Source organism: Copadichromis virginalis, linkage group LG9, assembly GCF_057382275.1.
Source record: "Copadichromis virginalis isolate Kocher_CV1m ecotype Utaka linkage group LG9, C_Virginalis_male_GT1.1, whole genome shotgun sequence".
NCBI classification, from domain to species: domain Eukaryota; kingdom Metazoa; phylum Chordata; class Actinopteri; order Cichliformes; family Cichlidae; genus Copadichromis; species Copadichromis virginalis.
Genome location: NC_140626.1, coordinates 307,501 through 376,817, shown reverse-complemented (window position 1 = coordinate 376,817; position 69,317 = coordinate 307,501). Strand labels below are relative to the sequence as shown.

Here is a 69,317-nt window from a genome sequence, read left to right as displayed (position 1 = left end):
CTCTCCCTGCACCTCCTTCTCTGAGGCGTCTCCTCCAGTCTGAGGGCTCTGCTCCTCACAGGTGCAGACGTGTCTTTAATCCATGGAGCTTCAACAGGGGGTATCAGAGTGTGTGTGACATACAAGGGAAAACCATCTTCAAGGGAACGGTCACGTCACCTCTCGACTTAAACGAAGCTATACCAAGAAACCTGTGAAGAAGCCTGTAGCTGGGCTGAAACAGAAGGTTAGCAGGCAGAAGGGATTTAACGAGGCTGTGATCAGCCGACTCAGTGAAAGCTGTATCAGAGCTGTAGCAATGTTTCTGTGAATGAAAATCATGACGAGGGATGGGTGTGGTTTTCTCCAATACCAGTACCAAACCGGTACTTTTGAAACGGTGCTTAAAGAATCAAGAAGTCCGGATACATGTAGTGCTTCATGTCCACTTTAAATACTGAAGACAAAAAGGGTAATAAAGAGCAAATGAGCGGCACTGAACACAATGTTAAATGTACCGAATATTAAACTAGGGCTATTGAGTAATGAGAGTAGTTTCTGGGCTGATCCATCTCCCTCAGAGACAGAATAAACAGCTTGAGAGGATTGGTCCAGTAACTCACGTCAGGCTGTGAAGAGTCTGCACGTTTATATTCACTGAACAGATTGTTTTCAGTGGGGGTGGGTCCAGACTCCCCACATTGTTCCAGGACTGCCCAGGACTACATCCACCTTAAATTCCAGTCTAATAACATCATTAGTTGGAAAAATGTCCATTCAAAGTGTGCGTCCTTTACTGAAATATGTTATTGTCTCATATCAGGTCCAGTTGAAGGATGTAGTGCCTTTACCTGATCAGGAAATCAGGTTGCATACATTTTGTGTGGAGCAGTCGGAGGGCAGGAGAGGTCGTCACTAACCTCAGACTTCAGCGCTGACACTGTGGATGTGTTTACTGTTTGTGCGGTTGTGTGTTCACGTCACAGGAAAAGGACCTCGTCTTCAGTCTGGCATCGTTTAACCTTTCACCCTCACAGAAACACAATTTTCCAAAACAAATCTTTCACTTCGATTCCTGTTTTCGACGTTACTCCCTTAATAGAATGTGTTCTGTGACATCGTGCTGCTTTATTATTTTGGCTGTTACTGACCCTCCCGTGTGCTGTTAGCGCGCTGTAACCCGAGCCTAGCTAAACAGTCCCTTGTTGTGCGCATGTCAGAATGAATGGGCCTTGTTTTTTTTGTTTTTTTTAATACGTTTTATTGACAAAGCACAAAATACAGACATACAAATACAAAATAGCAAACACAATGTCAGGGGGTTCGTATAAAAAAGCAAAATAGACACAGTCTATTATAGAATCACATGATATTGAACAGGGAACATAGGTTTATGGTTTTGACAGCTTTTAGATTTTGAGAACGTTGTATGGTTTTAACATATTGTTTGGTTTCAGTTAAAAAGCACTGAAAGGATGGTTCTGCGTTAGAAAATTTTGACTTATGTATATGAAATTTAGCCAATAATATCAATAAATTAATCAAATAAAATTCGTTTGCCCTGTGCATGGTTAAAGAAACCAAACAATATTTTCTCGTAACAAAGAGAGAACTCAGAAAAGATAAAGGAAACAACAAAAACACAAAACTCTTGCAGAAAAGACTCGTGTATAAGCATGACCAAAGTAAATGAGAAATATCTTCCTTCACACAATTACAAAATGTACAGTTAACATCAATGTCCTTTTTATAACGTACAAGAAAAGACCCAGTTGGGTAAAAACGATGAATAACTTTAAAAGATATTTCCTTTACTTTGTTATTTAATAGAAATTTCGACGGTAAGGTCCAAATCTTCTCCCCTTCCAGGTCCTGGTATAAGTTATTCCAGTAGGCGACAGCCGCTGGGACACAAGTTCTGTCTTTTGGAAACAGAGTTCGTATTTCACGGTTGTTTTTCCTCCTTACAGACGGGAAACACACCTGACCGACATAAGTAACAGCAGGGTCCAGTGGTAAAGGGGTCAAATCACTAACAACAGGATTTCTAAACAACATTAAGACCCCAGCAGGGATAGCATCAAACACTACGGCACATTCCTTTGAACAGGAAGACCATATGTATTCAAAGATTCTGAGTAAGAGAGTAAACCTCCAGCTGGATTTAAGTTGTGCAGCACCATGAATCCCATTATCAAACCAGTTACTTACAAACACAGACTTATGTTTGTATGAAATGTCTCTAGATGAATGGGCCTTGTTCTCTCCGGCTTATCCACGTAATGACGACACACTTATCACCCACCCATCACTACACCCGGCTGCCCACTGTGGGTTGTCACGACGGAGTAATGTAATGGCATTTCAGGGTCTGCAGCCTCAACGTATGGAACGCCAGGACTGCCATAATGAATTAATTAAATACACCATTAAATAATTAATTAAATGTGGCAATAATTAATTAAAATTGGAATTAATTAATTAAATAAATAGTTATGATATATGTAATTAATTAATTATTGACACATTTAATTAATTATTTATGTATTTCACGTTTTAATTAATTATTGACACATTTAATTAATTAATTATTGACATATTTAATTAATTATTTATGTATTTCACATTTTAATTAATTATTGACACATTTAATTAATTAATTATTGACACATTTAATTAATTATTTATGTATTTCACATTTTAATTAATTATTGACACATTTAATTAATTATTGACACATTTAATTAATTATTTAATGATATATTTATTTATTTCATTTTGGCAGTCCTGACGCCTGGCTCTCATCATGAAATAATTTTATCTGTCAGCCTCACCCATCAAACTCAGGGGGCGGGGTTAACGCTGATCGAGTCAAAACCATTGCTTTGGCCTGGTGGCCATTGTTTCTAGCACACAACCGGCATGTGGAAGCTAACAGAACTGAGCTTTGAAAAACCCTGTTTGTGTGTTACCAAATACCGTTTTAATATTTTTTTAGCCGAGAATGTAGTGGTTTAATCTTCATGTGTCTGGTCGGTTTGTCAAGATACAGCCTCTTTGCAAAAGTGTTTCGATGATTTCGGAGATGTCTGCCCAGTCTCACGGCAAAGCGTGGGATAGACCCGCTCGCCTCACAAGCAATCCCACCGACAAAGCGCAGGCCCCGGTACACAGCTGTAGTAACCCCCGCTGACTTCTTTTACTGAGGTTATATTTATCGATGTTTTATTTCCTGATGTTCTTATGTGTCCTACGTGTTTCAGTTGCCAATTCTGAATTATAACTAACATTAAAAACATGTTTAAGGAGGAGAGAGAGCAAATAAATCTGTTTAACATCTGATCTTTGGGTTTTTGTTCAGTAATCAGCGTGACCTGTGTATAAACACATAAAAGAGATAACGTTGGTGTTTCCGTCATGTAGTAACTGCTGGCTTTAACTGTACAAAGGTTGTTCGACACTATGAAACACAAACAGACTTCATGATGTTCGGCTAATATTTTTATTGTGAATATTAATCATGCTGACCTCGCTCTGTACACCACGCAGCGAGGTCAGCATATCCACGATATCCTCAGCTCCATGAGTTAACACAAAGTTTCCCAGCTGACTAACTGCCAACTATTCCAGAGACGTGAAAATATACAGCATAAAGAAAAGTGTAAGAGACTCAGCAGCAGATTAGAATAACAGTTTGTGGCGTGAATAAGACACGGCGGGACCACGGAACAACGTTCAGAGTCATCTTTATTTACATCTCACCACACCACAACACCCCCAAACCCCTCAGTCCCCGTGTTTTTAACTAGGCGGGCGTGATTAAGGATGCCGTGCAGGTGCGTCCGCCCTCCCTGCACGGCACCGCAGACCACGCCCCACCACATACCCCCATCGCCCGATTGAGGCCGGGGAGCCATCCGGCCGAACCTACTCCCCCACCGCCAGTGGGAGAGGGAATCAGCCCGGACAGCTGGCACCCCCAGGCCCCGGCCAAGCGACGGGGAGGTGCGAGTTCAGGCGGCCGCCCACGAATCCAGCGGCGCAGGCAAAGCTGGTTCGGAAGTCGGACACGTGACAGGTGCACCCGGCGCGGCCGGCACAAGCGTGAGCCCCAGCTCACAGGTGGCTGGGCAGAGGTGTGGCGTGTACAGGCCTCTGGTGGTGGTGAGGCCGGTCTGGCGAGCACGGCGATCTCAAGCGTGGCGCCCGCCTCGCTCGCCAGTTCCACTCGAGCAAGCTCCCCTGGCACTGGGACCTCCAGCTCCTTGCGCGGCCCCTCCGTCACCGCTGTCGCTCCCTGCTGGAGCAGCCCATAGCGCGACTCCTCCGTCACTACTGCTCCCTCCGCCGCCACTCCCGGCTCGAGCAGCCCCTCGTGCAGCTCCTCTTTCTCCAACCGGCGCAGACCCTCGCGCACCTCGTCTGCCGCCTCCGGTTGGAGCGGCTCATCCACCACTCCCGGCAGGAGCAGCCCTTCACCTGGCTGTTCCCCCTCCTCCGGCAGGCGCAGATCCCCGCGCGCCTCGTCTGCCACCTCCGGCTGCTGAGGTGCCTCACGCGGCTCCTCCACCGCTTCACTGTCCTCGGGACACACCTGTGGGGGTGGCGCCCAGGCCCAGAGCAGCGCCGCCAGCTCCCCAATCCTTTCCAGGTGCCGCTCGGACTGGTCCTGCAGCTCTTCCTGCTGGCGACGCACCTCCGCCGCCTGCTCCCGCTGGGCGGCCGCCATTTCGGCCACCCTCTGGGCCAGCTCCTCCATTCCCTGGCTCCGATATGGACCCGCCGTGCTGCCTCCTGGGTTTCGGCACCAATGTGGCGTGAATAAGACACGGCGGGACCACGGAGCAACGTTCAGAGTCATCTTTATTTACATCTCACCACACCACAACACCCCCAAACCCCTCAGTCCCCGTGTTTTTAACTAGGCGGGCGTGATTAAGGATGCCGTGCAGGTGCGTCCGCCCTCCCTGCACGGCACCGCAGACCACGCCCCACCACACAGTTATACATTTAATAAATCACCAAATGAATCCAAGAAACGAGCAAACCTGTTCCGACAATTTGAATTTGTATTCCCTCAGCTGCAGACTCGCTGCTGTTTAAATGTTTGAAAAGGAAGATTAGATATAAACAAACGTCAAACATAGACTCAGTCTGCCTTCACATTTGATATGAGGCCAGCACGTATAGTGGCCTCAGCAGGCTATTACTGAAATACACGTGCTATATCATAAACTATGATATAAACAGGGAGGTCCTATTAACATGTTTAGTTTTAAAGGACACCTTCCTGCCTTTAGTCTCATTCATGAGCAGTATTCGTTTTCTTCTAACATCCAGAAGTCTGCACGATGTGTTTCATAGTTTGTAACAAGCCTTTGACAGGTAAACATAACATGACCGAAAAAGCAAAAAAAAAAAAAAAAGAGAGAGAGAGAGAGAGAGAGAGAGTGTTGAGATAAGAAGAGAAAATTCTCTCAATTATGGAGACAGACAAATGGTTCATTTATGTTTGATGTGTGTTTATTCCTCCCTAAATATCGTCGGTGAAGTTTGCCATGCATGTCAGATTTTCCTGCGCATTTTTATACCTCTGCCAACAGAGAGAGAGAAAAAAATCACATTCTAACAGACAGCTGGTGCTTAGAATACAGTTGAATAACTATTAAAAAACAGATGATATTTAGATGATAGTTCAGTCTAACACATGTGCCAGTGAACCATTAAACGTCTGTGAAACTATGCAGTTATGAAACGTAACTTTAACCTCAGCCAAACCGATTTGCTCAGTTGTAAATAAAACAGCGAAGTAAACGTGACCCGACAGACAGAACCTGAGTGAATGAAGTCCAGCGTTTAACCACTGAGAGCTAAAACTCAGCTGAGGTTTGAAAGCTGTGTGCTGGTGATTGGACATCAGCCGCTGATGAAGCTGTTCACCTATAAAGTGCTCTGTAAGGAAACAAGCTCCAGCAGCTCTGCGCTCGGGAAAAATACTATATTTCCTTATCTTGTGCAGTTAAACTGTGACTATCACCAGGTAACTAGGCGTGTTTCTTGAATTAGCAGCAGGTGTTAAACAGCTGACAGATGAGGAGGAGGATGCATGCAGGTAAACTGAGGGTCTGCTGAGCTGATCGCTGGTTTCGTGAGAAAAATGTCAGCTCGTTCTTTATGTTACAGAAGCACAGAGACACAAGACCAGGCGGAAAGAGACGATCGTTCGGTGAAAATGAGAATCTGCGAATGCAACATGTGGAACACGGAGAGTGGAATATGTAAACAAACCGGTTAACGTAACCCCCTCGGTGCACTCTGCATGCTAACTGTTAGCAGAGCTAGTGAAATCTCTGAAAACATCTGAGCACTTTTGCAAACATGTTCTATGTTGACAACCTGACCAGACATACGGCGCGACATTCGCGGCTAAAACACTGTTAAAAGTGTAGCTGGTGACAGAAAAACGGCCTGTGATTTGATCTGCATTCTGGGATAACTGGCTGCCCCAAGTCTACACAAGCAATCGATTATCTAGGATCTACCTGTTTTGACTTACTTTGCACGGCAACCAATCAAATGTTAGAGAAGCTGCATGGGCAGCGTTAACCCCGCCCCCTGAGTTTGATGGGTGAGGCTGACAGATAAAATTATTTCATGACGAGAGCCAGGCGTCAGGACTGCCAAAATGAAATAAATAAATATATCATTAAATAATTAATTAAATGTGTCAATAATTAATTAAATGTGTCAATAATTAATTAAAATGTGAAATACATAAATAATTAATTAAATGTGTCAATAATTAATTAATTAAATGTGTCAATAATTAATTAAAATGTGAAATACATAAATAATTAATTAAATGTGTCAATAATTAATTAATTACATGTGTCATAACTATTTATTTAATTAATTAATTCCAATTTTAATTAATTATTGCCACATTTAATTAATTATTTAATGGTGTATTTAATTAATTCATTATGGCAGTCCTGGCGTTCCATATCAACGGTCCTCAAGGGGCGTACTCAAAGACCGCCAAGGCCGGAAGTGCGAGGCTTGTGAAATGGGCGGTCGCGCTGCCCAGGTTGCCTAGCAACCATGATAGCTGCAAACGTGTGGTTGACAGAAACGAAGGAGAACATGTTTTGTTCGTGTGTTTCTACGTGAGCTTTGTGTGATTCAATAAGACTGCGTGGCGCCTCGTGGAGAGCGACACCAAACAAACTCCACGCTGCAGACAGGAACACGGAGTGTAATAAAAACGTCATTTTAAGAATCAATGTGGAGATTACAGCTTCCACAGCAACACTGCCCTGATTTCTCCTTGTGACCCAGCCACGAGGAACGTCGTGCCACAGCACTACGTCATCAAACCCACTTTGCCCCCGCAGCACGAAAGTCGCGCTTCCCGATAAACACGGTTTACAGGCCGGTCACGTGGTTTTTCCTAAAGCGGAACACGCACCGTTACGGGGTTTCGCTCTGTGCTCGATCCACGCACCCACGCGTCGGTACCGTGGGGCCGGGCTGTGTTGTGCTGCTGTGAAAACAAACGGCTGACGTGACTCACTGATGAAGGCGCGTGCAGTCTCCGTGCTTCTGATAATCCTCGAAGAAGAAACGTAATAATGTCAACAAACATTTCACAGTCACGTCTGGTCCACTTCATTCAAAGCTGCTCTGCTGCTGAGTTCACCCAGTAAGAACCACACACCGTCTGCACACGCCGTGGATAAGCACACTGTGATGCACACTCTTAACTAACACGCGCCTGAACGTGTTATCCACGAAAACAACGAAATGTTGGAAACAGTTTTATAGTTTTAAGATAAGATAACCTTTATTAGTCCCACACGTGGGAAATTTGTTTTGTCACAGCAGGAAGTGGACAGTGCAAAAGTTATGAGGCAAAAATTAGAATACAATAAGAATAAATACAGTACACAGCTGTACAGAATAGAATAAAATACTATATACAGTAGAATAAAATAAAATAAATATACAATAAGATAAAAAATAGAATACAAATACAAATACTATATACAACTGAGTAAAAATACAACGATGACAGAAAGGATTATTGCACTTAGTATTATTGCATATGTATGGATGTGTGTGTTTGTTCAGTTAAAGTCTTTATTATGGAGTCTGACAGCAGTGGGGAGGAAAGACCTGTGAAATCTCTCCGTCCCACACCGTGGGTGCCGCAGTCTCCCACTGAAGGAGCTGCTCAGTGCTGTCACAGTCTGCTGCATGGGGTGGGAGACGTTGTCCAACAGGGATGACAGCTTAGCCGCCGTTCTCCTGTCACTCACCACCTCCACTGGGTCCAGAGGGCATCCTAGAACAGAGCTGGCCCTTCGGATCACCCTGTTCAGTCTCTTCCTGTCCCCAGCAGAGATGCTGCCGCCCCAGCAGACCACGCCATAAAAGATAGCAGAAGCCACCACAGAGTCATAGAAGGTCTTCAGGAGTGGGCCCTCCACTCCAAACGACCTGAGTCTCCACAGCAGGTACAGCCTGCTCTGCCCTTTCCTGTAGAGGGCGTCTGAGTTATGAGTCCAGTCCAGTCTGTTGTTCAGATGAACACCAAGGTACCTGTAGCTGTCCACAGCCTCAATGTCCATACCCTGGATGTTCAGTGGTTGCAGTGGAGGATGTTTGTGCCTGTGGAGGTCTACCACCAGCTCCTTGGTTTTACTAGTGTTGATCTGGAGGTAGTTCAGCTGGCACCAGTCCACAAAGTCCTGAGTCAGTTCTCTGTATCCTTGTACAGAGAACTGACTTTTATAATGAACTTCACAGACAGGAAATTATGAATGTGTATGATATGATCCACAAGCATCAAGTATGATTTACAAATGTGTGCAGTGATTTGTGTGTAACCGCTGAGGACTCACAAATCACGTGTTTGACCACGTGTGTATTTATTTTACACACATCCAGACCTGAGTAAATGCTGATGCACACATCATTAGGTTCACCACTTACATCATTTTCACTTCCAACAATGTGTCAAACTACGTGAAACATCCACTCGCCTGATACATCCACAAATGTGAGCTGCCTTCATGTCACACTCGTTCTTTCACTGTGTTTTTAACACAATAGGAGTTTCTTCTTCTAAATAAACACAACTGCTTCACAGCTCTAATAAAACACAGGGTTAACAATTAAAGGCATTACAAAAACGCCTATGAAGGTTAATATATGCTTTAATGAACTGTTTCTGTATCGTGAGGTGCTCAGGAGGAGACATTAAGCTGGCATCAGTGTTAGCCTGCTTTCTCAGAGAACAGTGAGACTGATATCTCAGTGCTGTTCCAGATTACCTGGATTATAACTATATCCAAAATAAACAGAGATTAGTTTGCATATATTCACTCCTCTGCATGTTTCCCCTCTCTGCAGCTGCGCACTGACTGGCTATCCTAGCAGGATGTTCCTCGTAGATTAGCTGTTCTGTTTAAAAAACAACCCCCTGCAGGAATCCAGAGGACGACCAGATGTCCTGGTTTCATACAGGGACTTGCATGAATACAACTTACATTTGTGAGTCTGTGCAAAGCTGGCAACATGAACCAAAACCCCACCTGGATGTGCTCTGTGCATATCAGGCGACCGGTGCATTTAAGGTTTTGTGACTGAGCGAGAGAGATGTTTATGAAGGTCAAACCGTGAGTCACTGAACAGAAATAATCACCATTTATTCAGGTTGGATGGATGGCCACTTTGTGAGTATAAAGTCCTAAAAATGACACACATGTGTAAATCTTAGTTTATGCTCATGGATCATAACGTGTATGTTCTCTCCACAATGATCTATTCAGTAAAGCTCTGTTCAGTCTGCTGATGCAGAGGCATGAAGGTGGATTCACACACATTCATGCTCCCATGGAGGCATCACAGAGCTGCTTGGGGTTGTCTCGCCTGAGGACGCTGCATGCAGACTGGAGCAGCTGGGGATCAAACCTCTGGATGAGCTGCTGTATCTCCTGAGCTACAATCACCCCAAAGTGTAGATAAGACTGTGGCCCTTAAAGCAGGAGACGGCTGTTTGTTTAATGAACCAGCAGGCCCATATGGAAAAGAAATAGTAAAAACATACATGATTTACTCATGAAAGTGGCCACTTTCTCATTACTTTCATATATTTTTTTAGTAAGTATACAAAACATACAAGTTTCATTATATAATTTTTGAAGGGATCTTATATCTGTTTTCACTCTTGTATGCTTTTCATACAAGTTTCATACAAGACAGATAAAAACTTTATAAGATTTATATATATCTTTTCCATACGGGGTGGAACAGTCTATCTTTCCTTCTCTCTGGAGTATTGCTGTAAGGTCACTCCAGTCTGTTTCAAAGACCCAGCTCGAAGCTACGCGCTGTGTTGGCCCGAGCCTGAGAAAATATGCAGCCGTTGGCATTTTTATCCTGTTGTTTATGAAAACAAACATTTTATAGTCCCTAACTGCAAAACAGGGAGACATATTTAGTGAATTATAGTGAGTCATACTAATGTGAAAACACTTGTTAGGTTATTTTGTCACGTTCACACGTGTGAAACACATTTGATGAAAACTGCTTGTGAGAATCACATGAAGACTGAAATCACATCAGACGTCATTAAAGACGACTGCTGTGTCAGGATGATTCCACGGGCGAATCCACAGTTTCCACAGTCCCAACCTGTCAGTCAAACGATGTCCTCGCAGATACGGGCCAGGGCGTAATGTCCCACAAACATTACACTATTATTTAGGTGAGTGCGGGCACAGTCAGTGGACGTCTTCATCCTTAAGCGACTGCCTGCGTACTCTCACCACGTGAGGCTGAGAAATAATGGTCACGGTGAAGCGTGTTCCAGGCAGCTTTGCCACGTCGGTCACGCGTGTTCATGTGTCAGTTTGAGGTCTTTACAACATGAAGCGCCTCGAGGTGACTGTTCTTGTGATTTGGTGCTGCATAAATAACATTGACTTGAACTGTGAAAAACTCAGGTGGTGGATCTGCCAATTTTAGCATCGTATGCGCCCCACAGTGGACCCACTAGATCAGCGGTCTCCAACCTTTTTTGCGCCACGGGCCGGTTTATGCCCGACAATATTTTCACGGACCGGCCTTTAAGGTGTCGCGGATAAATGCAACAAAATAAAACTAGTACCGGTACCGAAAAAAAAGAAGATTTATTCATAACACACGTGAAAAGACCCAGGAAAACCGAGTAAACGATAAAAACGATAACAACATAACACTGAAAACCAATAAAAACCCTGAAAACCATTCACACCTGAGCCTCAACTCTCGCGGCCCGGTACCGGTCCGAGGCCCGGGGGTTGGGGACCGCTGCACTAGAGGACGTTGGGCTCTGAGGCCATCCTCTGTTTCTGTTTGCCTGCTGGAGGTCATCTTTAGGGCTGATGGATTCCGTACCTGTGCAGCCTCTGCAGTTCAGGTATCTCCGGGTGTCACGCTGGCCTGTTTGTCATGTAACGAACAAGATGACCTTTGACTGTTTTTGTTGTTTTCTACACATTTTATTACGTTACTTTTTGAACCATAGAATATTAACTATTATTGTTATTTTGTATAATTATGTAGTAATTCAGACATGTTTAATGCTACCATCTCAATGGTGGGACCATTTTCCAGTTACTCCATGGGAGTAGCTTTTTCCTGTGAATCTGCATGAACGCGTCGTGTGTTTGAAATAAGCGTCTTTAAAGGGATTTTCCAGCCTTATTGTTTGTAATGTGACTGACTCATCAGCGTCATCTATAAAACCATTTGGTGCAAAAGTGGAAATAACTATATTTACAACTTCTGCAGTAATTCAAAGAGAGCAAAAGAGGAACTAAATGACAGATTTGGTTCATGCGTTTAAGAAATGCATTAATGCAATAGCTCTGACAGATGATCACACACACGAAGAAAACAAATCAACCAATCCATACCGTGTGTTGTACGACATGAATGCTGGAGTAAAGGAGTGTCCGCTCTGGTGTTCAGCCCCGTGCTCCACATGACCATAAAAGGAGGCAGCAGCACAGACCAGTGGGTGCACTTCACTCCAGCTCTTAACTCTTAGCTCGGCACAAAATAAAGGCCATGACAAACCGAGCAGACCAGTGTGTTCACGGGACGTTTGAAGTGGGTCATGGGTCATAACAACAGAATAATAATTAAAACATGTAAAACATGTGATCCCTGTCTATTCTGCAGAAAGAGCTAGGTTCCCATGACAACATCTCAGCTCCAATCATTCCTACTTTAAAGCACCAAAAGCTTTTGTGAGATCTGTCCTTAGAGCTGCTCTGCTGCTGGCAGCTAACTGGTTTTGTTGCTCAGGTCCAGTCAGCAGGTCTTCGGAGAATGCAGCAGTGTTGTCACCAAGCCCAGATCACTGCTGTGACTACAGAGCTGCTTTGTAGTTCCCTCCACCTGGTGAAAGCAGAGGATGTGCTAGAAATGGGAACACTGTATGTGTGACCATCAAACTCAGCATCTGTAACTGTTAACAACAAACTTAAAGTCGCAAAAGACAACAATTTCTGAATGGTATACACCCCCACCCATCACGCTCCTGCCCGAGGGTTCTTCCTGCCAAAAGGGAGTTTTTCCTTCCCACTGTCTCTCGGGTCCCTCAGGTCATATGATTGTTGTGGTTTTCTCAGTTTTCTTTGAATGATTGCAGAGTCTGGACCTTACAATATAAAGTGCCTTGAGGTGAGTGTTGTTGAGATTTGGTGCCGTTACATTTCACACTAATGCAAAATGAGCCGTTTGCATTTCTGCAGAACAGACAGGGATCACTGTGATTTCCAACTCCCCTCTTTCACAAAGAGGACATGAGGCCAGATCAGTCCCTGCAGTCACCCTCTAGGTGCGCTTGAGGACATGCCTGTTTCACGTACTCCCCGGGGAAGTCCCTTTGGTTTGGCCTTGTCCTTCACGTTGTTTTGTTCCTGTCGACCAGGAAGTGCTTGGACTATAAAAGAAAGCCAGTAGGAAGTAACCTAGCAACCTCCTGAACAGACAAAACATTTCTGGTTTTGAGATGCAAATTGATCCGCATGTATCTGCAATGGTAAAGTGCTTAACTGTGTGGATTTAACTCAAAGTGTGACAATGGTAACATAAATGCTGGGTCGTTTTTGCATCTGCTTCCTCTCCAAACAATCAACAAACAAGCCTCAACAGTTCAGAAAAGGTTTAACCTGAGTCCAAACTCAGGCATGTCAAGCATGTGAAACAACAAACCCTGCTACGCCACACGGCAGGAAATGTTCCGGAGCCTGGCAGCGAGCTGCTGTGTAGCTAAGAGCATCCTGCTGACAGCTTCTACAGACTATTTGCAAATATTTAGTAAAGTTTATTGACTCTTTGGATGAGAGGCACTTCAGGCAGACAGCGGTCTGTCGTTGGCAGAGCCCTCGGCTGGATAGATGACCAAAATCACTAAATACATGTGCCTATGCATAGAAAGGGGAATGTGTAAAACTGAACAGATGTGGATCATGTGATCATTTTATAGCTTGTTTGTTTTAACAGACCAGATGACTTCTTCAGTTAAAACATATTGAGTGTTTTAATAGAGATTGGTCCCATATAATGTATGGGGTTGTATTAATGCTTGTTTATCTTTAAGCAGCAAATAAGTCATCGTTTCTTCTCAAACTTAACGTCCAATATCTCACCAGCCTTCACTTAACTCAAACACAACCTGTGTCGATGAAGACGAACAAGAAAGGCGTGTGTGTCTGTATGCTGTCAGGCTTCTTCACTCGATCAATGTTTGCACATCTGGAACCTGCTATAACAGGCTGAACAGTGTTTTCTGTACTTGCATGACCCTCACAGCTGGACTCAGACGGCTGCGTTCCAGGAGGAACCAGAGACAACAAACACATAGATTGATTTAAACTTGAGCAGCATTTTTGTAATCCCAGATGATCAGGCTGAGGCACAACGATGTGTGCGGCTGCTGCTTAAACCAGGATTGAGCAGTGCAGTTTGTTTTTAAATTTGCATGAAATTTGTATAAAAGCAACTCTGTGCTTCAAAGCTGGTGTTCTGCAGACTGCAGTGGGAACAAAGTGGCTCATCTTGATCTTATCATCGTATAAAACCTCCTTTAAACCTTATGAACGCTGAAATGTTCCTGTAGTGGTTTCTTATGCTTCTGTAGATATTTACAGGGGCTACGTTTTACTTCTGATGTATGAATAGTTCTATTTGATCATTTGTGTAAATCCATATTAGGTTGTTGTTAAAGTGTTTTTATTTTGGAGGAAGAGATCAAGTGGAAGAGGAAGCAGAGAGAGCGGGAACAAAGAGAGAAGGAAGAGCGGGAAGAGCGGCGCCACGAGTGACCGGAGTGAGATGGCAGAGCGTGTGGTTGGATGCAGCTGGCATCAACTAGGACACTTGTGAGGGACGGTGAGGATAACCCGTCCTGCATCCACAGCCAAGGAACGGAGTAAGGGAGCGCATGAGTGCAGCTCGGACTAGCTTTGTATCTCTGCCCAGAAAACCAGTTAGTGGCAGTTGAATGTGCTAATGGCGATAGCTCCAACTCTGCAAATTACAGCAACAACTGTACAGGCCGCCTTGTCGCCTGCTCTGAAGGCGGAGTCTCAAGTCTTTAGCAGGTCACGCACTTCTGCAGTCATCTGGTCGCAGCAGATAGCCCCGCCCCTCCCTGAGCCTGGTTCTGCCGGAGGTTTCTTCCTGTTAAAAGAGAGTTTTTCCTTCCCACTGTCGCCAAAGTGCTGCTCATAGGGGGTCACATGATTGTTGGGTTTTTCTCTGTATCTACTGTACAATATAAAGCACCTTGAGGCGACTGTTGTGATTTGGCGCTGTGTAAATCAAATTGAATTGAATGCACAGTTTCTGGTTGGAGCGTGTTATGACAGTCTTGGAGTCAGTGACATCATCGATGCACTTGCCTGTGTGCTGGTCACAGATGATGTGTTCTCCTCCAAGTTGGCGCGGTCGCCATTTTTTGCAGCGTCCCTGAACATGTCCCAGTCAGTGAGCTCAAAACAGTCCTGAAGAGCAGAGAGCTCCTGCAGGCCAACTTCTCACCTGTCTCAGAACCGCTTTGCACAGCAGTGAATTCCCGAGGTAGATAAAAAGGTCTGCCTCTAACAGTCATAAACGCTACCAGCGATGAGCAGTTTTAGAAACTAGCACAGTTCTTGTGCTGTGATGTAGACACACAAGCCACCACGTGAGTCTCACGGCACAGAGCTGCATTTCTGTTGGCATGAAATGAAGTGAGCCCGTGTAGCTGAACGGTGGTGTGCGTCACCGAGCCATGCTTCTGGGAAAACAAAGACGCAGCAATCCCTAAATTCCCGCTAATCTGCTGGAGTCGGACGTAGTCCAGTTTGTTGTCCAGTGAGCAAATGTTTGAGAGCAGCGTGGATAACACCTGACCACCGCCACCAGGCAGCGGACTGCAGGCCTGGTTTCTGTAGCAACCCAAGGATGCACAGCGCTCCCAGGAGTTCCTGGTCAGTTTTTATATGATGCTTGTAATTTAGAAGCGTTTGCCGTTGGTGAACGCGAGCACCTCTTGTTCTGGTGTCCATGTGGCTCAGAAATCACAAAAATACAAAAACTGCCCCATTTGAGTGGCCGCGGCGTGCTGCTAACACGGCGCCAGCTGAGGATCTCGTTGAATTATAATGTTTCCTTTTTCCAGAGTTCAGTACATAGTTCTCTGGTAAGTGTGGGAAAAGGTTGGATGCTGAAGTTACCTGTGAAGAGTTAAGGAACTTTCTGAAAACCAGGAGAACAGGAGCTGATAACAAACCGGTAAAATGAACTCAGGGCGCTGAAGCCAGGGTCGTTTCCCTCCCATCGTACATGTCTGCTGGCATAAAACAGCAACATATCAGTGACGCTATTTCAAGTTCACAGGAAAACACAGTAAATTAACAGGTGTCTGACCTGGTTATACTGTACATGGATATTCACATATACTCCAAACACAGGTGGAAGTATTTTTGCACTCTCTGAGGTTCAGTGAGTGTGTTCACATTTCTGCTTTCAGTTAGCGAACACTGACAACAGCAGCAAGACAAATACAACAACTAAGTTTATGGAAGTCCGTCTGCTCTGTGTCGTCTTTGCCATCAGTAAGAAGAATAAAGGTTTGACGTAAAGATTTCAGCGGTGCCACTTTGACAGGATTAGAGCAGAAAACCTTTAAGTCACCGTCTGAGTATGTGAAGGATCCCTGAAAGAGACCCTGCTCTGCACCAGTCTCACTTATATAACACACTTTCCATCTGTAGCTCCAGCGTGCACTTCAAGCACTTTTACAGATACATGGAGTTTTTCCATTGCTGCTGGTTTATGAACCGTCATTTGTGGCTCTATTGGCAGTGAACTGATGAACACAGTGTTTAAAATCTGCAGTCGTCATCATGATTAACACCACGAGAACAGAAAAATGATGAAATTCTGGGAAGGATGACGAGTGAGTTTAGTCACTGAGGCTGGGAAATAAAAGACATCTCATTGTGTGTAAATGATATTACACATGGAGCTAAAAGCTTTTTAAGGCAAAATGAGTCAGTTATCATTGTTTTACTTCCCACACACAAACCTTCGTCACACACTGGGAGCTGGCGTTTCACGGTGAAGCAAAGGTAAAGATTCAAAGAGTCGATAAACACACACGACACACCCACAGTAAAGGTTATAGCCACTGTCTGTGTCCACATGCTCAGCCACTCATCACATTTTATTGTGTCTTCGTTCATTTCCAGACTGTTGTGGGTACCTTCATATACAGTGTGTGTGCAGTCTGAACAAAGAGCTTTTTGTTCATATGCAGACGCCTTCACGCAGAAGCCGAAGCACTTCAGCCAGATCAAAGTCCAAACATCCAGTTAGAGTGCACAGTTCATTGATACAGGTTCAGGAGACAGTGCAGCCATGCACAGATATCCACGAGCGTTTGATTCTTCAACTCAAAGCCGTCCAGCTCCCGTTGCTCGACACATACATGTCAGCTCCTGCGTCCTGCTGCTGGGGAGGCTAACCCCCCACGCACACTTCTCCTGCTCTGCATCGACGGTGAAGAATACTTTAGTTGTTGACCACCAGGACATGAAAGGTTTGAGTGTAAGAGCCAGAGGCTTCACAGGTCCAAAACAGTACTTGACAGGAGACGTCAAAAATGCAGATACAAACTTTATTGTTCATTAAACAACCTGCACAAAAGTAAGTGGTTGTTGCACACACAGGGTTGGACCCAACCAAGAGAGAGAAATAGGAAAAGGGTCGAGTGGAGGAGGCACACACACCCCCACAGTGCACACAAAGCATTAATGAAGAGCAGTCTTCATCAGGGATGTAACACTGCTCCTGGTCAACACCGAACAGTCCTACTCAGCACAAAGAAGGAAGGTCAAAGTATCAATGAAACCTTGAGGATTCCTCCAGCTGTGCTCCTGTGTCTCATCCCCTCGTTATCCCTCAGTGTATTCAACCCCGTGTTTCTCTTTGTCATGATCTTCATACGTGTCTGTGTCCTGACTGCAAACTGTCCAGTTTACTTCTTTCTCGTGTCCAGCAGTAAAGCTGCCCTTTGAGTTTTGGGTCCTTTCCTGCCTCCCTGCACACACACCATGACAGAAAATGTGTCCCCCCCACTGGCCACAGCAGACGGCTGCTGCTTCCCAAGTCTGGTTGCTCTCACTTCTTCTTCTTCTTCTTCTTCTTTTAGACTTCTATGGAAAAATGTCTTTATCCTAATAATGTCTATTAATATGTTAAAAGGCAGATTTGTGTGTGTGCGCGATATTGTGATATGTGTCACTTGTTGCTTGTGTTGCTTATCTGTTGGTTTTGAAGACAACCCTTCTGAAGTTGTTTCCCACGCTCACAGCTCGAGGCTGCTGGGTAAAAAGACGCGCAGAGACGCTCACACTGTGATCCTGCATCAGCTGACATGCTGGGGTTGTGGTTGGTGGCTTGCTTGCGCTGCAGACAACTGAGAAGGAACAGTTTATTTGTTCTGTGTGTCTACATCACACACAAAACAAGCCCAGAGTGTGAAATGTGACCTGATCTACTACACATGTAAGTGCCACTACTGCACGTCATTACATGTCCTGTGCTCTCCTTCTTCTGTCCCCCAACATCCTGTTAAAGCAGGGTTCGTCCTCCCCGTGGTCTAAAGTTGTTATATTTGTGTGTGTGTGTGTGTGCAACATTCAGGACACGTTACAGTCTTGGATCTTTTGAATGTTTCAGCTCCCGTCAGTTTCTTCCTTTGTTCTGTTTTCTAATAAAACAGCTTCTTGCTTCTAGCTCACGTGACCTGAGCTCAGAGTCCAGACTGCGCCCTGGTCTCCTTAAAAGGCTCGTCTACATACAGGCTGCTTCGTCCCCAGTATTCCTCACAGGAAAAAGTCCTGACAAACATGTATATCTCTGTGTCTGATCTCTTTCCTGTTTTCATCATGAGCCGCAGACAGTCATGTTCCAACAGGTGAAAACCCACCTCTGTTCTCTAATCTCCCTGAAACCTGCACACCAACGCACCGAGCATTCACCCCTGCATTCCAATCCTTCTGCTGGGAGTGGAAACCGCTTTGCTGTGTTCCCTACTCTGAACATCATGTGCATGCTTCATACAGTTACTCCATGTGCAGTTTGAACACAACACCTGGAGAGATGCTGATGGTTGCCAGCAGAGCTCTGGTTCATAATCTCACTCTCTGTCACTGTGGCTGTTCCACCTTTGCAGAAACAGGCTGTTGTTTCCGATCGCCTCTAAAACCACACCCTGTTTGCTGGAAGCTGTTAAAGCCTGCTCGCCACTCTGTGTGCAGGTTGAGCAGGATAAAGCTACCAGGAACAGGTTTCCTTGGGCAGCCTGCCAGTCTCTCTAGATTTAGGTTTGCTGGTGCTTGATCCAGCTCGTGCTGCAAACACAACCAGAGTGATAGAAAATCAGAACACAGTTTGTGACATTTGTGCCAAATAAAAGTGGACGTGGACTCTTCTGTAAAAGCCCATCTTTGATTCAAACATGCCGAAGCTTTTAAGTGCTCATTGATGACCTAACATCTAAAGTTATCGGTGTAGCTGAGGACGTAGAACACACCACCCACCAAAGATGCATCCGCGTGGCTGTGAACGTGTGAAGGTGGGATAGAAAAGCGTGTTTGAACTGGTGAATGAGTCCAACTACTGACGTGAATCTGAATGTCTCTAAATGTGCTGCTGACGTGTTGGTGCGTGCTCAGTCCTGCAGGTGAGCAAATCCTCAAACGCTGACTCTTTTGAGTAACAGGCTCCTCAGAAACATACTGTAAGTCACTTCTGATCAGCATCAGTGAATCATTAACCCTCATTAGTTTTAATGCCAGAAACTGCATGGATTTCAAAAACAGACATAATAAGCAGAGCGTTGGGACAGTACTGTCTGCCTCGACTACTTGAGTCTGAAGATTAAGATCTAGAAAAGACGATTAAGACCCAGCTCCAACTTCAATGTCCTAACTTGCCAAGAAAACAGCCTAAAGTGTTTGTTACTGGTCACCAGTTCCTTGCTAAATGCAGTGAACAGTGCAGTGTTAGCGCTGGTTAGTCAGTGATACACTGCTGCTCCCTTCCTTCCTTTCAGGAATGAGCCTGAGAAAGTAATTAAGGCAGGAGGGAGGGCACGGGGCGACTCACCCTGTGTGCAGTGCGCCCCCACACCACGGTGTATTTCTCCTCTGAGAACAGTAGCTATGTTAGGAAATGCCTTGAGATATGGTGACAGAGATAACTGTTGGGGAAGAGGTAAATAAATGATCTGGACGTTGACCACGTGAAGCCTTTCCTCAGTAGAACTGGGGAAAGCAGAACATGCACACTTAGTAATTCATTATCAGTAATGATCAGTGCTCCAAACATCAGGTTCAATTTCAAACAGCTGAACTGCAAACGTTAAGACGAAGCAGGAAACAGCCATTAGAAGCTGCGCTCTCACTCTGCTTTCCTTCAGAGGAACTGTTGGACTCCAGCTTGTGTATTCAATCCTTCCTGTTTGAGACTTACTCGGTATTCAAAGCCACACTGTACCCTACGGCAGTCGGGCCTCTCATTATCTCTGCTCCGCCCTCTCAGGGGAAGGAGGACGAGGGGGCCAGGACTACCAAAGTCCAGGCAGATATTCCCGGTCCATTAAAAGGCTGAAACAGCCAGAATAACAGCCTGGGACAAACAAATCAGCTTCAGCTTTCTTTATATCATTAAAAGCATGCTAACTGTTATTGTGCTACATTGTTCAGGCTATATGCCCCTTTCATGTGTGCAAGTGTGCACTTTGAAATGACTGGACTAGAGGATTCCAGCATTTTGGAACAACCTCTCCACATGTGTCTGGAAATTTAGCACAAGTAATCAGATCTATAAATGGAGCCGCTCTGACTCAGTGAGTTACAGTGAGTTACAGTGAGCTGTAAGGTCCACGCTGCGGTCATTCACGTCATTCTAGTGATCTCTCTAGAAAGTCATGTAGTCAGCATGAGCACACACGGTCCTCTGTGAAACACGACCTGCACAGGTCTGCCTGCAGAAACACAACCGTGCATCTGTAGCAGAAACCAGGCACGAATGAAGGCGCTCTTGTGATTTCACATCAAACCTGTAATCTAGACAAACTGTTTCAATTGAAAACACTTTCAGGACTCACTGAAAATAAAGAAAGTAAAAGACAATCACGGCATGAAAACCATCATCCAGGTAAGCAAACCCCCAAAGCTGGTTCTGTCCGGACGAACAGAAGTTCTTATGATGTAATAATGATCGGCTGAGTCCGAAGAAGCCATTGAGCCGCTATATCCGCTCAATGATTAAGCGGGACAGGCACGCAGCGCATACCGCAGCGATGTGATGACGGGCGAGCCGGACGCTCCTTATTTGGTCATGTTGGACTGAGTTAAACTGCTACGAGCGGAGGTTTTTAGTCCTGAGCAGAAACGAAAAGTATCCCAGTGTGAAAGGAGGCTCCGGGACTGCACGCGGATAGCTGTCTGATCTGGACTACACTTCCTGAGGGTACCATGGCGACCACAAGAATAGAAGCAGGATTTTATTTTCTTTACTTTTCTTTTTTCCCCATGCTGCTGTCTGCCTCAGGTGAGTCCGGCGCATTCTCCTAGTGTGGATGCAGCGACAGAAACGCTTCTTCTTCTCGTGATTATTATTATTATTATTATTATTATTATTATTATTATTATTATTATTATCATTATTATTATTATTATCATTATTCTTAGAGGTACAGTCAGAACACGTCTGTTTTTTTATTTGGCCTCACATGGGAAATTCAATTCAATTCAATTCAATTTTATTTATATAGCGCCAAATCACAACATAAGTCGCCTCAAGGCGCTTCATAGATACAGAGAAAAACCCAACAATCATATGACCCCCTATGAGCAGCACTTTGGTGACAGTAGGAAGGAAAAACTCCCTTTTAACAGGAAGAAACCTCCGGCAGAACCAGGCTCAGGGAGGGGCGGGGCCATCTGCTGTGATTGGTTGGGGTGAGAGAAGGAAGACAGGATAAAGACATGCTGTGGAAGAGAGACAGAGGTTAATAACAGATATGATTCAATGCAGAGAGGTCTGTTAATACATAGTGAGTGAGAAAGGTGACTGGAAAGGAAAAACTCAATGCATCATGGGAATCCCCGGCAGCCTACGTCTATTGCAGCATAACTAAGGGAGGATTCAGGGTCACCTGGTCCAGCCCTAACTATATGCTTTAGCAAAAAGGAAAGTTTGAAGCCTAATCTTGAAAGTAGAGATAGTGTCTGTCTCCTGAATCTAAACTGGAAGCTGGTTCCACAGAAGAGGGGCCTGAAAACTGAAGGCTCTGCCTCCCATTCTACTTTTAAATACTCCAGGAACAACAAGTAGGCCTGCAGAGCGAGAGCGAAGTGCTCTAATAGGGTGATATGGTACTACAAGGTCATTAAGAGAAGATGGGGCCTGATTATTTAAGAGCTTGTATGTGAGGAGCAGGATTTTGAATTCAATTCTGGATTTAACAGGAAGCCAAAACAGGAGAAATCTGCTCTCTCTTTCTAGTCCCTGTCAGGACTCTTGCTGCAGCATTTTGGATCAGCTGAAGGCTTTTCAGGGAGTTTTTAGGACTTCCTGATAATAATGAATTACAGTAGTCCAGCCTGGAAGTAATAAATGCATGAACTAGTTTTTCAGCGTCACTCTGAGACAGGATATTTCTAATTTTAGAGATGTTGCACAAATGGAAGAAAGCAGTCTTACATATTTGTTTAATATGTGCGTTGAAGGACATGTCCTGGTCAAAAATGACTCCAAGGTTCCTCACAGTGTTACTGGAGGCCAAGGTAATGCCATCCAGAGTAAGAATCTGGTTACATACCATATTTCTAAGCTTTTCAGGGCCGAGTACAATAACCTCAGTTTGATCTGAATTGTGAAAAGAGTGAGACAGCTGCACTCTTTGCCCCCAGCTAAAGAGGAAGGAGGTACTTACACTCCCGAGGTCTGCAAACAAGCGACGATGTTTCAGACAGATTTGCGATCCTCGGTGTAAGAGGGGAGAAGCTGTGGTGTGCTCCGTGGGTGGCACACTTACTGTGGTCACAAAGCAAAGTGCAGCTGGAACAGTCCGTCCGTAAAACTACATGAGTGGGGCCTTTTTCTCCACTGATAAGAGCGCAGCTCTGGGATGTTCACCATGTGAACCTGATGAAATGATGAATCTGAGCACAGTTTGGGTCGTTTTGCTGCTAAAGGATGTGCAACACTGTGTTAAAGAGCTTCAGTCATTCAGCAGGATCAGTAATGTCTGATTTTCATCATGTGACTGATCCACTCCTTGTTTGCAGGCTCGTATCCACAAGCGCAGAACGTCACCTGGAAATCCACCAATTTTAAAACGGTTCTGGTCTGGGAGCCCAAACCATCCGCGGATTACTCTTACACAGTGGAACTGTCTCCGTAAGTACCATCCACACCTGGCCTCACAGCCCCATCAGTTCACCCACGGCAGCACGTTTTCATGTATGTGGGTGTTTCATGTAAACTATGTGTAACACGTCATATGTTGCAGGGTTGGTGGGAACGCACAGAGAATCACTAACTGTATCCGGTCGTCACAAACGATGTGCGATCTCTCCACCGCCATGACTGACCCCAAAGCCTGCTACGTAGCTGATGTCCTATCTCAGCCCCCACAGGGGGCGACCTCTGAACTCTCCGAGTTTCCCCACAAAACCTCGCCAAAATTCTGCCCATACGATGACAGTAAGACCCTTTGATATTATTTTTTATAAATCAGAATAACATAGAAATGAAAGCATGCCCGGGAGAGCGCATGAAGCCAGCGCAGGAACAGTTTAACATGGTAACACACCCGCTCTCATGGTCGCCCTCAGTGAGCATGATGCAAAGAAGTCTCACCGTCACACTCACAGGGTTGTTTCCATCATCGGTCCCTGGATCTGTAGACTTTCACAAAGTTGTTGCCCATCCAATAAAGAAATGCCCGTCACAGTTTCTCTGTCAGGTACAATGTCATCAGGCAGCGGTCTCAAAGCCGAGGTCACCCCTACCTCTGCGCTTGACTTAAACAGGAACACAATGACAGCAGCGCTGCTGCCTCGTGTCACACAGACAGGACCCCTGTGTTTATTTAGTCGTCCAGTGAACGGCTTCAGAGGAAATAAAGTTTAGTCTTGTTTTACAATATTTGAAAAGTAAACAAACAAACAAACACTCCTGTTTTCTTGTTTTGTACTACTTGAAGTGTCCTCCAATGAGACGACAGTGTCCGCAGTGGCCCACAGTGTGACACCCGGTCATCAGGGGTCGTTCTGTCTACAGGTCCAGAGAGCAATGTTAACATAAGCAGATTATTTATGTGATCATTCAGCAAACTCAAAGAAAAGCTGATCATTTTATGTCAACACATAAGCTGTTTGTTGAAGCTGTCATTCTCATTTAGTTCAGTGTAATATTGGAAGGTTAACAGAGACTTCAGTGATCACAGGACACACATGTGCATATCCAGCAGTTTCAAAAATACTTCTCCTCCACAGCTGAACTCGACAGGCCCAAGTTCACGCTGGAGGTCAGTGAAGGCAGCGCCACCCTGAACGTGACAGACTCACCCACTGCCATCGCCAACGGTACACTCCTGCAGACTTTGAGGGACATCTTCTCTGAGCGGCTCCACTACAGAGTCACCTACTGGAAGAATAAGAGCACTGGCAAAGTGAGGAGCACCCACCACAGACTGACATCACAACAGCAGTCTTTAACATACGTGAATGACATCACGGGCCTTTCCCTTCTGTTGTCCACAGAAAACATCCAACTACAACACAAGTATGATAAAGGTGACTGGCCTGGATCACGGGGAGAGCTACTGCTTCCAGGTCCAAGCCTACATCCCCAGCCGCACTTATGGCAAGCAGCTGGGAGACCTGAGTCCCCCGCAGTGCTCAAAAGACGAGAACCAGACCATCATAGAAGGTGAGCTCTTTATTTCAGCGCAGCACTGACCACGAGCTGCTGACCACAAGCTGCTGACACAGCAGCGTTACAGCAGGATGTGATTTATTTGACTAACAATCGTCTGCAGAAGCCTGTTGACTTGATGAGTAACTTATCATTTTGTGAGGTGAAAATGGAGTTTTCACAAACTCTGTGTGTTTATTTTTGATGCGGAGGAGAACACTAACTGTTAAGGTTGCAAAAGCTCTGTAAAGTGTTTGAACACTGGGCCAGGCTTTCTTCTCCGGTGTGTGTCTGTGTGGGTGTGAAGGAGCTGGGAAATAGAGGTGAGGCAGTAAATCGTGCCTGGATCTGATGGTGTTTATTACACGACTGTGACTCCAGTTCAGTCTACAGAATAAGAGGGCGGGGCCAAAATACCAGAGCTTACACACAATGCTGTGGTGCTGGGATGTCTGCCTTTGGGACAGGGGGCGCTCCAGGACCCCAGCACATCCACTTCCCACGGCCTCGTGCGGATGTGCGTCCAGAGCGTGTACATCCGTCCGTAAATATTTGGACTATAAATTCACAGCATGTTTATTTATTGTCTTAGTGAAACAGGTCAAGCACCTCCAGAGTTCTTCATGACTAAAACAACATTACATCTACTTTTAATCCAGTTTTATTTATACAACACGTGACCTCAGTGTGCTTTATATGTGAACAATAACACAAACGTGTTAAAGTGAGTGTTTGTAGTAACTCACACAAAAACATCAGGATGTTTCCCCTCAGACTGTGAAACCTGTGAAAAAAGCACTTCTGCATTCATTACTCTGAAGGTGTTTGTGATGAACTACAGCTGCAGTGTGCCGTGGGTGCACGGATTCTTAATAGAAATCCCACAGCGCCCCCTACAGGCAATAACCCCACACGGAGCCACGTCACTGTGGACTGTCTGTCTGCAGATGTTATTCTGAATTAGCAAACAGTGAAAGTAATCACATTACTCATCACTTTGTTTTGTTTTCAGAGTAATGCAGTATTAATTAGTAAAGTTAAACCAAGTGTGTGAATACGTCATTAATCCTCCGTGGTCACAGCGTCTCCACAGCAGCAAGAACAGTGACTAAATAAATAATACAATATTTTACAAAATATAACAAAACAGCTCTAATTACTGGAACATTGATAGGTATGTACAAATATCATTACCTATGAATGTCACTTATGGATAATAATAATGCATTGCATTTATAAAGCGCTTTATTCATCCACACACTGGTGGAGGCAGCTACAGCAGTAGCTACAGCAGTAGCCACATCGCGCCATCGGCCCCTCTGGCCAACACCAGTAGGTGAAGTGTCTCGCCCAAGGACACAACGACTGAGACTGTCCGAGCCGGGGCTCGAACCGGCAACCGTCTGATTCAAGATGAACTCCCAACTCTTGAGCCGCGATCGCCCCGTTTGTTGAGCGGTTTGTTGAGTCTGCTGGCGTCTGTGAGCCTCCACAGAGGACGGCGCCGACCACAGAGACTCACAGAACATGCTGAGCATTGTCCGACAGATGTTGAAGGACCTCAGAGACGACTGGCCCGTCCTCTAGAGGGCGGTGGTGCTTCTAACCCAGTCCAGGTGTTTTCTGTGTGTACTCTGAGGCATTTATGCTCCTCCACGACGTCCACATCCACCTCCTGGACTGAAACAGGTCACAGGTTTCTTGGTCCTCCCACAGTCCACAGTCTTTGGTCTTTGTCACGTTGAGCTGCAGATGATTCTGCTCACACAGCATGCGTGTGACTGTGTTACATGGTTCAAACACCACACAGAGTCTGCCTGTGAATTTGTGTGAAAAGCTTCAGTGTGGCTTGTACTGTAGTCTTAAGTACTCTGAGTACTTAAGACTACAGTACTGTATAAAAGCCAGCCCATCCGTACTCCCGTGTGGGTTACTGCTTAGATATGAGCAGTAAAGCTTTGCTGTGACAGACTGTGTTGTGTTTTCCACAGTGTATTCTCCTGCAGTGATCATTTCTGCCATCATCCTCATCCTACTGCTCACCGGGATCATCATCACCGTCACAGTGGTGTGCTGCAAGCGCAAGAAAAAAGCTGCAAACGGTGAAAAGAAGGGCGTAGTATAAAGTATGTGCTTCACTACACATCTCTCGCGGTACGTTGAACTGGACACACGGACATATGTCGCTCAGCATTCCTCAGCCAAACACTGGACTTTCATTTAGTTTCTGTGAAACAACCTTATTTTTGACACTGGGAAGATGGGAAAACTCTGCTGAAGCCCTGCTACAGTATGTACTGATACTGCAAATACTGTATCTCCTTTCCTGGTGCCTGTGACTACTATAGTAAAATATAACAGCTTATTTTATTTAATTTCACAGTCTGCTGTGTAAATGTAAATCATTCTTAGACTGTAGTGGGGATTTTACCTTGAAACACATTTTTATGGAATCAAAATGTAGGATGTATATTTTTGTATGTGGTGTATTTATTTTATTGTGTTTAACTGATATTAAAGACAATAAACATGTTACTCCTTACGTTTGTGCATTTTACTGGTAACAGCAGAGCATCGCTGGGCTTTGGTGGTCATCAGCAACACAACAACATTCAGGGGTCAGCGTTTTGCTGGACGCTGTCTGAGCTGATGCAGGATGAAACCCAGCGCTTGACTCAGACCATCAGTTTAATACATTTGCTGCAGCAGGCTGGATGTGTCACGTTGTTTATTTACAGATAATTTATAAACAAACACCTTCATTACGTGTTGATTTACTCAGTGCACGTGTTTGTTTTTGTTATTTTACATTTTCCTGGTTCATTCATTTCTTCACCAGGTTAAAACGGCCGTTTATTAATTAATTAATTAATGTTACAATCCATGTTAAAATGTAAAATAAGGATGGTTAAAGGATTTAGACAGATATGGAATTTCTTGGAATATGTTTAACGAGTTTTCAAAGAGCATTTAAAATGTATATGGTCCATTTTGACCAGCATCCTGTTTTATTGTGAAAAGCTCGTGATTGTAAGAGGAAGTGAATGTGATTGTGATCAGTTGCTGAGAAAAGCTGTGAGGAAAGTACGAGATGTTAGTCCAAGTGTGTAATTGTGTACGAGCTGGACTATCTGCTGTTTTTGTCAGTCGCTGCGAGCAGCTGCTCACTCTCGTTTGAGCATCAAGAGCCTGAAACATCCTGAACATGTCCACTGATGACTCCTTCACACGTAACTCTTATGATCTAGTCCCATTTCACAGGGCTCATGCTGCTCCATGTGACTGTCTCAGCCACAGATGACAGCTGCAGACATAAAGCTACAGAAAAATGACCTGGTAGCTCACAGACATCATGTCCTCCACCCTCTGGAGACATCAGAGCCTATAGAAGCCATGTCTAATATGAGTCCAAGTTTGACGTTTAAAAGACGTCCACAATGACCACACAGGGACTGTAAATAGCCGCACACGGAGGTGCTACGGACGTGAACACTAGACTAGAGATGGACCGATCCGATATTACGTATCGGTCCGATACTGACCTAAATTACTGGATCGGATATCGGAGAGAAATAAAAAATGTAATGATCCATTAAATATCAAACAAGCACCTCACAAAACTTGCAACATGGCGTAACTCGGCTCATAACCGAGCAGTGTGGTCATGTGGCTGTGTGTATTAGCCTCAAACCAGCATTTCATCTCCGAGGAAGTTACCCCAGAGAGAAGTAAAGCAAGTGTGCAAGTTCATCTCTGAATGTTTGTAAAGCTTAACAACCGATATATGGAGCGACTGCCTCTCTCTCTCTCTCTCTCTCTCTCCTGCTGCTACTTCAATCATGAAACTGATCAATGATCAGCTGATCGTCTCTCTTCTTTGTTTTTGGCCCACTTTGCATCAGAAAGAGGAAACCAGCGGCTGAACAACAGCAGCACGTTTAAGCTTGATCAGCTGTTGTTAGAATGTATTTAATATTACTTTCTACACCAGGATCTTTTCTACGTAGCTGACGGCTGTAACTGTGCAGGGGCGGATCTAGCAAAGTTTAGCCAGGGGGGCTGATAGGGCATGAACAGGGAAAAGGGGGCACAAAGACATACTTTTCTTTCTTATTCTCATTTAAAATGTCGAGCTTTTAATAAAAAATTATCTGACACCCAAAGTTTTAATTTGATGTAAAATGTATAGAAGTCCATTACTGTATATAGTAATTGTTAAGTCTAATATACCCTAGTAAGCTATAGTACTTTTTCCTTTGGGAACCATCTGTGCAGTCTGCAGTTCTGCTGAAGAAAGATGTTGAATCTATTTAATATTTCTTGAAAAATTATTGATTCTGTGCATTTTTTTCACACTGCATCAAATTAAGGTTGATTACGTCGATTAAGCATCATGAGGTGGAGCGTGAGGGGTGGTTCCCTATTTTTTTATTAGGTTATTAGGTTGCTTAATATTTCTGCTAAGTACTCTTTAAAATACCAGAGTAGGGAGGATGGTGCAGGTTTAAGTTCATTAGATTGATCAGTGTTGCTGAATTATGAAATATTTTGGGTGCAGTGTATTTTTTGCATACAGGTCTAACAGAATAGCCTTAGTGTTGTTGTTTATTTACACTAGAGTATGAACTCATACAAAAAGCAGCAAGATATTAAAAAACAGTTTTATTGATTAAAAACACTATATCGGATTCATCAGTGGGACTGGACTCCATATATTACAAAGACGTATTAGGGACACATTAAGAGAAAAATGTTGTCAATCGTTCTGAGAAAAAAGTTGAAAGTGTATTTCAAGAAAACAAGTACTTCTATTACTTTGTGCTAACATATTGATTCCAGAGGGAACGTTGCACATGTTCTAAAGAACAAAGCTTTGACGTCAGCCGCAATCAGGTAGCTTCATTATAGATGATTATCACCATCATCATCATCAATCACAGCATCTGATCGATAACTGATCAGGAGCCGATCAGTGCTTAATTATTTTTAAACCGTCTGTGACTATGAATGTGAAACTGAATTTACATTAAATTTGTTTAACAAAAGCAAAGAAAACAATGCTGATGGTTACAAAATAGTAACGAGGATGTTATTCTTCACACAGGCTGCTTTTCTGTAACCGAAGCAACAGTACTCAACAAAGTAACTGCAGTGTTATTGCAGCACCTTTAACTTACAATATAAAGTGCCTTGAAGCGGCTGCTGTTGTGATGTGGCATCATATATATTTCCCTACATATTCATATGCATGTATGTACACATACACGCTGATCTATTCATAAAGATTAGAAGTGAAAAGCATTGCATTTGAAAGTGTTATTGATTAAACAGCTGTTTAATTTCACAATAATTAAAAGTTGTAATTAAAATGAAGGTTTTATATTTACAGAGTGCCAGAGTACATGACACAAAGCTGGGCAGCACATGAACAAACATGGCTGCTCCTGATGGTTACCGATCTCTGCGGCCTCAGACTTTGCGTTTTGGCAGCTCAGCCTGGTAAACACATTTCCCATCTGTCTGCATGTAACTGACTGTCATCTGACGCTCAGTCACTTGGAAGAAAGCCAGGCCTCCTGCTGTGTGATTGACAGGACTGGAAAAGAGCTGCCAGGACGGAGGGACACTGCTGATGTGACGAGTGGAATGATCACTGACCATCCCACTCCCGCTGACAACATACGAGCTCCCATCATCCTCTCTGATGAACTGTTGGAGGAGAGAACAGAGAAACTGCGTCTTCTTTTGATGGGTTGGATTGTCACACTTTCTACACAAAGATCAGGAACTAGCATCTCTTTGTTTAACATTAATATGATATCCTCTGGTTTGGGGCACAGAAACTGATCAGCAGTCAGAAACACTTGGTCAACACGTCATAGCACAGGACTGGTTGTCCCAGCAGGTCAGTGCGATGGACTGAATATAATGGAGACACTTCACTCCCTTGTTTTAACTGGTGAAAGTGATGTTCTGTATGTGAACACACCTGCAGATCATGATCATGGCCACACAGGTAAACGGTGACTCCGTACTTCTTCAGCAGAGGCCGTAGTTTGTCGACTAGACAGGCTGTAGGTCCGTGATTGCCAATAGACCACACAGGATAATGACCAGCCACCACCACATAGTCAGACCTGCACAAGCCAGACAGCCTTTAAACTCCCACACAGAGGGACCAGCAACACCAGCAGAGCTAACTGGTTTAAACTGTTGGGTGTATGTTTCCCTCTCTTTGATGCTCTTCTTTATTTGGTTTTCTGTACACTGTATATTTATTTAAATCCTCATTCTGCGTAATATTTGTCACACAGTTGTATATCAAACCTTTAATAAATCACAAATGTATCTTTGTATTGAGTGACATCTGTGCAGATAACTGGTCAAACGAATCTGTGTTTGAATCACCTGCTGCTGGCCAGTTTAGCACTGATCCAGTTCCACTGGTTTGCTGCTGCCGTGGAGTCCTCTGGTCCCACAGGCTGGACCTGGTCATTGGTGTTTCCACAGAGCACCACCGTATCAATCATCAGGATGCTCACTGACACGTTTGTGTGTGGAACAGTAAACTGAAGATCGTAATAAAGAGCTGGGTAATTCCTACAGAGACAACACATCATAACGTCCAAGCAACACTGAGGTCTGGAACCTTGAATCATCTCAGTTATCACAGAAACGAGTGTACAAAACATCAGAGCACGTTTTAGCAACGTCTGAAACACGATTTTAATGCAAGTCACATGATAACTAGTTCAGGTCAAAGCTACAGGTGTAAGAAGACTGACCTTCTCACTCAAACCTTGTCTGTATTGCTTGATATTTACCATCGGTGGGATATGTTAGAGTAAGCCATTTGTGCTGAGATGTTGCCGATATGGTCGTGGTTTCCAGCAGTTAGGTACCACTGTATATCCAGTAGAGATGGCTGCGAGAAGACACCTTCAAACGTGTTCTGTGGAGGAGAAATACCTCACAGTTTATGTCTGTGTAGGCTCTCAGTCGTCCAGCTCATGGTAGTCTAAGAAGCTTTGAAAGTACTGGACTTCTTCTGTTTCACCTGTCATCAAAGAAGCTTCTGCAAGTCTAAAACCTGAGGTATTTAAACCCAAGAGAGTCACTGACCCACTATGGATTTATTCCACAAACATGAGCGTGCCATGGGCTCCCCAGTGTCACCCATTATAGCCAAGCTTTACATGGAGGAAGCGGAAAATAAAGCACTTAGCCACTGGCACAGATACGAGGATGACACCTGGGTCAAAATCAGAACCCAGGAAGTAGAAGCCTTCACTGCTCACATGAGCTCTGTGGATAGAAACACACCAGGGCAAAGGATAACTGTTCACTGTTTCTGGACTGTGCCGTGCGCACGGAGGTGAACGGAAACCTCAACACTGACGTTTACCAGTTTACCAGGACATCTGCATCTCAAGGACAAAGGTCTTTCGAGGATGTCAGTGTTCACATTGTGGGCAGAGAAGACAGATGGTTTGAAAGAGGAGTGAAAGAAGTTATCTATGTCCACTGTGAATAATCATCTTTAAATAAAGGCTGCCTTACATCACCAACTGTCTGCTGGCTACGATGCAGTTTCTCTTCCAGGTGCCTGACATTTACATCAGGTAACCTCAACAGGTCACATGACAGGGTAAGGCAAGGTCTCACAATGGTTCCACCTGAAACATACTTATCACGCCTCCGTTCTTGTATCACACCGTGACTCACGTGACGAGGCTCGTGATCAGTAGTGGGTCAACAACTCTTAGCCTGCAGTCTGTTAGACTGATGATAGCGTTAACAAGCTGCTAGCTGCAAATAATCATGTGCAGTTCTGAAAGCAGACTATGACCTCACCTCAACTAATGCCAGCTCGGTGGTGAGTAGCCTCAGTAACACTAATAAATCACACAGCAGCAGTACATTCACGTAGTTGTAAAAGCATGACAATAGTAATCCAAAGTATTCAGAATCCCTTACTCACATTGAGTAACTGAACAGAATATGTTACAAACTACATTTTGGGGCATGTATTCTGTAATCTGTAGTGGAATATGCTTTAAAAGTAACCTTCCCAACACTGGGTACCAGTACTGTCCCTCCAGTCTTCACTTTGCAGGGAATATGGTGATCGGGTGTTTCTTTGGAAACCTCAAGCCACATTTTGCAGCTTTCTGGAGTCCAGCAGAGCTAAACATGGACAAGCTTCCTGTTGCTATGGGTTTCTTTTGGTTCTCTTACCTATTGTGAAGTTCACAAAGAAACTGGCAGTGAATAAATTATCCCTGCTCATCTTCACTGTAAAAGAGTGTAGCAACACCAGTGAGAAGTGCTAACTACAAATCTAAAACTATGCGTTTGATTTGTAACATTTTAGTTTTTAGCCAAGGAAATGACATCACCCTGCAGAATCCTTTAGGGTAGACTAAACTCTGAAGAGATGCTATTCATCGCAAAGTCTGGGGCTACAAGAAGAGCTCAACAGAATATATCAACAGCTGTTAATGCATGGGTCCTGATATGATATACCTTGAAGCGTGGGTCTTCCACATCCTTGACGCCGCTAAAATAGAAGTGATCTCCAAGGCTGAGAACAAAGTCCACCCCCTCGGATTGGGCCAGTCTATCCATCTCTGCAGCAATAGCTTTCTCTTGAGCAGTGTAGTAAGGAGGAAAAGGCATCCCACCCCAGTCTGCAAGCACCACAAAGTTCAGCACACCTACAGACAATGAAGACACTTTTCTCAACACATGTGCACCATCCACAGGTTTTGTGGTTTAAAAACTATGTGTGAAATGCCTTAATGAAAACAAATGGTGAACATTCAAACAGACAGGCCCTGGCCAGATGGTGGATTCACACCCACAACCTTCTTGTTTATTACTTTGGCTGGGCAACAACAGCACTAAATATTGTGCCCCATGCTGCCCTCTAGTGGTGCCATATGACCTAAATCAGTGGTTCTCAACCGTTTCACAATGAGTACCACCTCAATAAATATATGGCTCTTAAAGTACCACCCTTATGACTGACATTAAAGTACAGTAGTATGGGCCTATTTAACACCACATATAGTTTACACAAGACAATTTTATTTCTTATATGAATGAATTTTATTTTAACTTTCATAAACAGGACGTGACAAGTGATAATAATAACAACTGTACTGCATTAAAACATTCACAGCAGGTGGGATAGCCAATCTTTAAGTGATGACCCGATGAAACCTGCGTCAGTCCAAACTACTCTGAGATTATTAAGGCTGTTGTGTTTTCAACATGTTTTAATGCTTTCGATCTTGTTCTGTTTAATCTGATCAAGCCCTGTTGGCCTCTCTCGGTTTTTATTACCACTGTTCATTTTAAAGCTCAGTTTTTAAACCCTTACGATGTAACTGCAGCCCATGCAGCAGTATATTAATGACTAACCTCGTATTGCAGTTGTTCTCCTGACTGAAGTTTGGTCCGTTTACAGCATCCTGTCATGCGACTGCCAGGGGCGTAATTTCCAGAGGGATTAGGCGGGTTATGACCCCCCCCCCCCCCCCCCCCCATTAATCAGACCCAACCAATATAACCCCCCCCCAATAAAATTATGAATTATCTTGCATAAATAGGCTGTTGATTTTCTTTACTCATTTCAGTTATTACCAGCAAAATAGTTGAATGTTTAATCATCTGGGAATTTACTCAGATTTATTTATTTATTTAGACAGAGATCTTGACCCCCCCAATGTTCAGCACAAAGTTACGCCGATGGCGACTGGATTTGTCCCTAACCATCGGGAACCCTCACGTTAACTTTTACAGAGTGGAAAAAAGTTAGCGTTCATCCTCCATCTTCACTGTTTGTGTTATGCTAACATAGCTGTGTAGTTAGCGGTCACGTAGCACATCATTATATACCAGCTAGCCCAACTTCAGTAACCCTACAAACGTCACTGCTGTTTAGTTTCCTGTCTTCATTTATGCTGGAAGTGATAGCAGAGCTGTACAGTTTAATTTGTGTTGTGGCGATTAAGCTGCCGGATTTTTGGCTTCACAACTCTTCGTGGTCCGTGGACATCGAACCTCAGTTTGCTCTTTGTGGCATTTCAGAAACAAAATAACACCATGTGGTGGCCTCGCTGGATCTGCTGCGATGACCCGCTGTGTGATGACCCTTCTCTGGGCTCCCCCCACCCGAGGGAAATTCACCGCTCTCAAGGCGCTGCTGCTGCGCCGCTACTCCCTCTCCGATGCAGAGCGGGCCAAGATACTCCTCTCTCTCTCAGGCCTGGGTGATGGTACCGCTCTTGAGCTCATGGAGCGCACGCTGTCCTTGCTAAGAATGGATGATGGCGGATTTCTCTTCACTCACGTCTTCCTCCGACAGTTGCCGGCACCAGTGCCAGCTGGCCTCGCCAACTCCCCGCTGCTGGCCTTGGAGGATTACCGCTCACTCGCAGAAGAACCAGATCGTATTCTCCTGGCTACTAGGAGCTTTGGCATCCAGGTGATAGTTCCGACGGCATCTCCTGCCCACCCACCGATTCTCCCGGGGGCCTCTGACTCATCGATGGTGGCTGGGATCGTGGCACGGCGGCGCCTTGGAAAACAGCTGTGTTTTTACCAACAGCATTTTGGCACCACAGCACGGCGCTGTCTGCCGCCTTTGCAGTTTCAAGGCCCAGGGAAACGAGCCTGCCAGCGCTCTGTAGCGGCTGCGACCGCTGGCGATAAGGAAAGGCTGCTCTTCATAGAGAACTCATGCTCAGGGAGACGTTTTTTGGTTGACTCGGGCTCCCAGAAGAGTCTCGTGAAGTCTCATGTCGTCTTTGCAAACCTCCACAATGGTATATTCTTTAATCCTAAAAACAATTGGAGATTTCCTGCATACCACTAGAGAGAGCCCAAGTACCACCAGGGGTACGCATACCACAGTTTGAGAATGACTGACCTAAATAACACTACAGCTAACCGCGCTAACGCGCTGACACCGCGCAGCCCCACGCATTGGGCAATCTGCGCTAACTTGCTAACGGAGATTTGCTGGGTTAATGCAGTTATGGCGTTAAGGTCATTTTAAGGAGATTAACGCTGACAGCACTAATAAAAACACATCTTTTGATGTTTTTTTTAATTTTATTTAAATGGTGTGCAAAAGTCTCAAGACATCTTATTCCTTTATATTTTGCTTCCAGGGAGTCAGATTGTTGCCAGACTTTGCATTTTTCTTTTTCAACACAGCACTCGTGTGCTGGCTCATGCCCTGCCCACCTCACGTTTGGGAGACTGTAATACCATTCTCTTTGCTCTCCTCAAAAACAAACTTCTCAGTTGGCTCCACATGGTACAGATGGTACATCTACACAAATCTGCACCAATGACTGTTGCACCCATTCTCAGCTTCACTAGCTCCCTATCCACATTGTATTCAGTACAATATTTTGGTTCTTTGACTCTGACCTGCTTCAGCCTTAGACTCCTTCTCATGTCCTCTGCTCAGTCAGCTGCTCCTCATGTCAAACTGGACACTTCACGTGATGGAGTCTTTCGCTGCGCTGCACCTTGACTTTGAAATTCATTACTACACCTTCAACAGCTCGACTCTGACAGAGTCAAATCTCAGCTCAAAACTTAACATTTTCATTTGCATGTCAACTCTAATCATCCTTAACTTTTTAGTATTCCTATCTTCTAAAACTGTTGTTATTTTGTGTTGTAGGGGCCAACAAATAAATATTATCGTTATTATAACGCTGACCTATCAGTCATTCAAGCCTTATAAAGGTACCCAGCTCAAGGGATGAACCAATGATGCAGCTACACTAAACACACAACTTGGCAAATACCCTGTTTTGTAACTTTGGGCACTTTATTAGCAGCCTGTCACAACAAGGAAACAAAGTAATATGTTTAAGCTCAAATATAAGGCTCGAACCTGAGAGTCCTTAATCACGACTCTTCATGTACTTCCTGTGTGACAGGTCATCACACTGTAAATCAAACCTAACACTGACTAACATAAGCAGCAGCCTACCTTGTTCCACAGCGTCGAGGCCTTTCCACAAGTTATGAAAGCTTAGAATCAACACTATACACATGAGCCTGTCCATGGCTTCACTGTGCTCCCGTTTAAAACCGAAACAAACCTGAAACTTCCTGCATCAGGCCGGGCGAGAAAAACAGGATATCAGCTGATCAGCAGGTCAAAGTACAAACTGACTGCAGTTGCTCTAAGCAGACACGTTGTGACACACTGCAGCGAGTAAAAGAAGTGCAGACCTTCACACGGATCTTGCAGTATTTTCTGCTCTGCATGAAATGATTTTAAAGGAAGCTCTAAAGACAAACCTCTGAAAAAAGCAAAAACATAACGAGATTAAACACCTGTGTGGGTGTTTCCTGTGGTTACAGTGTGCAACTTTTATTATACTATCATTCAAGGCTAACGACGACAGCAATTCCTAAATTAGAGTAATTTAACTAAATACAGGCTGTGCAGAGAGCGCTATGCTGACTGGTGCACTGACAGGGTCACAGCAGTGTGATGTTGTCACCCTCCGTGGAAAAGCAAGAGATAGTGATGATGTTCTGCAACAATCCCACCCAGCCGGGGACCGTCCACCCTCCAAGATAACCATGCTCGTTCCAGTAGGAAGTGAATTCACTTTCACTGATGTAGTGCCAGACAGTTTCTTCACACTTCAGTCATCCCCTCTGATAAACAACACCCACGTATCAATAACAGAAAATGTGACATTGGTAGAAAAAAACTTGGTGTTTCATGGATGCTGCACAACTCACAGGTGCATTGTCCTTGTAATTGTGTTACTATTTATGGGCAAATAAGAGAAACATTGTTACAACAGAAATAAAATCAACCAACACAACGTTTAGTTCTTTTGTGGTAATTTTATGAAAAGCAATGTTTTTAAGTTTCTTAAAAATAGAGATGGTGAATCCAAACTGGGAGAACTTCAAAGGAAGCCAGTACAGGAGAAGTCTCACTGTGGCGTTTTGGATCAACTCAAAGCTTTTCAGGGAGTTTTTAGGACTTCCTGTTGACAGCGATTACAGATAGAAGTAATAAACGTATGAAGAAAAGCAGTCGTACACATTTATATTTTGGTACATGGACTGGCTCTCATGCACCGCCTTTCTACTCTCAGCACTTTATACAAGAGTCCTCATCCACCCCGTTTATAGAATCATGTTTTTCCATGTTTAACTGAGCTCAGGTAGAGAACGGGAACAGGGTTGATGTGCAAGGCTGTAGCAACTACAGTGTGATGATATGGAAACAGCGTCTGAAACTAGGGTGAAGACAGATGTCGTGATCAGCAAGCAGCAGTATGGATTCATGAGCAGGAGCTGGACCAGCACACATGTAAGCACAGCGAGACGGCGGGGAGGCGTGTCATAGATGAGGCAGATGGTTCACATCAGAGATCAGCTCTGAGCCTCCTCTTGGTCTCAACGCTGATGGACAGGTTGAGCTGCAGTGAGAGTGGAGAGCCAGGAGGGGTGGAGGTATGTGCTGGATCGCTTTCAAGATCGACCTCCATCACTGCAGAGCAGCTCTTGCTACCCATGTTGAGTTCCCCAAAAAAGTCTTTTTGTATAATTCTGAAATTATTATTTTTAACCTGTGGCAGTTCAACACTTTGCACCATTTCATTCGTTAAACGAATAACTGGAAACGTTGGGCTGTTCTAAAACGTTACAAATCCATCTCTCTGTGGATGCACAGACACAAAAATCGTTTCTACAACTCTTTATTTCATTAATCTGAGGTGAGATAACATTAATTATAGAAAATACCAACACAGTTAAGGCTCCCCTTTACATTTTTAAAACATTAGTATAAGGTACAAACCCCCAAGACAAACACAGTCCCACCACCCACAGAATCTACATTTCATTCATGGAAATTAGTAATGACACATCGGGAAGGGAAATGCTCAAAGTCATGATTTGGTGTTTAAGTGTGGACCAGTTTTATCATCACTGATCAAAAACAGGAGAAGGTGCAGCTTGACAACCACCAGGTTCAAATGACTTGAGCTCCAGAAACACAGCTCGTGCCGTTACCAACAGTTTTTCATAAAAACGCTGCACTTAACGAGCTGCATTCTGCTTCTCCATCTCTCCACTGTTTGTTTGTCCGATCACACAGTCAAGATATTCAGACCAGCTTTATAAACAAGAGCAAAGTTCTGGAAAACTACAGGCTGCCGTCTGTGACAGTACTTATGTGTTTAACAAGAAACAACCACAGGCCTCGATAACTTTGTCCCACAGCCAGAGAAAAAGTCATCGAGCAAACTTGTTTTAACTCCATGACACATTTAGACGGCCTTTATCCTTCGGCTTTGAGAGGAGGGGAAACAGCCAGTAATGACAGAAGCAGCAAGCACATTTATGCCATCAGATAAGGGGTCCCTCCCCACAAACTCCCCCACAGGTATTCGTTATGACCCACAGCTACATGTGAAAGTTGAAATGCTTGCTGGCGTCGTCACCTGTAGGTGGAGTGCCAGATGTCCCCCTGGTACCACAATTGAAAACAACAAACAAAAACAAATAAGCCGTCATTGTGAATCTGAACCAAGTTTAGCTAAAGGTTAGCCGAGAGCGAGGCGGACCCAGAGTGAGAAATGTGAGTGGTTGCAACAAGGCGAGATGTCCTGTGTGATGTGTTTGTGATGCCACAGGATTCGCCTCCTCACAACTGCTTCCATAAATGAGCTCATTAAAACATTAATTACGAGTGAAGGACCGTCCAACGGTCAACTCTCATCTTCAGTCAGAAGCTCCCAGACAGACACATGTAGGCAGCATCACACTCACATGAAGAACAGCTCCTGCTCCTCATTACAAGCAAACCTGGTACTGTTATGATCCATGACTGCAGTGGTGACACAGTAGCATGAGTCTACTTCTTAGTGTGAAATAGCCTAAAGGCCGGAAACAGACGTTTGGCAGTGAACAAATTATTGTTTCGACAGGACAACAGTGATAAGGATTTAACAGTGCGTAGTTTGAACTGCTGCCACGAGTGCAACCCACCCACCAAACAAAAACACTAAACAGAAAGAACACAGGACGGGTTTCTAAATCAACAGGAAGTCTGCGCCAGTGTCAGCAGCTGGTAGTTATGAACCAAACTCGACTGTTTCCTCTGTGATGGGCTTGAACTCGTAGTTTCCTCGTCCATCCATGTGCAGATAATACTACAGGACAGATCCAGAAACACAGAGTGAGTGTGGGAAGGAGAGAAATAAAGAGACCAGTGGGTTAAAACACATTTACCAATACAAAGATGTTTACAACAGCAAAGAGACCAGTTACAAATGTAACCATGTGTCAGATGGTTAGGTAACAGTAAGCACCAAGATCAACATGTTTCTGTACACACATGAAGAAGACCTGGGAGGTCCGTCACTATTCACAGGTTACTCTACAGTGACACAAAGACTTTGTTGTCATTGGTTGACTATACTGCACAAACTAATGAGCAGTAATCCAATGAGACATCAAGGAGGCTCAGGATAAGCTCAGTCATAAAAGCACCAGCACGTCGTAGCATTGACCGTTTCACTGACGTTAGCATAGCGGTGACAGCATGGATCCGAGCACAGCTTCAACCAATAGGATTCCTCTCTTCATGATCGCGACCAATAAGATCAAGAGACTCAGCGGCCAACATTACACAGTGTGTGGCACATCACATACTGTACAGTTTATCAACACTGGACATCGTAATGACTCTGCTTCTAATCATAGTGAGTAGATGAGGGGGGAAGCTTTGGTGCCCCTGAAACAACAAACCACCCTGAATACAGTTTGTTTGAAGCCTTAATCACTGAACGTTACAGACGTGTTAGTCTGAACTATGCACAGACTCACTGCTCCCAAATCTGCACTATGAGTGGTCTGCTCAGCCTCAACAATGAAGCCGAGCGCTGACACAATGACAGGATCTGCACTTTGAATCATAAGAACATCCAGTCCTACCTCATGATGTTTCCACAGGGATTTCCTGTGAGACACAGTGAACAAGGTGATGCCCACCTGTTGAGATAAAAAACAAACCCCCGTTTTAAAGAACACCATGGTGAGATTTTGCCACATCATCTCCAACCCTGCTGCAAAAGCTCATAGTGTGCTACGGCCCCAGCAGGGCCTCCTTCCAAATGGACCTGTTCATACAGCTGACCCCCATCAGAGTTTAAAGGTACTTCAGGCCAGAGAAAGGTGAGCTCTAGTGCCAGAGAGCCTTGTTGGGTAGCAGCCAGTGAGCTGTGTGGTGGCTGATTAACTAACTAACGCTTCTGACTTTTCAGCTTTTTGACCAACACCTCAGTTTTGTTGCTCTTTCTTCAAAGCTGATAGCAGCTTCTGCATGTCTGAGTTTAGTTAGTAGTAGAAGCTGCATGCTCAGGACTGGCTAAGCCCTCTGAGGTTGATCTGGATTCAGTGACTTGACAGCTTCAGTTTAGACTGACAACAGTTAAAGGAGGGCGCTGGACAGATGCTATTCTGAAAGCAATGAATTCAGATCAAGGTCAGTCCCTGACATCACTGAGAAGTCAAACTAACATTTAACTGTTCAGTTTCTGTAAACAGGGAAACTTCTAGAAACCAATGAATTCCAAGATGCACTTTGATATGACTGAATGAAGAAATGATTAAACTGGACGGGAGGAGTCGTGCCAGTGAGCAGGTTCACATAATTTAGGTACTCTCTAACTGGCCCCAGTTCAGCAGAGCCCCCCCAACAAATGTGGGCCCAGACGTAAACGAATGTGCTCATGTGCTATATTTATGTATATGCAAAGACATACCGTCCTGCAATGGGTGTAGATGTAATCCTCAACATCCACACTCACTGCACTGGTGCACTCATCCAGGATCGCAAACTGGGGCTTGTGGTAGAACAGTCTGGCCATCTACATGAAATAGATGTGTTAGGTAAGTCAGTCACTGCTGTTCCAAAAGTTGACCAGTTGACTGAAAATGATACTCAAATCCACAGCCACAGGGCAACTCCTGCATCACACTGCCGGTTTAGGTGTGAGAATAAAGCGCTCCTTCAAATGTGTCTGTTAGCAAGCAGAGAAGGGCTTTCATCCCCCGCAGGCCCGACCCCGCAGAGGGTGAAAGCCCAAACTTCATGCATCTGCCAAACCATGACTGGTTGGGCCAGAAAAACAAAGGAGCGACAGTGGAGGTGACAGTGGAGGTGTAAGTAGAGGTGACAGTAAAGGTGTCAGTGGAGGTGACAGTGGAGGTGTAAGTAGAGGTGACAGTGGAGGTGACAGTAGAGGTGACAGTAAAGGTGTCAGTGGAGGTGTCAGTGGAGGTGAAAGTGGAGGTGAAAGTGGAGGTGAAAGTGGAGGTGACAGTAGAGGTGTCAGTAAAGGTGTCAGTGGAGGTGTCAGTGGAGGTGTCAGTGGAGGTGAAAGTGGAGGTGACAGTGGAAGTGAAAGTGGAGGTGTCAGTGGAGGTGTCAGTGGAGGTGACAGTGGAAGTGAAAGTGGAGGTGTCAGTGGAGGTGTCAGTAGAAGTGAAAGTGGAGGTGTCAGTGGAGGTGTCAGTAGAGGTGTCAGTGGAGGTGACAGTGGAGGTGACAGTGGAGGTGACAGTGGAAGTGAAAGTGGAGGTGTCAGTGGAGGTGTCAGTGGAGGTGACAGTGGAGGTGACAGTAGAGGTGACAGTGGAGGTGTCAGTGGAGGTGTCAGTAGAGGTGACAGTAGAGGTGTCAGTGGAGGTGTCAGTGGAGGTGACAGTGGAGGTGTCAGTGGAAGTGAAAGTGGAGGTGTCAGTGGAGGTGTCAGTAGAGGTGTCAGTAGAGGTGTCAGTGGAGGTGTCAGTAGCGGTGTCAGTGGAGGTGTCAGTGGAGGTGACAGTAGAGGTGACAGTAGAGGTGTCAGTGGAGGTGTCAGTAGAGGTGACAGTAGAGGTGTCAGTAAAGGTGTCAGTGGAGGTGTCAGTAGAGATGTCAGTAAAGGTGTCAGTGGAGGTGTCAGTAGAGATGTCAGTAAAGGTGTCAGTGGAGGTGTCAGTAGAGATGTCAGTAAAGGTGTCAGTGGAGGTGTCAGTAGAAGTGAAAGTGGAGGTGTCAGTGGAGGTGACAGTGGAGGTGTCAGTAGGAGTGAAAGTGGAGGTGTCAATGGAGGTGACAGTGGAGGTGACAGTAGAGGTGACAGTAGAGGTGTCAGTGGAGGTGTCAGTGGAGGTGACAGTAGAGGTGACAGTAGAGGTGTCAGTAAAGGTGTCAGTGGAGGTGTCAGTAGAGATGTCAGTAAAGGTGTCAGTGGAGGTGTCAGTAGAGATGTCAGTAAAGGTGTCAGTGGAGGTGTCAGTAGAGATGTCAGTAAAGGTGTCAGTGGAGGTGTCAGTAGAGATGTCAGTAAAGGTGTCAGTGGAGGTGTCAGTAGAGATGTCAGTAAAGGTGTCAGTGGAGGTGTCAGTAGAGATGTCAGTAAAGGTGTCAGTGGAGGTGTCAGTAGAAGTGAAAGTGGAGGTGTCAGTGGAGGTGACAGTGGAGGTGTCAGTAGGAGTGAAAGTGGAGGTGTCAGTGGAGGTGACAGTGGAGGTGTCAATAGAGGTGACAGTGAGGTGTCAGTAGAGGTGAAAGTGGAGGTGACAGTAGAGGTGACAGTGGAGGTGACAGTGAGGTGTCAGTAGAGGTGAAAGTGGAGGTGTCAGTGGAGGTGACAGTGGAGGTGTCAGTAGAGATGTCAGTAAAGGTGTCAGTGGAGGTGTCAGTAGAGGTGACAGTAGAGGTGTCAGTAAAGGTGTCAGTGGAGGTGTCAGTAGAGATGTCAGTAAAGGTGTCAGTGGAGGTGTCAGTAGAAGTGAAAGTGGAGGTGTCAGTGGAGGTGACAGTGGAGGTGTCAGTAGGAGTGAAAGTGGAGGTGTCAGTGGAGGTGACAGTGGAGGTGACAGTGGAGGTGACAGTGGAGGTGACAGTGGAGGTGTCAATAGAGGTGACAGTGAGGTGTCAGTGGAGGTGACAGTGGAGGTGTCAGTAGAGGTGAAAGTGGAGGTGTCAGTGGAGGTGACAGTAGAGGTGACAGTAGAGGTGACAGTAGAGGTGTCAGTGGAGGTGTCAGTGGAGGTGACAGTAGAGGTGTCAGTGGAGGTGACAGTGAGGTGTCAGTAGAGGTGAAAGTGGAGGTGTCAGTGGAGGTGACAGTGGAGGTGTCAGTAGAGGTGAAAGTGGAGGTGTCAGTGGAGGTGACAGTAGAGGTGACAGTAGAGGTGTCAGTGGAGGTGACAGTAGAGGTGTCAGTAGAGATGTCAGTGGAGGTGACAGTGGAGGTGAAAGTGGAGGTGACAGTGGAGGTGACAGTGGAGGTGTCAATAGAGGTGACAGTGGAGGTGACAGTGAGGTGTCAGTAGAGGTGAAAGTGGAGGTGTCAGTGGAGGTGACAGTGGAGGTGTCAGTAGAGGTGAAAGTGGAGGTGACAGTGGAGGTGTCAGTGGAGGTGTCAGTAGAGGTGAAAGTGGAGGTGACAGTGAGGTGTCAGTGGAGGTGACAGTAGAGGTGACAGTAGAGGTGTCAGTGGAGGTGTCAGTGGAGGTGACAGTAGAGGTGACAGTAGAGGTGTCAGTAGAGGTGACAGTGGAGGTGAAAGTGGAGGTGAAAGTGGAGGTGTCAGTGGAGGTGACAGTAGAGGTGACAGTAGAGGTGACAGTAGAGGTGACAGTGGAGGTGTCAGTAGAGGTGACAGTAGAGGTGAAAGTGGAGGTGAAAGTGGAGGTGTCAGTAGAGGTGTCAGTGGAAGTGACAGTGGAGGTGACAGTGGAGGTGACAGTGGAGGTGACAGTGGAGGTGACAGTGGAGGTGTCAGTAGAGGTGACAGTGGAGGTGACAGTGGAGGTGACAGTAGAGGTGAAAGTGGAGGTGAAAGTGGAGGTGACAGTAGAGGTGACAGTAGAGGTGTCAGTGGAGGTGTCAGTGGAGGTGACAGTGGAGGTGACAGTGGAGGTGACAGTGGAGGTGTCAGTGGAGGTGACAGTGGAGGTGACAGTGGAGGTGACAGTAGAGGTGACAGTGGAGGTGACAGTAGAGGTGAAAGTGGAGGTGACAGTAGAGGTGACGGTAAAGGTGTCAGTGGAGGTGTCAGTAGAGGTGTCAGTGGAAGTGACAGTAGAGGTGACAGTGGAGGTGACAGTAAAGGTGTCAGTGGAGGTGTCAGTGGAGGTGTCAGTGGAGGTGTCAGTGGAGGTGTCAGTAGAGGTGACAGTGGAGGTGTCAGTAGAGGTGACAGTGGAGGTGACAGTAGAGGTGACGGTAAAGGTGTCAGTGGAGGTGTCAGTAGAGGTGTCAGTGGAAGTGACAGTAGAGGTGACAGTGGAGGTGACAGTGGAGGTGTCAGTAGAGGTGACAGTGGAGGTGACAGTAGAGGTGAAAGTAGAGGTGACAGTAGAGGTGACAGTAGAGGTGTCAGTAGAGGTGACAGTGGAGGTGACAGTAGAGGTGAAAGTGGAGGTGACAGTAGAGGTGACAGTAAAGGTGTCAGTGGAGGTGTCAGTAGAGGTGTCAGTGGAAGTGACAGTAGAGGTGACAGTGGAGGTGACAGTGGAGGTGACAGTGGAGGTGAAAGTGGAGGTGTCAGTAGAGGTGTCAGTAGAGGTGTCAGTGGAAGTGACAGTGGAAGTGACAGTGGAGGAGGTGACAGTGGAGGTGACAGTGGAGGTGACAGTGGAGGTGACAGTAGAGGTGTCAGTAGAGGTGACAGTGGAGGTGTCAGTAGAGGTGTCAGTAGAGGTGTCAGTAGAGGTGACAGTAAAGGTGACAGTAGAGGTGACAGTGGAGGTGACAGTGGAGGTGACAGTGGAGGTGACAGTAGAGTTGACAGTAGTGGAGGTGACAGTGGAGGTGACAGTAGAGGTGACATTGGAGGTGTCAGTAGAGGTGACAGTGGAGGTGACAGTAGAGGTGACAGTGGAGGTGTCAGTAGAGGTGACAGTGGAGGTGACAGTAGAGGTGACAGTGGAGGTGACAGTGGAGGTGTCAGTAGAGGTGACAGTAGAGGTGACAGTAGAGGTGACAGTGGAGGTGACAGTGGAGGTGACAGTGGAGGTGTCAGTGGAGGTGTCAGTGGAGGTGTCAGTAGAGGTGTCAGTAGAGGTGTCAGTAGAGGTGTCAGTGGAGGTGACAGTAGAGGTGTCAGTGGAGGTGTCAGTAGAGGTGTCAGTAGAGGTGACAGTAGAGGTGAAAGTGGAGGTGACAGTAGAGGTGTCAGTAAAGGTGTCAGTGGAGGTGTCAGTAGAAGTGAAAGTGGAGGTGTCAGTGGAGGTGACAGTGGAGGTGTCAGTAGAGGTGACAGTGGAGGTGTCAGTAGAGGTGTCAGTAGAGGTGACAGTAGAGGTGTCAGTAGAGGTGACAGTAGAGGTGAAAGTGGAGGTGACAGTAGAGGTGTCAGTAAAGGTGTCAGTGGAGGTGTCAGTAGAAGTGAAAGTGGAGGTGTCAGTGGAGGTGACAGTGGAGGTGTCAGTAGAGGTGACAGTGGAGGTGTCAGTGGCGGTGACAGTGGTGGTGTCAGTAGAGGTGACAGTGGAGGTGTCAGTAGAGGTGACAGTGGAGGTGACAGTGGAGGTGACATTGAGGTGTCAGTGGAGGTGTCAGTGGAGGTGTCAGTGGAGGTGTCAGTGGAGGTGTCAGTGGAGGTGTCAGTGGAGGTGACAGTGGAGGTGACAGTGGAGGTGACAGTAGAGGTGTCAGTGGAGGTGTCAGTAGAGTTTACAGTAGAGTTGACAGTAGTGGAGGTGTCAGTGGAGGTGACAGTAGAGTTGACAGTAGTGGAGGTGACAGTGGAGGTGACAGTGGAGGTGACAGTGGAGGTGACAGTGGAGGTGTCAGTGGAGGTGTCAGTAGAGGTGACAGTGGAGGTGACAGTAGAGGTGAAAGTGGAGGTGACAGTAGAGGTGACGGTAAAGGTGTCAGTGGAGGTGTCAGTAGAGGTGTCAGTGGAAGTGACAGTAGAGGTGAAAGTGGAGGTGACAGTGGAGGTGACAGTGGAGGTGTCAGTAGAGGTGACAGTGGAGGTGTCAGTGGAGGTGACAGTAGAGGTGAAAGTAGAGGTGACAGTAGAGGTGACAGTAAAGGTGTCAGTGGAGGTGTCAGTGGAGGTGTCAGTGGAGGTGACAGTAGAGGTGTCAGTGGAGGTGACAGTGGAGGTGACAGTGGAGGTGACAGTGGAGGTGTCAGTGGAGGTGTCAGTGGAGGTGTCAGTAGAGGTGACAGTGGAGGTGACAGTAGAGGTGAAAGTGGAGGTGACAGTAGAGGTGACGGTAAAGGTGTCAGTGGAGGTGTCAGTAGAGGTGTCAGTGGAAGTGACAGTAGAGGTGACAGTGGAGGTGAAAGTGGAGGTGACAGTGGAGGTGAAAGTGGAGGTGTCAGTAGAGGTGTCAGTAGAGGTGTCAGTGGAAGTGACAGTGGAAGTGACAGTGGAGGAGGTGACAGTGGAGGTGTCAGTGGAGGTGACAGTGGAGGTGTCAGTGGAGGTGTCAGTAGAGGTGACAGTGGAGGTGACAGTAGAGGTGAAAGTGGAGGTGACAGTAGAGGTGACAGTGGAAGTGACAGTAGAGGTGACAGTGGAGGTGACAGTGGAGGTGAAAGTGGAGGTGACAGTGGAGGTGACAGTGGAGGTGAAAGTGGAGGTGTCAGTAGAGGTGTAAGTAGAGGTGTCAGTGGAAGTGACAGTGGAAGTGACAGTGGAGGAGGTGACAGTGGAGGTGTCAGTGGAGGTGACAGTGGAGGTGACAGTAGAGGTGTCAGTAGAGGTGACAGTGGAGGTGTCAGTAGAGGTGTCAGTAGAGGTGACAGTAAAGGTGACAGTAGAGGTGACAGTGGAGGTGACAGTGGAGGTGACAGTGGAGGTGACAGTGGAGGTGTCAGTGGAGGTGACAGTAGAGTTGACAGTAGTGGAGGTGACAGTGGAGGTGACAGTAGAGGTGACAGTAGAGGTGACATTGGAGGTGTCAGTAGAGGTGACAGTGGAGGTGACAGTAGAGGTGACAGTGGAGGTGTCAGTAGAGGTGACAGTGGAGGTGTCAGTAGAGGTGACAGTAGAGGTGACAGTGGAGGTGACAGTGGAGGTGTCAGTAGAGGTGACAGTGGAGGTGACAGTAGAGGTGTCAGTAGAGGTGTCAGTGGAGGTGACAGTAGAGGTGTCAGTGGAGGTGACAGTAGAGGTGTCAGTGGAGGTGTCAGTAGAGGTGTCAGTAGAGGTGACAGTAGAGGTGAAAGTGGAGGTGACAGTAGAGGTGTCAGTAAAGGTGTCAGTGGAGGTGTCAGTGGAGGTGTCAGTGGAGGTGACAGTAGAGTTGACAGTAGTGGAGGTGACAGTGGAGGTGACAGTGGAGGTGACAGTGGAGGTGACAGTGGAGGTGTCAGTGGAGGTGTCAGTGGAGGTGACAGTAGAGGTGTCAGTAGAGGTGTCAGTGGAGGTGTCAGTAGAGGTGTCAGTAGAGTTGACAGTAGAGTTGACAGTAGTGGAGGTGACAGTGGAGGTGACAGTGGAGGCCTGAAGAGTTTAACACATGTTTATGGCTGTTCAGCATAAATATGCAAACCAATGGCTGGTGTGTGCTTTTCAGCATGTGGAGAAGTACAACTGAGTCCTTACAGCCATCCTCTGTTTTTCCCCTCCACTGAGAACGTCCATCCAGTCCTGGACAGTATCCCAGCTGCCCTCCCGGTCCAGGATGTGACCCAGCTGAACATTATCCAGGTATTCCTTCAGCACCTGTACACAAATATAGAGTCATACACACATACACAGTGGCAGTGTGGAGGAAATCTGCAGTGTCGTACCTGATCAGAGATGCCTTTCCTTTTTTGTTCTTCATGGGTGTCGGGGTAAATGACTTGGTCCCTCAGAGAACCCAGAGTCATGTAGGGTCTCTGGACAGAAACAGAGGAGGACTTGTGAAGGGATGCATTAATGCTGTGCTTTCCAAGCTGACCCTTAAACGTGTTGTGGGTAACATCTCCGCAGAGACCTACACTCCAAACAATATTTGGGCATGAAATGAGCATCTACTGAAGAATCGCTCAGACCTGTGTTTACACACAGGAGGCTTTAACACACTAGCATGCTCCTGGTGAACAGGGAGGTTGTGAAAAGTGCAGGAAGCCAGTGAGACTCTGGAGTAGTCTATAAATAAACTCTGACAGTGTTGTGTTTTATCCCGTCTCATTTTTAGAGACCATCTTCCTCAAACTGCATCAGAGTTAAAGTAAAGCTCACACATCGCCTCCTGAAGACTCACCTGTGGGACGTAGAAAAGCTTCCCCCTCTCAGGTTTTGTCAGATGCCCACCAAACAGAGGCCACAGCTAAAACACAACCAAATAAATCCACATCATAAAAGTAAAACCAGCTTGAGATGAAACTGATTACTGATGGTGCAGCCCTACCTCTCCCAGCACCCTGAACAGGGAGCTCTTCCCACAGCCGTTGGGTCCACACACAAGAACATTAGTGCCAGACTTCACCTTCAGAAAAGAGAGAACAGCGTCTACACAACGTCCCATTGAACATCAGACACAGGGACAAAGCTATCTGAGCCCCGGCTGATCTCAGGTAGACAGCATCACACATACATGCAGCCACGAAAAGTTTGAACTGTGTCAGCACACCACTGAGTGAAATAAGTATTTGATCCTAAAACATGTCGTAGTACTCGATGGAGATGAGGTAATGCATGCACACTTTACTTCAAACGTAAGATTTCTGATCAGGATGTCTCCATTGGGTGTTGCTAGGGGAGTATTCTCAAATCTGCAGAGAGGAAAACATAAATCACACTCGATATCGCACTAAAGCACAAAGTGAAACCACACAAGCAGCACATACTTGATGAGGTTGTCTTTGTTAATAATTTGACCACTGCCCGGGACCAGTTTCTCTGCAGCATCTGCTTCTAAACACAGCGGAAAAACAAATGATGATGGCAGCTGTCGCAAATCCACTTCACAGTACATCAGGACTCATGCGTACCCTTCTCCTGCTGGGACACCATGGTGCGCTCGTATTTGCCAGCATTAAGGTCCTTGAGCACCTTCATCAGTTCAACGATACGAGCCGTGAACCTGTCGGGGGCACAATTCAACACATCCTCAGTGAACAGCACACCAGCTGTGTTTGGAAACACACTACACAACCCAGACAGCCAGCGCTCATCATGCCAGTGCTGTAGGACATTATTATCCATTTAAAGATGAGCAGTCAAATCTAAGCTCTAAGGAAATATTGGCTCAAAGCACAGCTCCCCCTTCTGCACACTCACCCTGAGAGCCGGCTCATCTCCCGGCCAGCCAGAACAATCCTGCCCAGGGCCTGGGACATTCTCAGCAGCATCCTGCCGCTCTGGTAGTAGTCCTACGAACAGCAATCAGTCAAACCTCAAAGCCCAAACATTACTACAGCAGTTTGTTAAAGCTGCGCTCCTGCTGCACGTCCCGACTGCAGCATAAACATACAGTTAATAAAGCATTAAATCTATGTGTGAAAACTAATTATGCTGGACGTCTAACATGAGGACTGAAGGGACGCCACATCGTTGGACAGACATGAAAATGATCAGGACAGAATCCGAGTTCACAGACACCCTGAAAAATCAAATCAATCATGGACCCTTTCACAGATCTGGAATCAGTCGGCACGGAGCTCCCGGATAGTTGGAGGCGGAGCCTGGCAGCAGATAGACTGAAGCACGGAGCCATTTAAAGGCAACACTTCATCCTCCAGATACTCCACTGTTGCCACAGGAGGCTGGACACACCAGTGGGAATTCCCATTCCATGATCCATATATAACTCCGCTCTGAGAGTCAACAGCATCGCAGCATAGTGTGCAATATAATTGCATGCTGCATGTCCCCTCTTTGCTGTGATCAGTGTTAGAGTTGGTGCTCTAAAGTGTAATGCATCACACATATTGCACAGAAGTGTTTACTTTACTTTCCTGTTTGTTACATAATGACCTGAAACGCATCCTTACCATTGAATAGAAAGCCACAGGTCTGCAGTGCCACACTACACATGGCACCAGAACACTTTTTATGTCCGATACCACAAATTTGGATATCTGCCGATACCTAAATTAATCTGATATAGTGTCTTTTTTATAAATATCTTGCTGCATTTTGTATAAGTTCATACTCAAGTTTTTAAAAACAAGAGACTGAAGCTATTCTGTTATACACAGAATACACTGCAGCCAAAACATCTTATAGTTCAGCAACACTGATCAATCTAATAAAGTTAAACCTGCACCATCCTCCCTATTCTGGTATTTTAAAGAGTACTTAGCAGAAATATTAAACTAACTAACAGGGTCGCCAACTTATAGCAACAATATTAGGTAACCACCGTCCACCTCACAATGCTTAATCGACATAATCAACTTTAATTTAATGCACATGTAAAACCAAAGCACAGAAATCAATTTTTCTACAATATCTGTGGATTCAACATCGTTCTTCAACAGAACTGCACAGATGGTTCCCAAAGTACTGTAGCTTACTAGAGTATATTAGACGTAATAGTTCCTATATACAGTAATGGACTTCTATACATTTAATCCGATCACCACTTTGTAAGATTCAGATAATTATTTAATAAAAGCGAGACATTTTAAATGAGAATAAGAAAGAAAAGTCTCTTTTGAGCCCCCCTCTCCCCGTTAATGCCACGATCCCACGATCACCTGACCCAAACTCAACGTAACACCTGTTCGTCCCGTCTGATGCTGCCAGGTTACACCTCAGACTGTACCTCCTGCTGCCACAGTGCTATCAGAGGACAAAGTCAAGGTTGTTCTAGCGATGCTGACAGAAGCTACAGTTCATTATTACATTTGTAATCTAGATCATCGCGGCTTTAACAAATGTCAGGATTTATAAAGTACTCTTTCAGACGCGTGTTAAGTTACAGTACAGCTCCGCTCACCTCCAGCAGCTCCGAGTGTGTGCTGTGTGTGTGCCGTGGATGGGAAAGGTTCAGGAACGGCCGGCTAACCACCAGATATCCCACCACGGTGGCCAGATCTGCAAAGGAACAGCACGTGCACACACAGGACGACGCTTTATGTTGTTGGGGTGAACGTGATGAAAATGGCTTCATTCTGTCAGTTACAGGCTGTTACTGATGCTCGGTGGAGGACTGGACGAGGAGCACGTCAGCAAAACAGCTACTTACACTTAGCAATTATACTGTCCACGACACCCATAGAGAACCGGAAGAAGATGAAGTCATGCAGGTGGTCCACCTGGAAGGACAGTCTGGATTACACTCCCATATTCACTCTAGTTACCAGGAACTGGACATTTCTCCTGCTTTACTGGTTTCATCCTTCAAAAGCAAAATGTTTGCATCTTCTAAGTTTCTCTACATGAGTACTTACTGAGGTCAAGCACAGTCCCTCAGCCTGGGTAACCCAGGGCTACTCACCAGTTTCTGGAAAACGCTATGAATGGTCTGTTTTTCCCTCTTGTTCCCATTGTAGAAGGCAATCTCCTCACTGATGAGAAGATGCATCGTTAACAAACACGCCAGGCCTGCACAGTAACAGACGAGTGGCTGACAGGCTTACCTGTTGGTGATGAGGCGAGAGTTCACGTAGCGGTACTCGCCCTCGTAACGCTGCTCAGTCACGGTCATCTTGCCCACTGGCCTCCTTAATCTGGTCAGGAACAGCCCTGAGATCAGCAGGTAGACCATCATGCTGGCTGGACCCTAGGTGATGATGAATACAGAGACAGCAGCACACCTGAGCTTAAGATGTGCCCGCGGCAAACAATGAGAAGACGTAACAGATGTAAGGAGGTGGACCCTCACTGGAGGAAATATCCTGGTCAAAAACGACTTCGACAGTCCTTTGATTGAGTAGAAATACTTCAGTACTATTGGAGGCCACCTGAACTCTGGTTAGACACGTTTATTCTGGTACAACACAGTAGCACAACCTCGGGATTGTTTGAGTTCAGAAGGAGAACTTTAGGTGTTTATGTTGGACCAGACAGCGATCGACCCACCGACCTTCAGCCATCGCAGGCTTTGGACCAAGCTCTGTCCTCCAACGCACAAATTAAAGAAACATGCACACTGACAGACGCCTAAAGAAGGGAAGGTCAGAAGCATGTCTTTGTGGAAGCACACAATGGGAGCTGTGGTAACGCACAACAGTCATACTGTGGAAGAAAGCTGTGTGAGCACACATGTACACAGAGGGCTTCAAGCAGCAGCTCTCCTCTTGTTGGACAGCTAGATGGAGGAGATGCAGATGTCAGGGTGATTTGTAGCAGAGGGAAAGACAGGAAGCGTTTCATGATGAGGAGGAAGGTGATTTCTGCTGACTCAGGAGTCCTGCTACAACCAGCCCAGACAAGCCTACAGCTGACAGTGCTGATCACACAGACCTGAGAACCAACAGGAATCATTGTACTCGTTCCATCCCAAAATAAAGACATTTCTTGGAAACTTGCTTACCTGGGCACCGATGGCACTTGTCAGTTTGAAGATGTACAGGCCAATATCTAACAGAGGCTGCAGGACACAAACAGGAAAGAGTTAGACACAGGGAAACGCCACAGCAGGCCTCACGAGTCCAGAGCTGCTGCAGAGACACCAAACAGAAAGTGAACAGCTGTAGCTACAGACGCAAACACGTCCCGCACAGAAAGCCCCGCCCACGTGGTAGAGGGCGGCCCCACCACTGGGGCAGGGCAATATGGCCAAAAATATTTATCACCATATATTTGAAAATGTGCGATAACGATATAACTGGCGCGAGACAAAATACTTTTTCACTTGAACAAGCAGCTGTTTTATGTGCAGCTGTACAACAATGCAACAGCTTAACCAAAAGGCATTTCCAGTGGAAACTGGCCGACATATCCTCAGCATGTATATCCACACTAGCTAAAGAGCTGCTTTGCAGTGTGCCCAATAAATAAGTCAAACATGTCTTTTTTGGGATTATAAGAAAACCAAACTCGACTCGTTCTTCTTGCTTCCTGCACTTCGTACCATCGATTCATTAATGTTGAATTCTCTCACAGCTGCTCTGTTCTCATGATCGACTGCGCCACTGATGGACTTTAAAATCCACTTCATGCACATGTCTTAACAGGAGCCATTTGGGCTCCTTATGCACACAATACTGTAATATTATGTTGAAGCACAGTGCGTATCACAGTGCGTATCACAGTGCGCATCACTCCACCAGGCTCCAGTCTGCGGCTTCGTAGCTTAGCAAAGTTGTACTGAAACATTTTGACATGAGCGCCGTGGACATAAAATCGGTTTGAGGTCAGTAAGCACAACCAGAATTCATACATAAGGCGCGCTGTCGATTTTTGAGAAAATCAAAGGATTGATTTTAAGTGTGGCTTCTTTTGTGAAAAAGACGGTAATAACGACGGCCGCTTGCATGTTCTACAAAAAAAAAGTGCTTCGGTGCCTATGTGACGGACAGAAACTCAGCCAGCTCTGCACATTATACTGGTATCACAGTGAACGGTGTGATGTGGCCCAGTCCTCCCACCACTGCACCCTCAGCCTCCTGGTAACCACACCTCTGCTATCCATTTCAAAGCCCAGGCGACGATCTTGTTAAATTATTGCAGTCAGAGGTTTTTACTACATATATCCATGATATCAGTTTGACTCTGCGGTGTCACCTTGCTCTCCATCCACCCGCCCCACGGGGTGATGATACTCTGATGTGTACAGTGGATTTACATCCCACTGTGGCCGAATTACACCTGCATGATGGGGGAGTGCAGCTGATTGATCATTAACATGTATGGGAGTACCTTGCTGACGTTGGAGTACAGATCCACCACACTGTTGCAGAACTTCTCCACATCCTGTGTCAGCAGCTGGTCTGCGTTGGCTACACGGTTGTCCAAGTTTCCCATTTTGTAGTAAGTGTAACCTCTGAAGAAGCAGGAAACAGAGTGCAGCAATCACACAACAGCTCTAATCACTACGAGTCGGGTCAGAGTCCCTGTGATGGAAGAGAGGCTGACGCTGTTTGCTTTGGCTCTCCTCAGTTACATCTGCAGGGTCAAAGTTCAGTAGTGCCGAGCTGATAGTAGCAAACAAGAGAACGCTGCAGCCACACAGGCCTGGCTTACATGCATTTGAACAACATGCTCCAGGTGTTCAGTGACCACAGGCACACAGAGGCTTCAACACCACAGCCGACTGACACCGTCTCACATCTGCTCCCCAGATTTAGCAAACAAAGCCACTCGTTTCACTGAAGTTTAAATACAGCAGCCTAACCCTGCTGCTGTCAGTGTCTCACATGCACTGAAGGTGAAACCCTCTGCACACGACGAGCACAGCATCACTGGTGTACTTACTGCAGGTACTGGTTGTAGAGATGCTGGGTTAGCCTCTCACGAAACCTCAGCTTCAGCTCATTCAGACCAAACTTCAGGAAGTTGTTCACCAAGGATATCTGGAAACAGCCAGTCAGACATTCAAAGAAAGCTCCCAGGAGAACAGCGTGCAGGAACACAGCTCGAGGTGATGAAAGCCATGCAAACTACAGACAATCAGCCATGCTCAGTTTATGTCAGTGTGATAATTACACCAGTTTCTGTGCCATGAAAAGCAGTCAGTCACACAGTTAGCCAAGCAGATCATGCTAGTGTGATGATGGGATGTGGGAGCATGAAATCAACGTGGGTGTCACAAACCTCAGGACTCCAGAGTTCACACTTACAATTGGCATGAATTCAATAAACTTCAACAAGCAGATCTTGAAATCTTTAGTGGAACGACCAATAATTGCACTGCAAACCACAACAAGAACAAAGATGAGCAAACAAAGCCAAGGTCAGAGACAAACACTGAAGCTTGCTGTGTGCAATTTATGATGTGACACAAAGAGGACGGTGGATCCTGACACGGAGCAACACTGGAACACTACTCAATCTATGCATTTCCATGTTATTAGCTGCTGTGCACAGAGGCCTGAGGCGTCACTGGGCCATGTGTAAACTGCATTTGTTACATACATTACAAATATTTGTCAGATCCACCTAATCGCACAGAAAAATAACAAAATATGGCAGCCCAAACCCAAGTGCAGTGTGTGCTCGTAATTCAACATCTGCAGCAATATCAAATCTATAATCAACAGTAGTTCCGTCTGCTCTCCAGCAGCTTCGACTCCGGGATCAGAGCGTGACGGTCTCCACCGTGAAGACATGGATCAAAGCACATCTGGGTCCCGCCCAGCTCGCTCTCTCCTGGGTTTCTGACATTTGCAGAGTGCACACAGAACAAGTCTGCGTTTGAAAAACTCAGCTTCAGGCGCTTCTCAACAATGCAGCGCCTTTCACTGCTCCTACAAAGATGCAGCACTCGTACGCAGCGCTTTGTGTGCCAGGGTCATGTGACACTTGAAACGGCGCACACAGTCTCTGAAGCAGAACAAGTTCATACTACACGCCACGTCTGACCAGCTGCAGGTCGAGCCAGCTGATCCAGAGCCGGCGGCCGGAGTAATGAGCACACACTGAACAGCATTCCAGTGAACCTGTGCCAGGATGTTACACGTCCCCATGACGACCACAGGTCAGCGTTGTACCTCACAGACCGCACACAAAGCAGATGTTAGAGCTACCATGTTAATGGCTTCTTCTAACACAGCACTTGTTGACAGTTACCCCTGGTATGACTGACATGTAGGAACAAAAGTGCGTGTTGAACACACGGCTGTCTCTGCTTATAATACCACTGTGAAGAACCAAAACACAGTCATCAGTTCCTGTAAAGACAGCAAAGCAGAATCCACGTTACGTTTTCAAACTTTCATTGTGTGAGCAGCAGCAGAGAAAGCCGGGAACGCCCCCTGCTCTGCTTCGGCCTGGTAGGGCATCAACATCGCCGACGCTACGACCACACACTGCCCCGCCCCCCACTCTAGTGATTTATCACCGTCTCATCTTTGTTGTGTCGTCTGATTTACTCCTGTAACACAAAGAAACATCGTAAACACTGAAGCCTGACCTTTCGATCATGGTCCCGTTCTGGATCATCCACACGTCACAGTAGGTTCTGGCCACCAGCATGGCAGCAATAAACATCAGGTAGCCAGCCTGTGGAGGAGAGGGGAGACAGCGCCCACAGACTGGTTAGTGTGTAAAAGACTGCAGATGTTTATGGTCCTACCTTTGACTCTGCTCGTATCTAATGAACTGATGAGATAAGACGAGACCAGGAGCAGCCATGTGGCGGCGACCTTGACTTGTGGAGTTATTGTCTCTGTGTCAAAGGGCTCTGCTGCAATCACAGCAACGCTGTGGAAACTGTTTCCCAGTATCTTTCAACCATTACCAGACTCAATGTTTATGGTTGGCCCAGTCATCACTGGTCAAATAGGTGAACGGCCTCAGTGATTAGGGCTGTCACAAAACTAGAATCACAATTTAATACCAATAACCATGAAAATGTCAGAGAGCGGCCAATCGAACACCACGGGCACCAGTACGTTTCAATGGGAGGACTGGCAACAGGTGCCTTCAACATAATGCTGACCAGAAGGAAGCAAAGATGAAGAGCTGGTATCACTACGACCTTATCATCAGGTCATTACTGTCAGAGTACCATATTCATACACCTGCTGTGTTCATTTCACTGACAATGATGTGAACACAGTAACCTCACTGTGACACGAACCAAAGCAACCTGCTGATCCGGAACTTTCCGGAGCCACGTACGCTTTGTATTCTGGGAGGTCCTACAGATATGTGAGGGTCTGTACTGGCTCTTCTGCTAGTTTCTAGAATAAAGGATGCAGTGTGTACACCATGCATGAAGCCTTCAAACGCAACATCCATGTAAGGGCCGCGATCAGAAGAAATGTGCAGCATGTCTACACCGGCATGATGAACTGTCCACTGGCCTGGAGTCGAACCAAAGCACCTATATGAAGAGAGCAGTGAGTGCAGGCGGTCGCTGGTTCGAGTCCACTCTTACCTCCATGCAGAAAACGCGAGGCACCAAGACCCGGAGGATCCGGAGGATCCGGAGGAAGAAAACTTTGTCCACAGCTGCGCGATCTTTTTTGCCATCCTTCTGCATGAAGAGGTTCAGACAAGAATTAAATGCACCAAACTAAGTATTATGTAGACTTTGGACACTCCGCTCAGGGTGTTTCAACATACCTGCGTGTTCAGCACCAGGTCTGAGCTTCCTCTGAAAAACAGGGCATTAAACGATAAACACGCTGGTAACTGTGGCCTCCGCTGCCATCCTGTAGCATGAGGCCCGTTTACAGGACTCACACACGGGACTACAGCCTCAGCCTTCACCGCCTCAGAGCGACCTCTTTCCCACAACATTCACCACGTCACCTGCCAGCGGGGTTACTGCTGTCGTGGCTGACAGATAACTACACACTAGCTTATTAGATTACACACACAACTTTGGCTGACAGTACGACATTACTGAGAAAGAAACAGTAGAAGACACCAAGCCACAGAATTCTGGCTGTGCGACAGTGTGTCGGGAACACGTTATTTCTGTTCGTGTTGGGATGTATGCCGAAACAAGAGGACCCCGAAGAGCACACAGAAAACGTGCCTGCTTAGAAAGGAGCCTCGGGAGCGCCGAGCAGCGGCAGGTCGCCTGTCAGCTGCTAGCCGCTCCTCAGTAGCATGACTGTCGCTGACAACCAGCTGCTGAGCGACACACAGCAGCCGCTTACCTGTTTGACTTGGTCCGCTTCCTGTGCTTCAGCAGCACGAACACAAACAAAATGCTGCCCGCTATGGAGGAGTTCCTAGCTGTCAGATATTTACTGAAACCCGCCATGACTGGGACACAACGACCGGCCTGCGCTCCACGGTCTTTCGGACGAAGTCTTCTTCTTCTGTATCGGCGGCTGACAACGACTATAGAGATGCATTACTGCCACCTACCTGTGGCTGCAATAATAATAACAGCAATAATAATAATAATAATAATAATAATAATAGTAAATTATCATCATTATTATTTATCTATTTTTACTTTGACGCGTCAAGTACAAATGCATATAGGAATGGATGAACTGCCAAAGAGATCAGTAACAATGAATGAAAACAGTCAGTGAATAAATGTACATACAAAAAACAAATCATCATGTCTAAATGTCTATGCAAAAAATAAGCATGTGAACGCAGTGTAATATTAAATCAAAGCTGCACTTACTTTACAATAGCATGTGTTGTTTTTGTGGTTTAGTCATTTTAAAGTACCTGTAAAGTTCTTTTTATATAGAAGTTAAATTCTAACTTAAATTAGCTCAATTAGTTTAAGATGTAACCCAGCTTTAGACATAATAATCAATGATGGTGATAATGAGGTAGCTCTTCTGCCTTAAGCCATGTGCTTGGCCAGAGGTTGTTTGGTTTCCTTGATGTATAAAACAGGACAATCATCCTGGCACTTACTGGTGTATTACTACTCTAATAGTGTATTACTAATCTGTGCCGGGGGACTGTGGGTGGACTGCTTTTTGGCGTAGCATGTTTTGGGGTTAAAAGCCATAAAAACCTGGTCTTTAGAGAAGGTATGTGTCAGCTGTTCTAATAGTACTGACACATAACCAATCATTAAAGTGTTTCATTTACACAGCAGTGTAACTGGGCCCTATGCAGTGAAGTGAGTTTGGCATACTCAGGGTTTCTGTTCGTTATCTAAGTTCACTTACCCAACACTGGTGATCAGGACAAACAGCCACACAAAGCTTGTTATTAACTTGGTCAGCTAACCCACGGTTTCCCCTGGGGTTTCTGTCCTACAGTCTAATAAAGCAAATATGGGATTCTCTACAGTAACAGGAACTGTGCACGTTTCTGTGCAATGCATGCAGTTCCACTCAACAGTTTTAGTTCTGTACACCTGCACATATAAAGGGTATTCCCCCCAGGACTGAGTCTCTATCACACTTAAAACAAGCTGTAAATGAAATGTTCTCTCAGCTTAAAGGGTTTGAAAATAGAAACATAGGCTAAATCTATCTACAAATCTGACATGAGGTCAGTGTAGGTCCATCAAGGACCACGATCCTTATAGAACAACAAATTGTTGTAAAAATGTTTTGTTCCCAACAGAAAAAACAATCAAAGAATAAACTTGCATCTTTGTGATATAAAGAGCTCTTACATTCTTCTAATAATATCACAAATGTGAAGGCCACGTATTTTATCCAAACAGCAAGAGAATTCAGAAGTTTTATTTGACACAATCAGAAACATTGTCACGTCTGCACGTCCTGCTCCAACTGTTCAGTCAAATAAAGAGTGTGAAACCTTTCTGTGTTAATGAGACCCATAATATCAAGAACATATTAGCTGCTCATCACTCTTTGCACCAACCTCTTGTTAGGATGCCTGGGTCGTTGGCCCAGGGTTTTTGAGTTTATTATATTTATCATTTCTAGTCTTTGGTTTCTTTGAGTTCTGTCTTATGGTTTATGTCTCTGTGTTCTCTAGTTGCTCTGTCTCCCCTGTCAGCTGTATCCCCTTGTCAAGTTCACGTCTCTGTGTTATGTTTCCTGTTTTACTTTGAAAGTCTGTCTCATGTAAATGCGTCTGGTTTTGCTTCCCCTGTTACGTTAGGCCTGATTTGCCCCAACTGTGTTTCCCTCCTGTTACCCATTCCCTGATGGCGCCCTCTGTGTATTTAAGCCCTGTGTTTCTCTGTGTCCGTGTCGTGATTTACCCTCATTTATGCTGTGTGTTCTGTCTGCCTGCTCATGTAAGTTTATTTGGTGTTTTGGCAGTGATGGGCAGATGAAGCTTCATGAAGCACTGAAGCTTTTCATCCAATTGGTTCACCCCAGCACAAAGCTTCTTGAAGCTTCATTTGCTCTAGCAGGACACCTACTGGACGTAAAAATATTAGTTGGCATGAATTTGAAGAGTGTGGCCTTTTGCACACAGCCTGTAAATGTCAACAACAAAAGGAGTGTGTAAAACATGTATATTGTAGTGATGGAAGTATACTGTGTATATTTATACTGGCAGTATGGGAAATGATTATTTGGAAATGCTTGAAATGGAAATGATCATTTACTGTGAGGTGAGGTGTGGTTGGGGTGTGGACAGTAGTCATGCTTTTGTAACGTTGAGGTATGGACAGCCACACACTGCCTGTTCACATTTTATTCTGTAAAAACTAAATTTTCACTGCTTTTATGACCTTTTTAGTGGGGAGAACATAGCTGGGATTTAATGATTTAACAAATCTTTTGAATCCTTTGTCCTCCACAATGCTAAATGGCTGGGAGTCCTCAATCACCATGCTGACCAGGTCTTCATCTATTTGAGATTGTTCTCCTGAGGAAAGACAATAAAGACAAAGCACAAATATAAATATCACACACGTAACTTATTACAGTTGTATAATATTGATATATCATTTAGTAACATTACTGCATGCTATATTATCATTGCATTTGATGCTCACCTGGTCTTGCTCCACAATCGGTGTTCCTCTTATTCTCATGCAAAGCTCTGTAGTGCCTAAGCATGGATGAGGTGTTGTTGTTATAGCCCAGCTCCCTGGCACATAGCAAACACTTCACCTTGTACAAAAGTACAGACAGCTCAACATAAATTGTATTGCACCATCAGTATTATGAAAATACATCTTCTGTAGAAATTTACATACCTTGTTGGGAGGAATAAGATCAAAATGTTCCCACACAGGGGAGGACATCCTCCTCTTCTTAGCTGGCTCCATTCTCTCCTGACTTTCTCTCCTCACTCTCATAAACCTCCAAACTGTCTCCAAACTCTCACTAACAACTCTCCATCAAACACCCACATTTTGATTGAAGTCTGAGGGTTTATATCGCTGTCATAGCTCGCGGCAAAGTTCGAACCGCTTCATGAACCAGTCACGTGGTACAGCCGGGCAGCGAGGCTTCGGACGTCATCATTTTCAGCTCCTCCCATAAATGAAGCAAGCCTCGATACGCGCATCGCGGAAACGCCCCCTCAATTACTCGACATAAGCTTCGAAGCCTCGATACAGAACATCATATCACTACTTTTTGGCTTTTTGTTAGCTTTTATTGCTGGAGGGCAAAACGTGAGTTTTGAAATACAGTTTTGCCTGCCGTGAGTCTGCACTTTGGGTCCTATTCCTGCCTGCACACAGCGACACCTGACAGAAGATCGCGACCAGAACATGGACCCTGCGACTCTTCAGCCTTTGAGTTTAACGCTGAGATGGAGCGGATGATTAAGCTTCTTGACGGCATTGCCCAGTCCAAGGATTTAAGGACCATGGCGGTTGGGCTAAGCGCAGTAGACGCTGTCATTCGGAGCAACCCTCGGCTAACTCAGCTTTCTACAGACACTGTGCTGGGCAACTCCATAGCTGCCTGGAGGGAGCAAGTCCGGGCTGGCGAGCTTGCTCTCTCTATTTCCACCTCCACTTCTTTACCGCTGACCCAGGACAACACACTCTCCACCTGCCTCAACGCTGCCACGGACTTCTTCTCCTTCCTCACGCCAGCCGGGACCTTGTTCGCCTGTCCTTTCGCCTGCCTTTTCCCTGGCGGCTATGTGGTCGGAGGATGAGGAGGTCGTCTCCATTTCTCCACCGGTTCCCTCTTCCAGAAGGAAACATCGCCACCGCCACTCCTCTCCCCAGTCATCTGTTCTGCAACCTGGTCCTGCTGGAGGGTCCGAGGGGCCCGTCCAGCCTTCTGTTCCCGCTGGGGGTTCTGGAGAACCGCACCAGCCTTTGTTCGCCTCCGCTGGAGGGTCCGAGGGGTCCGAGGGGTCCGTCCAGCAACCTGTCTCCGCTGCAGCGCCACCACCTGCGGCTCCCACGCCGTCGCCTGCAGCGCCACCCTCCTCGTCTGGTCCAGCCTCCTTTGGTTTCTTTGAGTTCTGTCTTATGGTTTATGTCTCTGTGTTCTCTAGTTGCTCTGTCTCCCCTGTCAGCTGTATCCCCTTGTCAAGTTCACGTCTGTGTTATGTTTCCTGTTTTACTTTGAAAGTCTGTCTCATGTAAGTGCATCTGGTTTTGCTTCCCCTGTCTCGTTAGGCCTGATTTGCCCCAGCTGTGTTTCCCTCCTGTTATTCATTCCCTGATTGCTCCCTCTGTGTATTTAAGCCCTGTGTTTCTGTGTCTGTGTTGTGATCTACTCTCATTTATGCTGTGTGTTCTGTCTGCCTGCTCATGTAAGTTTATTTGGATTTTTGTTACGTTTTGCCCTCCAGCAATAAAAGCTGAGTTTTGAAATACAGTTTTGCCTGCCGTGAGTCTGCACTTTGGGTCCTATTCCTGCCTGCACACAGAGACACCTGCCACCTCTCTGAACAGTCTCATCAGTTTGGTTGATAAAATGAAGCCATTGTTTTGCCCATTTGACACTTTAGCAACTTCACTGTTCAAAAAGGTCTCACACACCATTTACTCTTAAGGTAATGAATAATCCTTAACTGTGTCCCTCCATATTTTAAACAGGCTGTTATTCACCCCCTTCTAGCCCCATGTTGACCCCTCCCTCCTTGAGAATTTTTTTTCCTTGTACTCTTTGTCATATATTATGTTCATTAAACACTTCAAATGATTTCTAAAGCTCCTCCAGGAATATCATCAGCTGCTCACATCCTACACTCAAACAAAATGAAACGTTGACTTTAATTACAATTATTTTGTCAACAGGTTCCACGAAATTACATTATGTTAGTTTAAAGCAAAAACCTTTAGGTCATCTAATTTTAAAAAAACTCCTTAGGATTAACAGGAGATATTTAAGACTACCTAAATCAAGTTGTGTTGTATGAACATAAATGATGTATTTACAGGTGAGATAGTTTAGATTAATTTTTAAGCACATTTCTTATTTGTGGTAGTAAAATGTGAAATTTAAGTTAGATTAATTCAAATATTATATTTTCAGCCACCTTGTGCTTTACTAATTAGTTTCACATAAATCTATTTTGTCAGCAGGTTCCACACAAATGAATTAAGTACATCCAACTTATTTGGAAAAAAAAGAAACAGCAGCTTGGCGCCAAAAACAACGTTTTTAAGTTAAATTTGAAGTCTTGCGCATGAGCAGGCCCAAGCCCTGAAACCTTGTTGTTCTTTGCAGTTTTATTGCAACTGTTTTTGCATTACTGCCACATTGTGGATATACGAAGTATATCGATCCTAATTAACTTAAATGTTATGCCATCAAGTAACACATTAGTATTCTGTACACACAATAATAGACACAATTACGTAGACTTAATTAGAAAAACATATTTTAACTTACCAAAAACATATATTTTAAGTAAAATGAAAATAATTAATATACACTGAACAATCCACCTCATTCATTCTTTTGAGTGTACCATCATGTCTCCAGCCTTTTCGCTGGCCTTCTATAAAGACAACAAAAAGGAGATAGAATATAAGACTCTGAAAGGTCTTATACCAGTGGTTCCCAGACTTTTTTTGCTGGCCCCCCCTTTGTTTTACAAGAAAAATGTTCGCGCCCCCCCGCGCGTGCACACGCACTAACACATCCTCCAACCACACACGCCCATATTTTGCTCCATTGCGGTTTATTTCACACCTCAAACATTTAGTAAATAATTAAGCAAATACAAGTAATCTGCAATAAATTACAGGTAGTAAGAAAATAAACTACTAACTCTTTTACGCTGTGTCCACACCTACACGGGTATTTTTTTTTTGGCCTGTCCCGTTTGGCTCTTTTGCCATCAGAATTGTTGTCTAAAGGCAAAGAAAGATGCCCAACGGATTTACTTTACCAAATTGACCATCCCAGCCTTGCCGTAATGGTCCATTTGATTCACCTTTTATTGTTTATTTTATTTTCACTTACTGAATACGGGACAGACTTGACTGGGGGAAAGAAGGGGAGAAAGAAAGAGGGAAAGAGAAACAGCTGAGAAGAGGGACGGGGGAGAAGGGCAAAAGACAAAAACCAACAGAATGAGCAGAAAAAAAATGCATATATCAATCACCTGGATCACCTGCTGAGAAAGAAAAAAGAAAGCAAGCAGAAGAGAACAAGAGTAATAGAATAAACAGCATCACAATGATATATGGGAATATGACAGTAAATACTAAATATTAAACATTATTGTGCAGCACATAAGATCAACAGAACACAGTGTGCTTTGAGGTAGGAGCCAAAAAGGGTGTAGTTTGTGGGTGTGATCACCCGTGTGTACACCTGTGAGCATGGACGCGCTTGGTTTTTTAAAAGGTTCCTTCATGTAATGATCTGCTAGAGGGTGTGGGGGGGCCACAGCCCCGTCCTCCAGGGCATGAAGCAGGTATGGAGGAGATCAAAACTCCAGACATCCAGAGGCCCCCAGAACACAAGAGACCAAGGAAGACCAACAGAGGGGCAGCCGCGCCACTGTCCCAGAAAGAGCTGAGGAGAGTCCCAGATGAGGGCTCACTCAGCAGCCGCGGAGCAGAAGCCAGGGGGAGTTGCAGTGACGCGCCCGTGAGCTCCGCCGGCCCCCAGCTGTGCCTGAGTGACCGAGCCCCAGGCCGAGAGGCCGGGGGCACCCCACCTCCGAAGTGGCCCGAGCGAGCCCCAGGCTCCAGGCCCCGATAAGCGGCCGCCAAGGAGTGAGCCGGTGTGTACCTGGACGCCCATCCCCGGACACAAAGAACCACCAACGCACCGATGTCTGAGGGAGTCCGCCACTGGCAGGGGAAGTGGTGGTAGGGGGAGATAGACCTCCAAACCTTGGAGGGCCTAAGATGTCCCCAGAGAGGTGGCGTCTGATACCCAACCTGACATATAGACACAGACATACAGGCACACACAGACACAAACATCCATTCCCACCCTCATGCTCTCATATGCACTCACTCCACACTCAACCAACGTGGAGACAGACATAAAGAGACACTGTACACACGATCACACTCCCCAAGCGTACTCTACAAACCGGGTCTAGGTGCCCTTGCCCCTGGAGGGGGGAACTGCACCCAGACCCAGGTGGTGTTTCCCTTTTCCCTGCGGTGGGGGGAGGCAGACCGCCCCGACTCCGCAGCAGCAGGGAGGCCCCACACTCCAGACCGCAGTCGGACGGCCAACTCCTCCTCCTAGCCCCCCCACTCCAGCAGGTCGCAGAGGATGGGGGTGAGAGAAGACTCCAAACCTCCCTCCACCCACTCATTGTAGTGTTGATGCATGTGTGTTCTAACGTGCATTTAAAACCCAGGAGGGCATGGAGCTACCTGCCAGAGAGCAGCAGGTAAGCGCATGGTCCCTCCTGCTAGCCCTCAATGTCTACGTGTATTTAAAATTGAGAGGTGGGCAACGACGCCAGGGGTGGGGTGTACACCCTGATGGTACTTTGGATTCCGTGTATCGTGCCCACCCCCAAGATCCTATATGTATGTGTAATGAGAGTGTGAGTAATGTGAATGTCTAAGTTGTGGGATAAAATTGAGGCAGAGGCAGCCAGAAGGGGACAGGGGGGGGGGGGGGGGGGGTAGCCTCCCCTGCACCCTGGTGACATACCCCTACTCCAAGGTCCTGCATGTGTGGGTGGTTGTGGTGGAGCGGGAAGAGGGAGGCAGCTGGAGATGGGGAGGGAAGGAAGGGAGGGGCAAGTGACCCCTCCCTGGGGCCAGCTCCCCCGCTGACCCCAGTAGGCACCCCCATACTCCGCGACCCGCCAGGGAAAGGGGGCCCAGGCCCATCCAGACCGGGGCCCAGCGCAGCAGCGCCTCCCGGCCCCACAGAGCCCGGGACAGTCCACCCAACCCCACCACAGAGAAAACTGCACCCACCCCACCATCCACTCATCTTCCAGACTACATAAGCCAATAGACGCCCAGGCTGAGATCTTCCTCCACCCCTCCTGTATCTCCCCTTCCTGCAGAGAGAGTTCCTGAAGAGAGGAAAGCTCCTGCGAGATGTGACAATCTCCCCCACCAGTTGAAGAGCCCCCCAGGTGGCTCGATGCACCGGCGGCACCCTGCTCCAGGGCTGGGCCCCCATGCACCCACCCGCCCACAACCCCGGCAACACACTAACCAGGACCCAAGCCCCCGAGGCCCGACCCGGGCCCCAGCCCAGAGACGGAGCGCCCCCAGAACCTCACGCCCATCCCGGACCCACCCAGGGGCAGCCAGGCTACCAGGTCAGTAACCCACGTCCGTCAGCACAGACCCTCCCCTAGCCCCGCTGCACGCAGCCACGAGGAAACAGTCACCTGAGAGCCAACAGAGCCCCTAACCGGACATGACCGCTACCCCGGGTTGAGCCCCCCAAGGAAGATGCCTCCGGGGAACCCCCCGACGCCCTAAGCCTGTCCCTACCCCCACACCAATCACAACAGTGAAGGCGGGACCAAACTATGACCCCCCACCCCCACTAGGTGATGGAGCTGATCAAAGGAGCCCAGAGCAATTGATCTGATGTGGTGGCAGAGGCTGTATCAAGACTAATGTAATCTAATAGATAATTTCTATATTGGTTAGAATTAAGATTATTTTTATTTTTCCAGTTCATGAGGACTGTTTTCTTGGCTATGCATAGGGCAGTGAAAACCATATGGGCGATATTCTTTTCTGAAGTGACATTATCTAAGCTTCCCAACTAACACACTAAGGGGGAAGTTGGAATGTTACATTTCAGACACTTTGATAAGTCTTCACATATCTCGCGCCAAAACTTCTGAACTGGTGGACAGAACCAAAGAGCGTGGATATAATTGTCCGGTGAATTGGTTTGGCAGTGTGAGCAGTTGTTGGTAGACGTAAAGCCCATCTTGAACATCCGATGACCTGTATAGTGCACTCTATGTAATATTTTGTATTGAATTAATTGAAGACTGGGATTTCTAATTAGATGAAAGGGTTTTTAAGCAAATCTGAGACCAGAAGTTTAGGTCTAAGTTAACTGATAAATCCGCTTCCCATTTTGCAATAGGAAGTGATATTGATTCATCTGTTTTAGAAAGCATTCTGTATATTTTGGATAGTAATTTGGGGGTTTTAAGAGTAAGAAATTGAACCACACTTGGTGGTGTTTGTAGTTCAACTTGACCCGGTTTAAATTTCTTTTTTACTATGGATTTAATTTGTTGATATTCTAAAAATCTTTTCTTGTTGATCCCATATTGTGTAACTAGTCCGTCAAATGAAATAAATTCTGTTCCTTCTAGTATATGTTCTAAATATTTGATTCCTTTACCACTCCAATCTGAAAAGTTTATCATATTATTGTTTTGTAATATGTCAGGGTTGTTCCAGATAGGTGTACGTTTGCATGGGATTAATGAAGACGCCGTCAATTTTAGAAACTCCCACCATGCTGTCAGAGAAGAGCTGATGTTGATGCTTTTAAAGCATTCATGTCGTTGGATGTTTGAGCTGATAAATGGTAGGTCTGAGATCTCTAGATTATTGCAGAGTGCTTGTTCTACATCTAGCCAAGGTTCATCTAAGAGGGTGTGTTTTAGCCATCCTGAGATAAACTGAAGCCTGTTGGCTAAGAAGTAGTGCTGAAAGTTAGGCAGTTCTAGTCCTCCTTTATCCTTGGTCTTTTGTAGTGTTTTTAAGCTTATACGTGGGGGTTTATTTTTCCAAAGGAATTTGGACATACATGAATCTAGAGATCTGAACCAATCTTGTGGCGGTTTAGTTGGGATCATTGAGAATAAATAATTTATTTTTGGTAAGACCATCATTTTTATAGCGGCAACCCTTCCCATGAGTGATATGGGTAGACATTTCCATCTAGCCAGATCATCTTCTACCTTCTTTAAAAGTGGGATATGGTTTAATTTAGTTAGATCTGCAAGCTTGGGAGAAACATTAATACCTAAATATTTTATATTTCCCGATTGCAGTGGTGTAGAAGAGGAATTATGGAGGGAGCAATTAATCGGTAGGACTGTAGATTTTGACCAGTTAATTGAGTAATCTGATATTCTTGCAAAAGAGTTTATCAATTCAATCACCCCAGAGATATTGGTTTGTGAATTTTGGAGAAAGAGTAACACATCATCCGCATAAAGGCTGATTTTATGTTCCACGTTCTTGCATTTTATGCCCTTAATTACTGAATTCTGTCTAATTGCTGCTGCTAGTGGTTCAATAAAAATTGCAAACAGTGAAGGGGAGAGTGGGCATCCCTGCCTGGTGCCCCTCAAGAGACAGAAGCTGGAGGATGTCTGGTCATTTGTTCTAACACAAGCTGTTGGGGAATTATATAATATTTTTAACCAGTTTATGAAAGAGGATCCAAAACCAAATTTGTGTAAAGTTGCAAATAGAAATTTCCAGTTAACTCTGTCAAATGCTTTTTCTGCGTCTAAAGAGAATATTGTAGTTTCTAGGTTTTTACTGTATGAGTAGTCTATCAAATTAAGTAATCTACGTGTATTTGTTGATGAGTGCCTACCTTTTATGAAACCAGTTTGGTCAGGATGAATTAAGAGGGGGGTTATTTTCTCCAGTCTCTTTGAGAGAGCTTTGCAGATTATTTTAAGGTCTACATTTATAAGGGATATTGGACGATAGCTTGAGGGATATACAGGGTCTTTGCCTGGTTTTAGCAGGAGATTAATGTTTGCAGAATTCATATTTGATCAAAGTCTGCCCTTTTCTTTAATTTCCAACAACGTTCTGTAGAAAACTGGTGCTAGAATCGACCAGAATTCTTTGTAGAATTCTGCAGGAAAGCCATCTGGACCTGGAGCCTTATTATTGTGCATACTTATCAGGGCTTCCTGGAGTTCACCTGGTGTCAGTGGTGAATCCAGTGCCATTGC

The 69,317-nt window shown here is 45.7% G+C and overlaps 4 protein-coding genes and 2 long non-coding RNA genes across 9 annotated transcripts in view; 2 read left to right on the top strand and 4 right to left on the bottom strand.

Moving 5' to 3' along the window:
- LOC146701023 (NACHT, LRR and PYD domains-containing protein 12-like) overlaps positions 1-4,738 on the bottom strand; it is a 31,408-nt gene extending 26,670 nt beyond the window's left edge. The window contains exons 1-2 of the mRNA XM_085469275.1: positions 3,919-4,738; positions 409-436 (exon numbers count right to left, since the gene is read on the bottom strand). Coding sequence (XP_085325401.1) covers positions 409-436; positions 3,919-4,738 — 848 coding nt within the window. The remainder of the gene's footprint in view (positions 1-408; positions 437-3,918) is intronic.
- Positions 4,739-20,964: 16,226 nt separating this feature from the next.
- f3a (coagulation factor III, tissue factor a) lies at positions 20,965-27,061 on the top strand. Its single transcript, XM_085467370.1, has 6 exons — positions 20,965-21,144; positions 22,887-22,998; positions 23,111-23,304; positions 24,099-24,274; positions 24,366-24,534; positions 26,511-27,061. The coding sequence occupies exons 1-6, from the start codon at positions 21,069-21,071 to the stop codon at positions 26,642-26,644; spliced, it is 861 nt and encodes a 286-aa protein (XP_085323496.1). The 5' UTR covers positions 20,965-21,068; the 3' UTR covers positions 26,645-27,061.
- A 1,756-nt stretch (positions 27,062-28,817) lies between these two features.
- On the top strand, positions 28,818-30,867 carry LOC146701021 (uncharacterized). The gene is made up of 2 exons (XR_014922121.1): positions 28,818-29,769; positions 29,909-30,867. It is a non-coding gene; the product is annotated as an uncharacterized LOC146701021 (long non-coding RNA).
- Positions 29,167-38,180, bottom strand: LOC146701020 (tartrate-resistant acid phosphatase type 5-like). The gene is made up of 6 exons (XM_085467369.1): positions 36,539-38,180; positions 33,046-33,236; positions 31,344-31,471; positions 30,928-31,119; positions 30,509-30,656; positions 29,167-30,228 (listed from the first exon to the last, which is right to left on the bottom strand). The coding sequence occupies exons 1-6, from the start codon at positions 36,612-36,614 to the stop codon at positions 29,989-29,991; spliced, it is 975 nt and encodes a 324-aa protein (XP_085323495.1). The 5' UTR covers positions 36,615-38,180; the 3' UTR covers positions 29,167-29,988.
- Positions 38,181-38,260: 80 nt separating this feature from the next.
- LOC146701019 (ATP-binding cassette sub-family D member 3) lies at positions 38,261-58,425 on the bottom strand. 4 transcript variants are annotated; one of them, XM_085467367.1, is made up of 23 exons: positions 58,253-58,425; positions 57,711-57,741; positions 57,523-57,621; positions 56,554-56,642; positions 55,262-55,331; positions 54,897-54,994; positions 54,342-54,465; positions 53,014-53,070; positions 52,118-52,260; positions 51,976-52,045; positions 51,724-51,793; positions 51,475-51,572; positions 49,812-49,903; positions 49,523-49,614; positions 49,379-49,445; positions 49,240-49,303; positions 48,940-49,017; positions 48,793-48,858; positions 48,335-48,424; positions 48,147-48,266; positions 41,349-41,453; positions 40,519-40,575; positions 38,261-39,734 (listed from the first exon to the last, which is right to left on the bottom strand). In XM_085467367.1, exons 1-23 carry the CDS (start codon positions 58,357-58,359, stop codon positions 39,657-39,659), a joined length of 1,965 nt encoding a protein of 654 aa, XP_085323493.1. In that variant the 5' UTR covers positions 58,360-58,425; the 3' UTR covers positions 38,261-39,656. The 4 variants fall into 4 exon arrangements, with proteins under 4 accessions (XP_085323493.1, XP_085323492.1, XP_085323491.1 ...); XM_085467366.1 differs by lacking the exons at positions 55,262-55,331; positions 58,253-58,425 and adding an exon at positions 56,211-56,280 and having other exon boundaries at positions 57,711-58,246; XM_085467365.1 differs by lacking the exon at positions 58,253-58,425 and having other exon boundaries at positions 57,711-58,246.
- A 2,326-nt stretch (positions 58,426-60,751) lies between these two features.
- Positions 60,752-61,556, bottom strand: LOC146701018 (uncharacterized). The gene is made up of 3 exons (XR_014922342.1): positions 61,204-61,556; positions 61,000-61,117; positions 60,752-60,869 (listed from the first exon to the last, which is right to left on the bottom strand). It is a non-coding gene; the product is annotated as an uncharacterized LOC146701018 (long non-coding RNA).
- Positions 61,557-69,317: the final 7,761 nt, after the last annotated feature.

Bases quoted from the DNA above. Each gene is read 5' to 3' on its own strand.
- f3a (XM_085467370.1), top strand. From the start codon at position 21,069: ATGGCGACCACAAGAATAGAAGCAGGATTTTATTTTCTTTACTTTTCT. The intron at 21,145-22,886 runs GTGAGTCCGGCG...CCTTGTTTGCAG, and splicing joins CATGCTGCTGTCTGCCTCAG to GCTCGTATCCACAAGCGCAG. The intron at 23,305-24,098 runs GTAAGACCCTTT...TCTCCTCCACAG, and splicing joins ATTCTGCCCATACGATGACA to CTGAACTCGACAGGCCCAAG.
- LOC146701020 (XM_085467369.1), bottom strand. From the start codon at position 36,614: ATGGACAGGCTCATGTGTATAGTGTTGATTCTAAGCTTTCATAACTTG. The intron at 33,237-36,538 runs GTAGGCTGCTGC...CATTGTCTGTAG, and splicing joins CCTCGACGCTGTGGAACAAG to GTGTGCTGAACTTTGTGGTG. The intron at 31,120-31,343 runs GTAAATATCAAG...TTGTCTCTGTAG, and splicing joins TCTAACATATCCCACCGATG to GAATTACCCAGCTCTTTATT.
- LOC146701019 (XM_085467366.1), bottom strand. From the start codon at position 57,887: ATGTTGTGGGAAAGAGGTCGCTCTGAGGCGGTGAAGGCTGAGGCTGTA. The intron at 51,573-51,723 runs GTAAGTAGCTGT...GTTCCTTTGCAG, and splicing joins GGACAGTATAATTGCTAAGT to ATCTGGCCACCGTGGTGGGA. The intron at 48,425-48,792 runs GTGAGTCTTCAG...GTTTCTGTCCAG, and splicing joins AGCTTTTCTACGTCCCACAG to AGACCCTACATGACTCTGGG.